This window comes from Diplotaxodon limnothrissa, linkage group LG3, assembly GCF_057381915.1.
Source record: "Diplotaxodon limnothrissa isolate DT_005_m linkage group LG3, D_limnothrissa_male_GT1.1, whole genome shotgun sequence".
In the NCBI taxonomy this organism is placed as follows: domain Eukaryota; kingdom Metazoa; phylum Chordata; class Actinopteri; order Cichliformes; family Cichlidae; genus Diplotaxodon; species Diplotaxodon limnothrissa.
The window spans coordinates 17,894,637-17,965,998 of NC_140598.1; the positions used below are offsets into that span (position 1 = coordinate 17,894,637).

General features: G+C 42.7%; 5 protein-coding genes across 8 annotated transcripts; 3 read left to right on the forward strand and 2 right to left on the reverse strand.

Annotated features, from left to right (window-relative positions):
- Nucleotides 1–1,945: 1,945 nt before the first annotated feature.
- On the reverse strand, nucleotides 1,946–49,348 carry LOC146634750 (E3 ubiquitin-protein ligase TRIM21-like). 4 transcript variants are annotated; one of them, XM_085378808.1, is made up of 8 exons: nucleotides 49,296–49,348; nucleotides 46,091–46,369; nucleotides 45,961–46,008; nucleotides 43,056–44,901; nucleotides 42,588–42,761; nucleotides 32,760–32,933; nucleotides 31,717–31,763; nucleotides 31,028–31,569 (listed from the first exon to the last, which is right to left on the reverse strand). In XM_085378808.1, exons 2-8 carry the CDS (start codon nucleotides 46,362–46,364, stop codon nucleotides 31,028–31,030), a joined length of 3,105 nt encoding a protein of 1,034 aa, XP_085234934.1. In that variant the 5' UTR covers nucleotides 46,365–46,369; nucleotides 49,296–49,348. The 4 variants fall into 4 exon arrangements, with proteins under 4 accessions (XP_085234960.1, XP_085234942.1, XP_085234951.1 ...); XM_085378834.1 differs by lacking the exons at nucleotides 31,028–31,569; nucleotides 31,717–31,763; nucleotides 32,760–32,933; ... (3 more) ...; nucleotides 46,091–46,369; nucleotides 49,296–49,348 and adding exons at nucleotides 1,946–2,992; nucleotides 3,170–3,179; nucleotides 3,351–3,595; XM_085378816.1 differs by lacking the exons at nucleotides 31,028–31,569; nucleotides 31,717–31,763; nucleotides 32,760–32,933; ... (3 more) ...; nucleotides 46,091–46,369; nucleotides 49,296–49,348 and adding exons at nucleotides 1,946–3,144; nucleotides 3,337–3,595.
- On the forward strand, nucleotides 6,047–8,369 carry LOC146634751 (E3 SUMO-protein ligase ZBED1-like). The gene is made up of 2 exons (XM_085379250.1): nucleotides 6,047–7,074; nucleotides 7,614–8,369. The coding sequence occupies exons 1-2, from the start codon at nucleotides 6,047–6,049 to the stop codon at nucleotides 8,287–8,289; spliced, it is 1,704 nt and encodes a 567-aa protein (XP_085235376.1). The 3' UTR covers nucleotides 8,290–8,369.
- Nucleotides 13,970–17,786, forward strand: LOC146634752 (uncharacterized). The gene is made up of 6 exons (XM_085343209.1): nucleotides 13,970–14,000; nucleotides 14,609–14,650; nucleotides 14,725–14,976; nucleotides 16,101–16,340; nucleotides 16,648–16,884; nucleotides 17,671–17,786. Exons 1-6 carry the CDS (start codon nucleotides 13,970–13,972, stop codon nucleotides 17,784–17,786), a joined length of 918 nt encoding a protein of 305 aa, XP_085199335.1.
- Nucleotides 23,842–28,814, reverse strand: LOC146634753 (uncharacterized). Its single transcript, XM_085342872.1, has 6 exons — nucleotides 28,741–28,814; nucleotides 26,450–26,793; nucleotides 26,225–26,362; nucleotides 25,793–26,116; nucleotides 24,385–24,711; nucleotides 23,842–24,056 (listed from the first exon to the last, which is right to left on the reverse strand). Exons 1-6 carry the CDS (start codon nucleotides 28,812–28,814, stop codon nucleotides 23,977–23,979), a joined length of 1,287 nt encoding a protein of 428 aa, XP_085198998.1. The 3' UTR covers nucleotides 23,842–23,976.
- A 6,770-nt stretch (nucleotides 49,349–56,118) lies between the features above and the next one.
- On the forward strand, nucleotides 56,119–59,659 carry LOC146634754 (uncharacterized). Its single transcript, XM_085379180.1, has 2 exons — nucleotides 56,119–56,193; nucleotides 57,884–59,659. Exons 1-2 carry the CDS (start codon nucleotides 56,119–56,121, stop codon nucleotides 59,657–59,659), a joined length of 1,851 nt encoding a protein of 616 aa, XP_085235306.1.
- Nucleotides 59,660–71,362: the final 11,703 nt, after the last annotated feature.

The window sequence follows — 71,362 nt, forward strand, 5'->3', positions numbered from 1 at the left end:
TGTGCAGTGACGTGTGTGAAGCCTTTGAGGACTCACTGTGTTATTAGCTGTTAGTGAAACGCAGCTTCAGACGTTCAGTTGTACGAAGCTGTGAAGGGCTGTCAGCAGGTGATGGCTCAGGTCACAGCCCACCTGTGTGATGTCACTGAACACCTGTGTACGAGCGCTGCTTCAGCCTCTGCAGTCGTGATGTGTTTATAGGACATCAGACAATCCTGCGTCCATGGACAGAAGTCAAACAGTGTTTAGTCTGGGTCACAGGTCCTCTGATGTTCACACAGTCTGAGGAAACTTTGTGTTAACATGTTTCTGTTCTTATAAAAACAGCTGATGGTTTTACAGAAACATGATGCAAACATGAGAATGAACAAATGATTGTTATTAACAGACACTGTTTATTTTTCACTTTGCATGACATCATCAACACTGTGACACCAGGGGGCGCTCATCACCAGCTGAAGAAGTGTGCAGTGATAATGGGGGGAGTATTGTGTGTACTAGAGCTGTACTGTGGGTACTGCAGTAATGACACCAGGAGAAACTTTCTGTTTTTCCACATAATCTATGATTATTGTTCCCACGGCGACACACACAGCATCATGACCTGAACAACATGATCCCTGATCTGATGTTATAATCCTGTATTTTACACGTGTGTCAGTTTTGGCCGGCGGTCATGTGTCCCTTCCAATAATACGACGCGAGACTGGAATAAAATCCATGGACTGGAAAACTTTATGAAAGAAGACACATGTTAACACACTGCCATGGCAGACATGCTTCCACGTCTCAGGAGGAGGAGGGCACCAAACTCTGAGGTCAAAGGGGAGCTGAGGTATGAATAAGTTATTGGCCATGTTTGCAGAGCCCTTTTAAAAATATGCTTTCATGACATTATTGTGTGTGGGGTGGTGGTCAGGGCTATCCAGACTGACCAGGGGGACGCTGAATGTAAGAAAAAACATGTTTTAATAAAGAAAAAAAGTTTTTGTTCTAAAGAATCTGATTGTTTGCTTGCAGGACACCAGCAGATCTGAGTCCTCCGTCACAGAAGTGTTTATATATGTTCTATTTCTATTGTATATATTAATCAGCATCTGTGGGTGGACAGCAAAGAATTTCATTGCACAGAGAAATGCCTTTTCTCTTGTGACACATGACAAACACTTTGAATCTTGAATCTTTGAATCTTGAAGATGGTCACCTGCAGGTCAAAGGTCATTACATGTCCAACCCACATCCACTGCCACTAAGTTAGACCTTCTTCTGCGCTTACATGTGGACCACCTCGATCCATGACAGTCATTCAGGCAGGACAGGAAACAAACATCCTTACTAAGCATACTGTTTTGCATTTCAAAATAAAAGTTGGGCTGATTTTGATGCCATTACAGGAACTGCTGTGAATTCTTCTTTTTGAATCATCATCAGGTTTACACTAATTGCTTTCTAATTTAATAGAACGTGAAATGTTTGTCAGTAGATACACAGTTAGTCCTGCACAGTCAGAAACATCAACTTATTCTTAGTACTGTGTGCTTGCACTGAACAAGTTGTCCTAACAGAGTCACCTTCATTCAGCTTTACTACTTACAGAGCCAAAATAAGCAGTTTGTATCCAACATAACTCAGCTGGACTCTGATGCTCCGTATAACAGCCACACATGAGTCTGGATTCACTCAAAGCATTGAACAAACTTTATTGGAAATGAAGCTTTTGGACATTTGTTCTCTGATATTTGCTCTTCAGCTCGAGTCTCCATCAGTGGGAACATTTCCTGATTCAACTTTTCTTCTGTTCAAATCAAACTCCATGAGAATCAAAGTGTGAATCAGAGTCCTGATGATCAGATTCTATAGAAACATGGAGACTGTAGAGGATTTACACTCAACATGTTCATTTGTTCCCTTCAAGAAAAATCAATCATTCATCCAATAAAATCAGTCATTGATCAGTTTGATTGACAGGACAGATGATCAGAGGTGCAGAGTTTTTACCTCCATCATTGTTACAGGGACTGAAGAATGGGTGGAGTCTGTGAGTGAAGGAGCAGCCAGTAAAGGAGTAGATCAGAGCTGCAGCACCTACATCATAAAAGGAGACCAGACCCTCCTCATAATCCACAAACACCCCCACCTTCTCAGGACCAGGATGAAGACAGAGACGAACTGAAGGACCAGCAAGAGCTTCGTACTCATTTCCATTTCTCAGCCACACAGTCCAGAAACCATCCTGAGGACTCAGTGTGATTTTTCCCTTCCTGTTGATCGACTCTGTGGCCACTCCTAAATCCCATTTAGTCTTTCCTTTAACCTGAACCTCAAAGTAAAATCTGCCTGAAGAGAAACTCTGCTCTCCTAAAACAATAGCACACTTAGAAAATCTCTCTGGGTTGTCTGGAAGATTCTTCTCCACATCACTATGATAAACTTGTTTTCCATCATCAGACAGGATGAGTTTAGGATGAGCTGTATCAGGATCCAGAGTCACATCCACCTCATGCTGCTGCACCCTCTGCAGCTCAGCCTCTAACAGCTTCTTCTTCATGGGTTTCCAGACTGTCTCCTCCAGCTGAGCCACAGCTCTCCCCACAGTCTCCTCATATGATGGTGGATGAACTCTGACCTCTGTCCAGTCCTTGCTGGGTGGAGCAGCTTTCAGGGAGGAGAAGCTTTGGAGGAGGTGGAGGTGGTCTTCAGAGCGTGAGAGCTGCTCCACCTCAGAGCTTCTCTCCATCAGCTCAGAGATTTCCTGTTCCAGATCTTTGATGAGACCTTCAGCCTGTTTCTCTGTAGCTTCCTGTTTGTCTTCGATCTCCTTCATGAGCTTCTTCAGGCGTCTCTCAACAGACTCCATCAGAGCCGTGAGGACCTGAACACCTTCTGCTTTCTGTCTGTCTGCAGCATCTTTACTCATCTTCACCGACTCTGTGATCTCCTGAATCTTCAGTCGTCTCTTCTGGATCATCTGCTGAATCTCAGCCTCTGTCTTCTCCAGCTCTGCCTTCTTTCCTTCATATTCTTCTCTCAGAGGAACAAACTCGTGGTTCTTGTGGTCTAAAACAGGGCAGAGCATGCAGACACATGTCTGGTCGGTCTTACAGAACAGCTGCAGAAGGTTATCGTGCTTCGTGCACATCCTGCCTTCCAGGTTCTCCACAGCATCAACCAGCTGATGTCTTTTCAGGCCTTTCAGTGTCAGATGAGGCTCCAGGTGAGTCTGACAGTAGGAGGTCTGACACACCAGGCAGGACTTCAGGGCCTTCAGTCTGGTTCCAGTGCAGACGTCACAGGGAACTTCTCCTGGTTTGGCAGCTTGTTGCTCTGAGCTGCTGCTGCTGGCTTTCTGCTGAGCTTCACGTCTGAACTGAGCAACCATCTCAGAGATGAAGGTGTTGACCCTCAGCTGAGGTCGAGTGTAGAAAGTCTCTTTACACATGGGACACTGACAGCTCTGACTCATGTCCCAGTGCTGACTGATGCAGGTTTTGCAGAAGTTGTGTCCACATGGTGTAGTGACTGGATCAGTGAACACATCCAGACAGATGGAGCACAGAAACTGATCTTCAGATCGCAGATTGCTGGCAGCAGACATGTCTGCACTCTGAGGGAGAAAGAAGAGAAACATTTGATTCAAAATTCACTTTAAATTTCATTTTTACAAAGAGAGAAACAAGCGTCAGTAGTCTGAGGAGCTTGGAGAGAAAAGCGTCTGGACTTCTTTAAGTTTCTTTTCATCACAGAAGCTTCTTCACCTCATCCTCAACACGGACCAAGGAATGAATACTGCACTTTTGGAAGAACTCCCTCCCCTGCAACCTCTTATCGTCAAAGGGACGGAGGTGGAGAGGGCAAACAGCCACAGATTCCTGGGACTGCAGGTTACATCAGACCTGAGCTGGACTCTCAACACTACAGCAACTGTGAAAAAAGCCCAGCAAAGGCTTTATTTCATTCGGCTGCTCAGGAAAGCTGGCATGAACCACCACCCTCTCACCCAGGCCTGCAGAGGACTGATAGACAGCATCCTCACCGCAGGCATCACTGTCTGGTATGGAAACACTACACAGACAGAGAGGAAGGCTCTGAAGAGTCAGAAAGTCTGCAGAGAGGATTATGGGAACAACACTTGCATCCATGGACCTGCACATACAAAGCTGCACATACAATCTCAGACACAACAGAGCGGATAGCAGCATCACACACAGAACACGATTCTTCAACAGCTTCTTCGACTGTTAGAGAGGTTGATGGCTCCGTGTCAGAGCACCGGCCTCAACGAAAAAGTTATCAGTCGTTCTTTTCCTCTTTTCTCATTACCCACAGCTACATCCATCCTATCAGGCTGCTCACCTCCTGCACTTTCAAACGTCCACACGTAGGCCTGCAGGAATATCTGGACCACGGCCAATCAGAGAGGTCCTGCCCTCTCTCTGATTGGTTTAGCCAACGATACGGGCATAATGTGTTGTTGACCACACGGAGACTTTTCCTTTTGTTTTTGCTCGAATGGTTGGTCGTACCGGTGTGACCTATTTGTTTAGGCTACGTCCACACTAATGCGTTTTTGTTTGAAAAAGCAGTTTTCTCTCCGTCCACACTGAGACGGCGTTTTCTCTCTGCTTTGGCCTCCCGTCCACACTGAGACGACGTTTTCTCCAAGGAAAACATTTTGAAAACGAAACATTTGGAGACGGTGCGTTTGTGTCACAGTGTGAACAGTGAAAACAGAGACTTTCTAAAACGATGACGCATGTTAGTCATGTGACCAATTAAACAAAGGTATTATACAGCAGCAGTTTTGACAGCCCTATTAAAGATGAATATCAGTCTGCACATGCTCCACAGAGCTTTTCTTCAAATTCTTTATTTCTCTCTCGCTTTTGCAACTTTGTACTTTTGTGTTACTCGCAGCAACAACTCCACCTCATTGTTAGTCCATTTTAAAACTCGGTGCTTTTCCTCCACCTCTGCTGCGACGTTTCAAACAGCTGGAAAGTGAATAAGCAGCAGACAGAAATGAGACCAGTCGAATCGTCTTGCGTTTCACGCATGCGCAGGACTGGAACGTAAGCGTTTTCGGCAGTCTTAATGTGGACGCACAACTCTGTGAAAACGACTGAAAACACTAGTGTGGACGCGGAGCGCTGTTTTCAAATCTATCCGGGCGAGTGTGGACGTAGCCTAAGTGGCACCATGGAGGAATGAGGTGGCGCTCTAGACCCTGATGAAGTGAACAGAGTGAAGATTTGTGTAGAAGCAGGAAGTGTGATCAGCTGCACTCACCACTGTTGCTGAGAGAAACCTGATGGACTCCAGTGAATCTTCTTTTAGAGACAAACAGGACTCGACTGCAGCTCTGCTGCTGCTCTCTCACACTTTCACTTCTGCAAAATGACGTTGGGCTTCTTGTTTTTCAGCTGTTGCTCCGCCTCTTCCTGCCTCTCCCTTTACAGGAATCAGCCGGTCTGTACTCAGTGACTGTGTGCAGCGGGTGGGAGGAGTGAGGAGTGGTGTGTGGGTTCACACAGTAATGACGGCCTCAGGTGATCAGGAGAAACTCACCTGGATTTCCTTTTTCCACAGCAGACTGAGAGCTTCAGGTGGACCCTGAAGGAGGTCTCAGACACAGGTGGTAAAAGTACACACAGTGTGTACTGAAGTAGAAGTACTACTGTTAAAAATACTCCAAGTACTGTTTCAACTTCTTTACTCAAGTAAAAGTAAAAAGTAGTGGCTGTGAAATGAGAGTAAAAAGAGCTGATTGAAGAACATTTCTAACACGTGTTTATACAAAGCTAACTGAACCATGTGCTGCATCAACGTGATAATAAAATAATATTATTCACTTTGTTTCTAATAAATATTCCCAGCTTGAATCAGACAAGTTGAACATGAGCAGAGAAAAAGAAGCAAATCCAAATATTCCTGTGTTCAGCAGCTCTGCATTAGGGGGCAGCACTGTGCTATGCTGGCCTTTGGCCTGCCGGAAATGATTAGAAGAAGAAGAAGCGTTGCCATGCTACTGTAGCTAACAGGCGCGAGCATGGAGAAGGACGGACCTTTGGGCGGAAAGTTTTACTTTAAGAAGTTGCCGAACGGCGTGTTGGACAAAACGAGAGTAACGTGCACGATTTGCGAAGCTGAGTTCAGGTACCACAGAAGCAATTCGTCTCTGGGGTATCACCTGAGAGCGAAGCACCCGGCTGAATCGCAGGACTATCGTGGGCTAAAAACAGAAGAAGTGAGTGAAAAGTTAACCAGCGCCTTGGTTGTTTGGATAGCTAAAAGCTGCCGACCAGCGAGCATGGTAGAAGATGACGGACTGAAAGAAGTCCTTCGCGCTGCATCGGGAGACATGTGCTACAATCCGCCCTCCACAGAAACCATTGTGTCGAGACTGCGCGCTGTGTATGAGGACCAGAGGGCTCAGCGGCACACCACGCTCCTGGGAGCAATGAACGTCGCCCTCACCGGAGACCACTGGACGTCGGTGGACAGCGATAACTACTGCGCCGTCACAGCGCACTTTATTGATAACGACTGGGCTCTACAGTCGTTTGCACTAGCGGTGAGTAAAACTGAAGAGAGACACTATGCTGACCATTTTCTGAGTGTTGCAAACGAGTGGAAAATCGGGGACAAGCTAACCACGCTCGGCACCGACAGTGCGTGGCTGTATGGCAACATGGTCGATGTGGCCAGCCTGCTTCCATTTGAACACATGCCCTGCACGGCCCACATTCTGCAGAGTGCCATCACAGTTGCTCTGAACGACAGCGGCTTTGAAAGAGTTCTGGCCAAATGTCGCGAGATTGTTGGACATTTTGAGGATAGTCCAGCGAACGCTCAGGAATTAAATGCACAGCAAGCTGCACATGGACATGACACGGAAGCACTGGTTCAGGATGCTCAGACTAGATGGAACTCCACCCTGGAGATGATCAAGCAGATCCAGAGAAACAAATCCGTGCTCACCTCCATCCTGGCTCAGCAAAACAGCACGGTGACCATGCTGACTGAGCAGGAGCTCGACAGACTGCAGAAGCTGGAGGAACTGCTCGAACCTTGCAGGTAAATCATCCTGTTTCTCGTTTGTGTCTTTAAGAACACTCCTGTGTGTTTCCACGTGTTTGTCTCTGTGCGGTTGTGTCTTAGCATAGTTAGTGTTTGGGCTGAGATCAGGTGGTGCAGTGGTTAGAGCTGTTTCCTCACTGAATGAAGCTTCGGGATTCAAACTTCCTGGTTGGGATTCTGTGCAGTTTGTATTTTCTCCCACAATTCAAATGTATGCTTGTGATCTTAATGAAATGATGTTGATTGACACAGTTAATGTGATGTTGATAGGTGATTATAGATGGGGTTTTAAAGGGGAATGGTTTTCTGTCTCCGTGTTAGCCTACAACACACGGGAAAGCTTTGCAGGGTGAACCTCTCTCCCCTCCCACCCCAGCTCTTGCTTCTATTTTCCAGCACACAGCACACAGTGCTAACAGTGAGTGAGATAACTGCAATACTTTTCAATTAGAGGATCACTTACTGACATATTGTGGTATTTGTGTTTGTCTCTGTGCGATTAGTAGAAAAATACACACTTGTTCTTTCTGTTGCAGATATGTGACCGAACTGCTGGGGGGAGAGCGCTATGTCTCCTGTTCCATGGTGCTGCCAGCCTTGCGTCATTTGTTCTGGGTCATGGAGCCCTTGGATGATGACCCAGTCTACGTTGTGACGTTTAAGATGGTTTTTACCACAGACCTAGCTCAGCGGAGGGCCAGCAGCAATCTCACATGGCTGAAGATCGCTACTGCCCTTGATCCCAGGTTTAAAGACCTCAAGTGTCTTCCCAAAGATGAAAGACGAGAGGTGTGGACTCTGGTACATGACCTTCTGATGGCAGAGACACAAGCACAACAACCATCTGTCCAGATAAAAGAGGAACCGTCACCAAAGAAGAGCAAGATGTCCATCTTCCTCCTGGGTTCTTCAGATTCAGATACAGAGGAGGAGGAAGACTCCATCGGCCGCTGTCTGGATCGGTACAAAGCAGAGCCCAAAGCGGGCGCAGGGGAGTGTCCTCTACAGTGGTGGTTAAAGAGAGAAGGGGCGCATGCCAGGCTGGCATCTATTGCACGCAAGTACCTGTCAACCCCTGCAACCACAGTGCCCTGTGAGAGCTTATTCTCACTCTCAGGTGACGTCACTGAGAAGAAGCGTGCGTCTTTGTCCTCAGAAGAGGTGAACAGGATAGTCTGCCTCAGTAACTGGCTGAGCGCACAGAAGGACTGAGCTGGGTCGCTTCTTTGGAGGGAGAAACGTTCAACACTCGCAGGTTTTAAATATTGACTTTCGTCCCTTTTTGACATTCAGCTGGCATTAAGATGTTACACATTTTGTCTTCTACATTTCTGTGATAGTTGGATCATTGTTAGGCCTGGTTTCAGTATTATTTCCTATCAGCAGATGCTAGAAAGATGTCTTTAATCTGAGTCGTGCTGATCCTGAACACTATTAAACTTCTCTGAATTTAAGCATTCTTTGTGTTTATTCTGTATTAACTTCATTAACTCAGCATTAAAGGGTTGAGCCTTTCATCCTTGTTCAGAAGCAGGATGGAGGATTTTTAATCATTTATATTACAGCCAGGAAATCATCCTAATATTTCTATTTGTTGCATGAATTTTGGTGTGCTGACAGACAGCCTAGTCAGAAAAGGTCAGGTCATCATCTTACAGGGCGAGACACCAAATAGGTCAGTTATTACTGTTATCGTCAGAATAACTAGCATAGGAGATGGCTAATGTGACGGGTTTAGAAAGTATTGTTTGTTACAAAGGTTGAACCCCTCTGAGAAAATGATCTCCAAATCCTAACTTGGGAGAACGTTACATAAATCTGAGCGGTCTATCCTGTCCAAGGCCTGGCGAGCCTACATTCAGAACCCTTCTTATGTTGTGAAACCCTCGATGCTTTCGTACAACGCTAACTAAATGTGCGATCCAAGGGTCTAATAGAAGTATTTTAGTGTCCACCCCCATCAGAGTCATTGGTCTGAGTGATGAGCGCTCTGCAGGAGGTTTACCAGGTAAACAAGTACTCATTGCCGTCTCAGTGGGTGGAGAGCCTCACTTTGATATGCTTCTTCATGCATGTTAAAAAGTGAAATTATTCATTTTTCTTGGACAGTTTTGTAAAATTCAATCAGAAGGCCTCCGGCCGGGGTTACCACTGTTAATGCTTGGAGAGCCTGAAGTACTTCAGTGTCTATGACTGAATGTGAGCTAAGGTTCCTGTTCTGAAGCATGTTCCGATTTATAAACATTTTCATAAAATTCTCTAAAACTGTCATAAATTTCAGATGGATCTACTGTTACATTCCCTGAAGAGGTCTTTGTGCTATTAAAGACTGCTTTCCTTAACTCCATGCCGAGGGCCTTCCCACTTTCTCCCACTGATCATAATAAGATCGCCACAGACTTTTTGTTGCTGTATCAGAAGATAATTGATTATATTCACTTCTCAAACGTAACAGTTTGATTCATCGCTAATATTTAAGTCTAATTCCAAAGATTTAATTAGTTTATTCCATTTTTTTGCTGTTTGCACTCATAAAGCCGAGGACTTCACCTCTAATATATGCTTTGAATCCTTCCATCTCACCGAGGCGCAGGTTTGATCTTTAACTCAGTCATTTTCTGTTTTCTCCTCTATGAATTTAACCAGTTTTAGATTTTCTAGCCATCTTGTTTGAAACTGCCAGTTTGGGTTGTTATGGATAAACGTTGTTATCATACTGACCTGAATGACAACATTCGGTTTTATCGGGGTTTTGTTGATATAAACTGAGTGATTAATTGTCCGGTTTTGGCTTCATATCTGAGCCTGCTGATCTAGACTCAGGTTTAGAGCACAGTCAGAGTCCATGTATATGAAGCCCTTGCAAAGTGGATAACTGATTTTAAAAATGTAGGTTTATTTGAATTTGGGCTGTACAAACTCACTAAGTTCACAAATACGTTTTGAATAGAGTAAAAACAATAAATGGAGAAAGGAAACCACGTTACCAAGCAGCCGTATCTTCCCATAGTGGAGGATCGTGATCGAAGCTATAAAGTGATTAATTTTCAAATGTAACCTGAATTGTTTTGAATAAACAGACTGGGGGTCGTGGTCGAGCTCCGACGGCCCGACTTCACCCCTCCAGTGGACACAGCCACACAGAACCAGCTCGTATTAAATCAACCACCAACACTAACCTGATCTAGTTTATTCACATCCAGCTGATTCTCAGATCACAGCTGGCGACTCACAACAGCTGCCCTGCTGTAGCCACAGTTTCACTCCTGGTCTCCTGCTCCCTCTAGTGATCACTCAGTGGTGCTGAATGATGCCAGAACACTGACGATTTCCACAGCCAGGCATAAAACCACAATGACCTGGTGCATGCACGTCACCATGATCCACTAGAGGGCTGCAGAAAGCCCTGTGATGATCATTATATAAATAAATACACATTTAAATACTTCATTCATCACTTATGTATATCACAGTTGTTCCTCAGTGCTGCTGTGCTGTTTCCGTGTGTTCTGATGATCCATGGAGCGTCCTGAATGCTTCCATCAAACACAAATATCCTGGAAGCTTCGTGTGGGTCAAAGGTCAAAGCTGCCAACTGTCAGGAAACATCAGAGCTTTAGAGAAGATCGGCTTTTTAAACAAACAGCAGAGAAGAACATTTTGATCATGCATGTTTCTACGTGTGTGCTGAACTGTAATGCTGCATTACAACTCACCTTAATCTACCTGTTTATTATTTATTGATCAGGTACTGTAGAGATTTAAAATGATTACATAAACATGTGAACAGGAAGTGATGTGTGATCAGAGAGTGAAGGCGGGGCTTCAGATGAAGCTCCTCCTTGTTGGCGCTCCTACATCGTGGGTGCAGCTTCACCTATGGATGCAGACCTACCTTCACCTGCCCCTTGACAGATATTATTGATAGAGCTATTGTTTCTTTGACCTTGCTCTGGTTCACGCCCACATTCCTGCACAATCATGAATCTGTAACTTTTCTATTTTGATCATCCTGAGTGCGGTTAACCACTACAGTGATCTACAATCAATTACAGTCTCTGCACTATTTGCTGGCACTGGATTTGTAAACCAAACTTTTGTAGTCTTCACAGTAAGCATCATGGTTTCTTTGGACCATGACATGGTGTGGATGCTTACAGGAACATCTTCTGTGAATAAGACTGAGACCTTAAACTGTTCTTGAGTCTGTGGGTACTGATGCACCTGTGGGCAGCAGGTTGAACAGGTCAAAACCAGGGTGCAGCTGTTCTTGATGATGTTTGTTGTTCTGCTGAGGCAGCGGGAGGAATAAATGTCCATCAGGGAGGGGAGAGGGCAGCCCATGGTCTTCTGTGCTGGCTTGACTTCTGTTTGAAGCCTCGCTCTATCAAGTATCTGATGGATCCGAGCACAGACACTGTTGGCTTGTCTCCTCCCTGTTTAGGATTTGTGTGACTGCAGTAAAAGTGCCTCCATCCGTCACTAATCCAGCTGAATATGAAGCATCACGTCAGAGAAGAAAACGGCCCCGTGATCAGACTGAGCAGTCGAGGCATCGAGGCTGCAGGATCGCATCAGAACAGGACCTGTGGGTGTGGTCTGGACATCAGACCGTCCTACCCGGGTAATCCCACAGTTTGACCCCAGAGCGGCAGGATGGAGGAGACCATCAAGGTGTTTCAAAATAAAACCATTCAATGTGACCTGCATGAAAACTGTAAACTGCCATATGGACGCACCTCCCAGCAGCAGCAGCAGGACTTTAAGGGGATGAAGAATTTTGGAGTGATGATCTGCAGCTTTCAAAAACAGAACACGCACACTTCTAATAACCCATCGCTGTGAGGTCTAAGTCTTTATGTGCAACATGAAAACTGTCCAAAACTTTAAGTCAACACTTCCTGTGTCCACTGAGTGTCTCTGTGATTGTTAACAAACTGAAACTGCAAAAACACAAAACTAAAAGAGCTGAACTGGCTGTGAGCGACTTATGACGCCACACTGAGTCAGGCCTCGTGTTTCTATAAGGGACGTATCATCTGTAGTACCACTGAATGACCACTAGGTGGGAGAAAGAGACAGAAATGAAGCCTGTTCAGTCTGAGAATCAGCTGCTGCTGAAGATGATGCTGAGCGTTGGCATTTGATGGAAGACTGAGACATCGACAGTTATTTGTACAGGCCGATGGTGAAGTGAACGTGAGCTTCATCAGCTCTCGTACTCTGAGCTGTGTCCACTCCACTTAAAGTTGTAGGATCCCATTAAAGTGGAAACAACACTCTTAAATGTGTAAAGGCCCATTTCCATCACTGAGCTCTGCTCTCAAAAACTGATGTAACTGTGAAGCTGGATTTAACAAATAAGAGCTTAAAGTTTTAAAAACGTGTAGCGCCATCTTGTGTCAGTACGGAGCATGACATAATGTGGTTGGTTGAATAGCTTACATAGTTTATGTTAGCTAACTAGCGACAGGCTCAATAACAGAGGAAAATAAGCAGAGGTGGCAAAGTACACACAAGCTGTACATAAGCAGAAGTACAGATACTACTGTTCAACTGAACCTCGTGTCATATTAATATAATAACATCAGTAGATGGAATTACAAACTTCGTTTCAGTCTAAATTATATTTCCAATAAAGATTCTCAGCTTTACTCAGGTAAGTTAAACACAAGCAGAGAAGGAAAATGTAAAAATATATCTGTCCTGTTTCTTACATTGAAGAGGCTGACTTTGCCTCGAAACAGGAAGTGGGCAGAGAAGAGGTTGAAGTGGTGGAGGAAGCTTTAAACCAATCACAGTGCAGCAAACTAACCTGCAGACGACTTTAAACAACACAGTCAGTCTGCCTCAGTTTGTTTAGCAGCAGGTTTCACAGTGTGAACAAACATAACATTTGATTTAAAAACGAGGACTCACACCAAAGCTTTAAATGAGCATCCTCCCCTTTAAATCCAAGCTTTCTTCTTCCTCTCCTGTCCTTCTTTCTTTCTTTCCTTCTTTCTTTCTTCCTAGCATCGATTTTCTGAGCGTGTAATAAAACATCTTCTCTGGCTTCATGTTTTATTTTATAATAAATAATAATGCCCCGGCTAACGTGTCCTCCTGAGCCCACAGTGAGTCAGTGTGGGTGAGCTGTGGGCAGGACAAACCCACAGTTATCACCCACAGGGCCCCTGCAGTTTCACACATAAAGGCCTATAGGTTTAGTAAAGTGTAGGTGGGATCACGTGGACTAACTGTGGGTTTGTCCTGGCCACAGCTCACCCACACTGACTCACTGTGAGCTTGTTTTACTTCTTATTTCCGACCACCTGCATTAGAACATCACTCCGGCGCATTTCACATATCTCCTGTCCAACACGAGCCACTGAGAGTTAAAAACACTCGTGTCTGGACACGAGACCCACTTTAGAGGTCCAGTAGAAGAGCTGGAGGTCACATTCAAACCAGTCGCTGCTGGTCAGACGTGGTCTGCAGCTCTGTGTGTGCATCCAAACAGAAGCCTCTGAACTCAGGCAGGTGATGTGAGCAGGTGAGGAGCTTCTGTGCTGCAGGAACTCATTAGCTCAGAGGTGGCGACGCTGCCGTCATGTGACTGTGGTGGAGTTTGTTTATAGACTAACAATCTCAGCTGTTGTGTTTTCTTCAGACTGACTGAAGGACCTCTGATAGACTCACACAGCTCGCGAAGGATTTCTAAACTGCAGCGTTTGCAGGTCAGTTTTAAGAAGGCCGTACTTGAACGTGATTGGCTGAGAGCTCAGACCTTTGCTCCTGTTTCCCCTCCTTATACTGAGGCTTCCGTCTTTAATGTGGTAACAGGCGGCTGTGAAAGAGCTGAAGTGAAAGTCTGCAGCTCACACTGACCCTCGATGCTCATCCAGACACCATGAAGACTGCACCTGTGGCTCTGCTCCCCGGTGAGTCACACACAGCAATCCTACACCCACTCACCCACCCACTCACCCACTCAGTGAGTCCAGCTCCAGGTAAAGGACGGACACTGGATGAATCCTGAGAGTTTACTCCGTGTTGTCGGGGGAGAAAACAGGAAGTCTGCTCCTTTCTGTTCTGTGTAAATCCAGAAAATAATCCAATCAGAAATGTTTAATGTTCAGCAGGGTCTGTAGTTTAGAGTCAGGGTCTCTGTAAAAGATGTGCTTGTTTTTTAAATGTTTATTCTTAATATAGACACAAACAACAAAGGACGCAATAAATATTACAAATGAGGAAAGAAAACCAGCAACTGGGAGTCTGGAAGGTTTTTGAAACCTTTAAAGTTTTTATATTTTGTCCCGTATGAGGAAACTTACACAATGATCTAAAAGCTGAAAACAATTAGGCTGTGATGATTCAGCAGTACTTCAGGTGCTTTATAGTGAGGAATGTGGAACCAAGAAAATATCGGTCTTTTGTCCCGGATGGTCCAGTCTTCTTCCTGATCTGTGGACGTCTGCCACAGTCTGTTAGTGTGCACCTCTGAGGACGTGAGAAAAAGCTCAAGTCTGTGGATTTCCTCCTGTTGCAGGTGTGTGTGTGCTGCTGCTGTCTGCACCGACTGTTTCTGCAGGTGAGGAGATGATGTGAAAACGATCAGTGAGACTCCAACAAGAACACAAATACATTTACACATGTGTCCTCCAGTGTCTCTGTCTGTCAGTCCAAACCTTCAGCAGGTCTTCAGCGGATCCTCTCCAGTGTCTCTGAGCTGTGATGATGGATGGACGGTGAGGAGGACCAGAGGAAACCAGACTGATGAGTGTGGAGCAGCAGCAGACTTCACTAGACTTGATGAGTCCTTGTGTGTTCAGGACTTTAAAACAACCTTCACAGCGATTTACTGGTGTGAAACCACTTCTGGGCAGAAGAGTGATGACGTCACCATCAGTGTTTCAGGTAAAGTAAGTTGTTTCTTTTCTTCTTTTTTTCCACAGTTGCTCTGAACATTTAAGGGCATTACAGCATCAGGACCACCTGTGACAGGTGAAGTACAACCATATATTTATTTTTATATATATGCAGGTGCAGGTGCATTTAGCACAAAGCACCTTGAATGTGTGAATAACAGCTTGATCCATAGATCAACAATGTGGTGCTTATGTGGAGATGAGCCGTAAGAATCCAGTTTATACTTCAAATGACATGTTGTCTGAATTTTACTTTCATATTGTTTTAATATATGTTTCAATTAATGTCTCAGATTTTTGTTCATATTGTTTTGGATTTTTTAGGCTAGAAAACATTGATATACTTAAAATACTTGTAATTAGGAGATACTTAAGTACTTAGAACTCACTGCTACACTAAACTAGATGGTGTTAAATCTGCTGCACTGTGGTACAGAACAGCCATCGACCTGCGGGGCTGAAAGTTCCTGTAGTTCCTGTAATGTCCACCAGAGGCTCCAGCAGGGCGTTAGCCCTCACAGGCTCTCATGTTAAAATATCTAATAAATAAATAAGTGAATCTAATTTTGCCCTTTATAACAATAAAAGGGCAAAATACTGGGAGAGAATGTTTTTGTTACTCGCCTGTTTAAACCGTATTAAAGTTTCATCGGTGGGGGCGTGGCCTCTTTCAGTGACGGGGCTTTGACAGGCAGCTGTGGTTACTGGCAAAGTTACCTCTGGACCGTGTTTATGCTTTTGGACCAATAGGATGGCTGCTGGTTAGTTAATTGTAATAACAGAATACCTCAGAAGTTTGTGCTGCACTTCAGTGAAATGCCAGTTTTAATTTGGACGATATGTAGCACTGATTAGCAAACATCAGTATGGTCTATGGAAGCAGCTTGACAGCTATGCTAGCTATCTGTTCTTCTCCATGATAGCAAGAAGAAAATGCCTCTGAGTGATCATTATAAAAGCAGAGGGTCAGACTGCAGTGGCCACACCATCATTTATAGTCTGTGATGATGAACGGTCATGAATTCAGTCCTATGGCGTCATCATTTGACCTCCTGCATGCTGTCTCCAGAAGCTTCCAGTCTACATGTGTGTACTTTTGTCTCTCTTACCCAGAAAAAGGAGTGATCCTGGAGATCCCGGCACTTCCTGTGACAAAAGGAAGTAATCTCACTCTGCGTTGCAGGCTCAGCACTGGTGAAACAGTGGCAGCTTACTTCTTCTACAGTGGACGTCTTCTTGGACCTAGAAATAAAGAGCACACCATCTCCAACGTGCAGCAGTCTAATGAGGGTTTCTACTGGTGTGCTACTGATCTGAGTGGATCATCTGCTCATAGCTACCTGAGGGTCAGAGGTCAGAACACTGACATCTTTTGCTGTCATCATAAATTGGGCCTCTTTTGTGTTTTTCTAATGTCCTTGACCTCGATGGAGAGCACGTGGAGCAAAGACAGAGAATTCATCACTCTGAGATTTGACTGTGGTTATAATCACGATCAATAATGATGCAATAACTAGCATGCTCCTCTTCAGCATCTATTACTAATAGATGGAGATGAAAGCCTGTGTTTGTGGTGTAGCCTCGCTGCACCGCTCACATTGAGCCTTTCTATCGAACCCTGAGTGAATGAACTGAGGACGCCTCCTTATCTCTCCTGCAGATCCCCCGACGACCTCCGTCAGATCATCTGTCCATTCTCGTGAAACCATGTCCCCCTTCCCCTCTCTTCCCCCTCCTCCTCCTCCCACCAACTGTTCCTCACCTCGTCCTCCTGCTCCTTCTTCTTGTGTGCCCGTGTTGAGACTCCTCTCCCACCTGCTGGCCTTTTGTATTTACTCCATCACCACCGGCCTGCTGCTGTCCATCTGCTTGGACCGGCTGGCCACCAGGCGCTCAGGTAGATACCTGCACACAGGTGCATCACTGCTGCTGTCCTGCTGGCAGCTCTGACTGTAAAATCACAAACGTCTGCACTGCCTTTTTAATTATTACAGTAACCGGACTGCTAAAGCCAAACCATAGCTTTAATCTGATATTTCACCGCTCTTAACCAGGGTCAGGCTCACATACTAACCTTTATACACCCAAATAACAGCAGACAAGAACCAAAGGTAACAGCTTCTAGTGTCTGAAACTATTTTAAGAAGTTGGAACCTGATTGTGATCGATTCAACTGTGACCTAGTGCAGTAAAAGGTGTACACGCCTGATCTGTAGCTGCACAGACCTCCAGAGCTGCACGGTTTAAAGCAGAGATCTACAACTCCAGTCTTTGAGAGCTACTGTCCTGTAGCTTTAATGCAGAGAAACGGCTGAATCAAATGGTTGAATTACCTCTTCAGCTTTTCATCGAGTTAGGGAAAGGCCTGGTAACAAGCCATTCATTTGATTCAGGTGTGTCGGAACAAGGATGCATCTAAAAGCTGCAGGACGGTAGCTCTGAGGACTGGAGTTGGAGACCCCAAAGCTGGAAGACATGATGGAGACAAGACTAAAAGACTAAAACCCATTGTCCTGTATCATCGGTAATGAGTCACAGCCCTACAGTTCACCCACAGCTGCCCACTGTGGGCCTGCTGTGGGCCAACTTGGACATACGATGGTGCCCGCGGTGCAGCATGTCTCACTGAGGACTGTATGTATATGTGTGGAGACTAACATTCACCCCGATGCTTTGCCCACAGCAAACAGACTTCCCGTCTCCGTGGAGATGACCCAGTGCATTGAAGAAAACTACGAGGCGGTGGTTGACCTCACGGCTGAGTGCGCGCTCTTCGAGGACTCTGAATACTCTGAATGAGTCTGCTGCTCTGACTCCGCTGACGTTTCATCACACAGAGCAGAGGGAAGCGTCCATCGTGTGGGAAGCTCCAGCTTCTCATTTCTCAGACTGCACATGTGATACTGGTTTCTTCCCGCTCCTCAAAGTCACTTCCTGAAAGATTTGTTACTGAAACCTGTCACGGACTGTGGACACGCCTTTGTTCAGGGTCCAGGGTTTTCTCCCTGCTCTCCGCTCGCTCTCCTGCTGACTCTTTGAATCCCAGCTTTTGTGTATCGGCTCACAGATGAACGTCTGATGTTGGAGGTTAAACTGCTGTAACAGTGAAGCCCAGAGAGGGTTTCCCACTTTTACTAATAACATAACGTTTCAATCTGTATATGTTTAACTTTACACCTTGTAACAGTTTAATGTTGGAACTATTTTCTCTGTACTGTCTACATCCGCCAGCCATATAACAGCTGGAGGATGTTACAGCTCAGCTGATGGGGAAGCTTCCTGTGGTGTTGTCATGTCATGTTCTCGGGAGTCACACAGCCACAGGGTGGAAACTAAAACTCAAGACTAAAACCAGCTGTGAAGAAAGTATTCTCATCACATGATGTAAAATTAACTAAACTAAAACAACTGAAACAATATTGGAAAAAAATAAAATGATATATTAAAATAATCCTAGACTTTTGTTGAGTTTTTTTTCTACAGAATTATTCAGAGGAGGCTTTAGTTTAGTTGAGCTTTGATGTAATTATGAGTCACGGTTTTGTCTTCATGCATTTTCTAAATTCCTAAATGCGCCCCAGACGAGTACCCTAATATTAGAGTTAGCCTGCTTTTATTAGTGGACACATATCAGCTGAATAACACAATCTGTTATTTAACACTTTTTTAACTTCGTCATGGTTTTTAACTCCTATTATGCGTGAAACTGCCCACAGACCGGAGGGTGAGCTGTAACCTAACCGACTCAGAGACAAGCGCAAACAAGTATAACTCTTCAAAGCTCAGTTACGATACAGTTATGATGTTGTTATTCTCTTTGAGCATCATTTTGATCTTCTTACATTCTCACACTTTATCATGTTTCCAGCCCGAGTCTCTTACACTCCTGCAGTTCACTCTGTTCACTGTTACTACGGTGAAAACCCAGCAGAGCTTCAGTCTGACACTAATTTTAAACCATCGCCGCCCACAATGACCCAGAAACTTTAGTTTTCTATGTAATTTTATAAAATGCTCCATTTAAAGGAAACATTTACTGGATTGACAAACATTCAGTTTAACACATTTGAACACATTTTCATTAATTATTTAAACAAATAATTAAAAAAACCTACATTTTAGTTGCATTTTTTTCTAAATGTTTGCTTCACGCTTTTTAGACGCACCTGACTCGGAGAGCTCACAGATAAACCATGTGCAGCACTTTATAATAAAGTTACACCATTAAACATTAGTGAGTATTAGCTTCCTTGCTGAGTCACTAAATACAGACATGTTACTGTTAGAGTTGCTGATATCAGCTGTTACTGCTGCTGATAATCATGATCACAGTCATAACAACACATCTGTGTTTATAAAGGTAAACTAAGGAGCAGCAATGGTATATAGAAGATTGATAAGACATGCACTGAGCTGTATTTATACACATTTATAAAACACAGAGTACTACTTATAAACTTTGTAAACAAACTGTGGTTTTTAACACTTGGTTTGTGTTTTTGTGTCTCGTCTGACCAGAATCCTGAACCGAGATCAGTAAATAAAGCTTGTTTCCTCTTATCCACTTCTCTGGGCAGTGTCTCAGTTTCACTATCGGTCATTGTCACATCTTCTTTGCTTCAGCATTAATGGTCATGTCTGATAACCTGCAGTACAAACATGAGCTGCAACTGTGAATGTGCAGAAAGAGGAAAGCGTGTTTTCAGTGTGAGCGGTGAGTGAGGTGTACTCACAGCTCTAAATAAATGTGCACTGAGACCGGGAATAAATGCACAATAAAGAAAAGTTAACCTATGTAAAACAGCTGCGCACGAGTCAGCCCTACATCATTAATTAGCTTAATGAGTCTCCTTTGTGGGTACACAATAAATTCAGGTATAAGGACCAGTTTAAACTACAGCATGGATCTGTATGTAATTACAACCACACACACATCACAGTTATAAAACTACAACAGCCTATCCCACCTTTCCATGACCTTGATGATCTCATCGAGGTCATGGAAAGCTGGTTTGGAGGATTACTGTCATGGCTACTGAACGGACCCACGCGCAGACAGTTCTTTCAAGGAAACAAAAAGGGGATTTATTTACAATAGGGATCACCTTAGTGCAAAATATATGTACAGTGAGTTGGGAGGGGGTCCAGGGCTCCAGGGAGAGAAGGGGGGGGGGGGGGAATCCACACACACGCTTCCTCTTCCACTCAGTCACCGCCACCGCTCCTCCGCACACACGCACTCCTCTTCAGCCGCACTCGCTCCAACACTCCACACACTGCCCCACTTGGACAGGTCCGGTGATTCGGTCCAGAATCTACAGACAGAAGGTCAAAGGTTAGTTCCACAACATAAAACACGTGTAAGCGATTCTTCTTTGAATATGCCGCGAGCACGAACTCAGGTGGTTCGACGTTCCAGCGGCGAGCTGCTCTGTGCCACTGCCTTAAATAGCAGCTGGGGAAATCAGCCAGATCAGCCGCAGGTGGACACCATCCACAGGGGTGCGTGGGCCAAGAGTGAGAGCCCGTAATGAGCTCCACCCAGGCAGAGAGGAGGAGGAGAGACAAAAAACTAAAACTAACCACAACAAAACCTGTAGCCAGCGTGGGCCAACCAGAGAGACACGGGGACCGTGACAATTACAAAGGAACAGCTTTCATTGATGATGAATGCTCAAACTACAGTGTTCAGAGATGGACGCCACCTCAACCTGCTCTGATGTTTTTATGGAGCTCATATAAACAAGCTTTCTTCATTACACGTGTTTGAAGCTTAAAGAAGAACATTAAGGGTCAGATTCACTGCAGCACGAAGACTTCTTTACACATGGAGACCTTGGAGGTTTATTACAGAGGCTCAGAGTCAGCGACAGCCGTGAACAGGAGCAAACACATCTCAGGAGTTTGATAGACACTCCTGAGATTTATAGTTAACCTCACATGTGTTAATGTCATGAAAGAGTCACTTAAAAACATCCAGCTGTGAATGTTTCACACCACCTTAGGGGTTCTTAGGGAGCTTCTTCTCTCTGAAGCTTCAGAGCTGCTCTGAGGAGTTTGCAGCTTTGAGCAGAGGAGACAAACCGGAGACAGTCTCAGCTCAGAGACCACGACTCTACCTGCAATGAATCATACTGATTAATCTCTGTCTCTCTTCCACAGCATGTCTTTATCCTGTCTTCCCTCTCTCGCCCCAACCGGTTGTTGTGATTTGGCGCTTTATAAATAAAATTGAACTGAACGGAAGTGACCACGCTGAACCACATGACCACAGCGGTTAATACAGAAAACACCAGCTTTTAAAAGAAATGTGTGGTATCAGTCTGACATCTGCCCAGTTTCACTTTCAGTGTCAGAGTAAATGTGTGCTGTCGGACGGGGAACGAAAGCTGAGATCAGCAATCTTTAAGACCCAAAGAGCCACGTGGACCTGGTTTCCACGCAACGACAAATACAAATACTTTCTGACATCTAACATGAAGATAACACTTTGTTATTTACCTTTATGCTTTGTGTGAACAACTAGGGTGTGTTGCTTATGAAATCCATGAAGTGCTACAGAGAAAATTACATTTTATTTATGTAATTAAAGGAAAGCTGAACTAAAAACTGCTGTGAGCCACCCTTATATCGCCTTTGGGCTTTTGGAGCCTTGACCTGACTTTTAAAAAAAATATTGGGAAAAAAGCTGTATGCTGCTGAAAAAAAAAATAGATTTTTGCAAAATTCTGCCTAAATATGTATTTACCTGGTTAATGTGTGTGGCGGGGCGTGGTCTGCAGCGCTGCAGGGGAGGTGGACGCACCTGAGCGGCACCTGCAATCACGCCTCGCCGCCTTAACGTCTCTGCTGTTGTGTCGGTCTGTGAGCTTTAACACCGGCTGTGTGCGTACAGCAACCGTGTGTGAAAAGTGGTCAATAAAGAGATGCTGAAAAGCGTTGTTCATGCAAACATCGTCGGGTCTGCCGTGATATGTTTACAACGGGACTTCTGCTCCTGAACCTCTGCGCACAGCGTCTGTACGAAGGCACTTCATCTTTACGCAGGACTGTAAGCTGTCGTCTGTGAGGCGTGAGCGCTGTTTGTTTTTAACATAGTTCACGGTGGAGCTGCTGACATAATGTGGATCTGAAGATCCATAACTGGCCTACCTGGGGTTGAAAGTCTCGATAAATGCAGGCGCTTCGGCGGCTACACCGGCTTCCACGAGTGTGACGCTTATTTTGAGCGATGAAAGAATAATAGAATATAATTTTATTTTTATATTTCAAAATCACAATAATCTTCCAATTTAGAACTACAAGTTAAAAAGGAGCTAACATAAACATATATACACATAAACACTTCAGCTAAATACTTCTCATTTATTTTCCCAAACCACGCGGAGCCGCACTGAGGACTAAAGAGCCGCAGGTTGCCGACCAGGCTTAGACGATTTCTCAACAGATTGTGACAGAGCGCTTCTAGTTTGTGTCACTCATCTTCCCATCATGCACTGCTTCTCAATGACCTCTGTGATGTGTTTACTGACCTCTGTTTACTTCTCTCTCTCTGTGTCTAAGGATGCAGACGCCACTGTGGTCAGACTGAGGTCTGTGGTTGTCAGTGGCTCTTCTTTCATCTCAGTGGGGCCTCGATGTTGACTTCACAGATTCTCCCTCTGTGTTCTCTCTCGTCTGTAAAACCAAACATATCAGACACTCGTCTCCTGTGACTGTGGGTTCACACACAGGGCCACTTTATTAGGTACACAAGCACAGAGCGGCTGCCGTGCATCGGAACAGGTGTGCCTAATAAAGTGGCCATGAGTGTGTGCAGTGACACGTCTCTGTGACAATAAATGATCAGACGGCTCCCCCTGCTGGAGACACTTGAGATGGAGACGTCGCGCAGAGGCATTCTCGATGGCCACTTTATTAGGTACACCGTGCCGGCACCCTGGTCCCTTGCTTGTTAATGACACGGACTCGTCACAGTCCTGGAAACATCCTCAGAGGTTTGGGTCCATGCTAATGTGATGTCATCACACACAGGCTATGATGTCACTCTACCAAAGATGCTCTGCTGCACTGAGATCTGTGACTGTGGAGGCGTCTGTGTGCAGTGAACTCATCGTTATGCCTGATCTGAGCTTTGTTTTCCTGCTGGACACATCACAGGATGGTACACTGAGGTCATTATGGGATGGACACGGTCAGCAGCGCCGTGCAGGAGTTCATGCAGCGTTAGCTGTTAGCCAGCAGTCTCAGAAGGTTAGACGTTATCAGCCAGTGTGAGCTCAACATCCACACCCACAGCATATTCTGAATCCACAGGTAACCTGACACACGTGTCTTCAGACTGTCTGAACATGAACTCCACACCTTGGTTGGAACGACTGGTTATCTGAGCCACTGCTTCCTCCACACTTTGAGGTGTTGTGAGGAGTGAACCAAAGTGATTAACTGTGTAAAGAATAACAAATGTCCATACATCAGACAGAGACAGATGATGGACTTTATTTCTTTTCTCTTCAGCAGCATTTTACAGAAACATTTTGTTCTTTTTCGTCGTACACTTCGTTAGCTACATGTATGTTAAAGTGTTAGTTGTCTTGTATTTTGTGCAGTTTCACAGACACAGCCAACACTAAAGCCTCACACATGTAGGAGCTCTGAGACCGTGCAGACATGAGGTCCAAACATCAACTAAACAGCACCCAGGTCACAGCTGAGACCTGAACAGCAAGGCATTATGGGTAAGTAAAATATAAATGTGTAAGTAAAAAATGAGTGTTGTTTGTGCTAATGTGGTAACAAATCAAACAGCTGCTGCTGCATGAGTGCGCCGAGCTACAGCCACTGCAGGGTTCAGCTGTGTGAACAGAAAACCTCCTCACAGAACGTGGAGGAACTCAGCATCGTCCCCTCTTCATCCCCTTCAGCCCATTACTGGTGTTTTCCCTCTGACTCACAGACCAGTCAGATCCATGATCAGAGCCCAGTCAGATCAAGCTGGTTGCTGGTCCATCAGAGGAGCCATTTCAAAAGCCTTGTTGTCCTCGGCTGGATCCTGGACCTGATCTGTCCCTGCAGAGGAAACGCAAGAAGTCACAAACAAACACTCGGAGCTAAACTAACACTTTGATGTTTTAATTGCTGACCTTTGACCCTGAAGCATTGCAGACTAAAACGGTGTACTGAAATCTTTGGCTTCTATAAGCTGTGTGTGTCTGACTTAGTGAAACTAGGTAGCATCATTGTGACGTCGTAGGGCATAAAAACAAAAGGTGTGTTGCACAGCTCTCTCCATGTCCTTTCTTATGACTTGAAATGCTTTTTTAAAGTTAACTGACAAACAGACAGAACTGATGTAAAGATAGGACAGTACGACACATTCACAGCGATTACAACTCACCTTTGACTGTGAGCCACACCCTCTTGTATCTCCAGGCCTCCTTGCTGTTGACCTCACAGGCGTATCTCCCAGCATCCTTCACTGTGGGCTGTCTCAGGGTCAGACCGAGGTCTCCGGTGGTCAGCAGGTCAGGGTTCATCTCAGTGCGACCTCTGTAATGGTCGTCCTGTTTGTCGGGCCGGTCAGAGCCGTTCTCATACACATAGACCTTCATGTATTCGGGTTCATGGCGTTTCCACTCCACATCGCTGTCTCCAGGCAGGTTTTCTGTGGTTTTGAAGGGCAGCAGGACAGACTCCGCCCCCTCCACCACCTCCACCTGGCACTCTGAGAGGAGAACAGCACAACATGAGCTGTACGAAGACACGGCATTCATGTTTGTCAATTAATTTTAATTTATGCAGCATTTGAAACACGTGTTCATCACGAAGCCACAGAAGCATCACATCAGCAGCAACACCACTAAGTCACCAGCTTCATCTCGATGCTGGTCCCAGTCAGTCATTTGAAGACGAGGGCCTGAAGATGTCTGATCAGTGAAAGGCAGTTACACTGTTACTAAGAAGCCATGTTTGCAGTTCATCTACACACTCATTGAAGAGGTCTGTCCAACACCAGGTTTGCTACAAGCTTTATCGTTCTTCTTCACACAAACGCACTGAACTGTTCTATAAACAGGGTTGATTTTATAACTTCATAAAGATTTGGACATCAGCAGAAACGCAGCACCAACATGCTGAAAAGGCCCTGCTGTACATACATGGGAGTGTGATTACGTCTTTCACTCTAAACAATGAAGAATCCTGACAAATGGAAATGATATTGTTATCCAGTTGTTTTTAAATCTATCTGATTAGAGTCCTGGTGCCTCACTTGGCCTTTATATAACTCACCGTCATTATTTATGTACTGATTTGTTTCTAATTGCTTTCACAGTGAACACTACACATGTTTAAGATTCAGAGTAGAGTGCAGTCCTGCTTTGTACCACATGAAGGCAGGAGCGTCCAGTATCAGCTGTTCCTGCTTTCCTCTCATATCAGTAGCAGACTCTGGTTTCCATCGCTGATAGAACTCATCAGACAAATGACAGAAAGCAGCATCGTGTTCCTCAAAGACTCACTGCTGTTCCTCTGAGAACACGACAACGCTCCCCTGAACTCACATCTGTTCAGCAGCTGTTCAAGCCTGCACCGTAACATCCCATCAAAGTCCACTGCTGCTCATATTTCTAACAGTGAGCAAACAGGAAGACCTAATGAAGTCTGACAGGAACTACAAAGATGGCCTCTGTGTTTGTCAGTATAACAGAGCTGCTGCACAGCAGGTGTGTGACAGACAAAGACACGCACTGTGACAAAATAGCTGTCAATAACAATATCCAAGCCTCTGTATCTGCAGCACTGACCTTTGATTTTCAGCTCCACCTGTTTCTCCAGCAGTTCTTTCCCCTCCCTGCTGTAGACGGTGCAGGTGTAGGTGTCCCTGTCGGTGTTTGTGGGGTGTTTCAGGGTCACGCTGAGGTCTCCGGTCCTCAGCGGCTCTTTCTTCATCTCTGTTCGGTTTCTGTAGCGTCTGTGCTGTTTTTCAGGCTGCTCAGAGTCTTTCTGACATACGTGCACCTTCCTCTCATTCCTGTCCTTCCACACCACTTTAGCACCATCGGGCTGAACGGTGCTTCTGCAGGTCAGCACGACCGACTCATCACCTGGTTCTGCTGTGACCTGAACGACTGAGAAGAGAACGAAGCAGCACATGAGCTCCATGCTCATGTGGTAAATGCTGTATGTCATCATAAACACTGACTGATGTCCGTGGAGCGCTCTGATAACACACATACCTTCTTTGTTCTTTAACCTTTTATATCTAAAGTACATGAAGACGCCAAAGCCGACAGCCAGGAGAACCACAGGAACCAGGACACCCGAGACAACTTTGGGCCAGACTGGAGGAGGAGTGGGACCAGGAGGAGGACGTTCTGTCCACACAAACACAAACAACCTGAAGATCACCCAGCACATTCTCAGAGTATGACTGACCTCTGACCTTTATCGACAGCACTGACCTGCCACCCTCAGTTGCAAATGGGTCTTGCTCTGATCTTGTCCATATCTTCGGGTGGTGCAGGTGTAGGTGCCGGTGTCATTGACTACGGGCTTCCTCAGAGTGAGGCTGAGGTCTCCGGTCTGCAGAGCGTCGGCTCTCATCGACGTTCGGTTGAAGTAAATAACGTTCTGTTTCGTGAGATCGTCCCCGCTCTGCAGACGCAGATGGACTGTCGGGCTGCTGAGGTCCTTGCGGCCCCAAACCACTGCTGTGGCGTCCCGGTAAACGTCCTCTGGTACCTGACAGGGCAGCATGACAGACTCCGCCCCCTCATACACCTCCAGCCCGAGGCATGCTTGAAAACTGAGAGGAGAAACAGTAAACAGGTGAGAGCGGTGATGCTTTTAAGGCCTGTGAGACAGAGAATGACTTCAAACACTTTACTAATGTAAAGATGAGCACCAGTGAGCGATCGAGCTCAGCAGGCAAAACCAAAAGAACCAGAGCAGGAAAAACTGGGAATAACAGTGATCCACCAACCGTCACCCACACTCTGGTTTTAAGCTGGAAAACAGTTATTTCTTATTTTATTGCACAAGGTCTTAAATACTGTTTATCTCTAATATCAATGACTTCATGTTCACCATGTTCACCAAAGCTGTTTCTAGTCAAGCGTTCGTCTGGCCGGCTGAATAACTACAGCCAAATAAGAAAAACAACCCAGGAACTTACAAAGACCGAGCCCAGCCCTCATGCTGCTGCTTCTCTGCCTTAAAAAGCACCAGGCGGAGAGAAACCCTGACAGATGTTTGAAACTGACCCACAGACATGGGACTTCAAACAACTCAAGCCAGCTGAAAAGAGTGTAGGAGCTTTGTCTTAGTGCACCCTTTTTACTCATCAGCCATAAAAGACTGACGGTCCAGTCGTAGGATTCCAAACTGATACCATGGTGCAGCTTCATCTTGGATCAGTTTGAATATCAGGGACCATCACTGACCATCCCAAGGTCAGAGGTCACCTTAGGATTTTGCCATTTGTACGATAGATGCATCTACTGGGAAGCTGAGGGGTGCCAGTACTTTACATACAGCAGATTATAAAGGGTAACACATGTAACAGCAGACTGCAGTATTAACCACACATTATACCTTTACGACAGCCCAGTGCAGCAGAGGGGCTTTAATAGGCTGCTGGGTCCCGTTCCCTCTCCTGGGAAGAACTGGCTGTCCTGAGCCGGCTGTGAGCACACCAGGACTCTGGACTCAAAACTAACAAACTGAGGAATTTAGGAAGTGAATACAAAGTAAGAAGTACTGTGGCTAGGATCAGAGAGCACACAGCACACAGGGAAGACACCACAACAAGGTGACATAACATACTGGACCAGGGACTTTCAAAATAAAACAGGAAACACAGCTCAGAGACAGAGACTTCAGGCATATAAACCTGACACTGGACAAGGCGAACAACCACAGAGACGAAGCGCAGAGCGAGAGGGGACACATGGGGACAGAGAGTGGACGGACCTCCACAGGAGACGCTGAGGACAAAGAGACAGGAAACATCGAGACACTGGAATGACCTAAACAGCACAAAGGTGGAGCTCCAGTCATCATGAATCCAGGACAAACCTCACAACACAAAGACACAAAGTCACAACAAAGTGTACTTTAAATAGTCTGACGCTGATAACAACCTCAGCGCTGGTATCATCACGAGCAGGGACGTTTCTCTTAGGTTTCACAGCAGAAACATCTGTTATCACCTGACGTCACGCCCTGCTTTACCCACACATGCCACACATGCCACAAACACGAACAACCTGTCTCACCGGGACTTGTAAGCGTCATCACAGCCTCACGTCACTAATGAAGCCACAGCAACCGTTTGTAAAACCTTTATTAGAAACAGCCAAACCGCACAAGCTGCTAGCATTGCTAACTCCATGCTACATTCATCCATCAATGAAGCCTCCCCACATGAAGGGCTCCTCCTCCGTCAGGGATGTCTCGTGGGCTCAGAGACGTGTCTGTGTTTCGGGTTTTCGCGTGTGTCACGGGGAGCTGATTGTATCAGCGGCGTGAAGGCCGCACAGGGAGCTACGGACGGCACAAATCACTGCACCGCGGTCTGTAACCCGTCTGTACCCACTCTGTGTGTCAGGACAGGCCAGTCTGTGGGCGGCTGTGTGTGCTGCCGTGGGCCGGTTAGCTAGAGCGTTTTCCTGTCGGCTTTCTCACCTTTGAACTTTTTAGTTACGCCGGTCTTCGCGCGTGCGCACAAAGAGGATAAGAGTGGGTTTCTTACCGTGGGGCTTCTTTATCCTCCATGAAGACTCCCGCAAACACAGAAAAGCACAGCAAAACACCGACAGCTCTCATAGCGGTGCTTCGTCACGCCACGCCCACTGTGACGTGGTTTACTTTCGGTTTCAGGGGAGTTCCCGGGGGATCACGCGTGTGGTGGAATGTGCCTGGGGCAGGAGTTCCAGGTATGCGGGGTGGAGGAAAGGTGGGGCTGATTTAGACTGTAGAGGACTTCTGTGGTGGATTCATTTTCATAAAGTGGAAACAAAATAAAAGATAGAATCACACTGAAGCAGCTCACACGTAGCAAAACACACCTCAAAGATCACGAGTGGTAATATTGTGTCAGATATGAGGGAGTAGAAGCAGGAAGTACCAGAGCATGGTAACATTACATGTAATCCCTCAGAGTCAGTGGACTGAGTTATCCTGTGCGTGGGTTAGTGACTAAAATCCCTCAAATAACGGAGCTTCAGGAGAAACAAAGAAGAAGAGGAGCAGAGTGAAGGATGAAGGTCGTCCATCAGACCCAGTGTGTCCTCAGCTTCCTGTTCAGAGACAAACATCACTGATGTCAGCTCTTAGCTGTTCACCTCTGACCTTTATTAATACCTCACAACAATGTCAATGCACAACACCTGGATCAGCTGACTGCTCTGAAACAGAAGGTCAGTGGTCCCAGCCAGGCTGGTCCTGGATCAGATTCTGTCGGCATATAAACCCGTCTGCATGTGTTTCCAGGCTGATTTCGCTCTGCTGATGGGGGACGACGGCGCCGACGCCAAACACAAGCACTTCAACTACGATAAGATCATGGAGCGGCAGAACCTGAGCAAGAAGAAGAGGAAGAAGCTGATGAAGAAAGAGGAGGAGACCTTCAGGTGAAAAGCCTCCACGCTGGTGAGCAGTGAACATCTGATCTCACATATAATCCAGTGATCCAGCGTTCGTTTCTGGCTCACCGTTAGCCCACAATAGAGTAGAATAGAGTCATCTTTATTGTTTTCATACAGCAACAACAAAAATTATACTCTCTCATTTTACAAATAGGGAAAAAAGACCTTATTACACTTTATTATTATTATTATCACTGCAAGTTATCCTCCTGCATGTGACATGTGGAGCTAGCTGGTTCTGATTGGTTCTGATTTGTCTGTACGCAACAGGATCATTTTATGTGACATCGTCTGATTGATAAGCAAACGGGTTTTCCTGTTTAGGCTCAGATCCTTTTGATGTTTAGAGGCTCGCAGTGACGTGAAACAACCCAAATGTATTAGAGCAAAAGTAAGGAGCCTGTTTTGAAAATGTAAGTAGAAAGTACACTTAAAGTGCTTAAAATAAGGGAGAAAGAATTACTCAGGTACCTGAAAATTCTACTTAAATACAGTAAGAAAGTATTTGCACTTTGTTACTTCCCACCTCTGCGGACCACTAAAATCCACATCTTTGAAATGATGTAATAAAATATGCAGGAGTTTAGCCCTGCTGCCTCTTAGCAAGAAGGTTTGAATCCAGTCTAGGTTCTATATTGGCTGTGAGTGTGAGTGTGAATGATTGGAAACAGTCATGGGAGAGGAGAGACACAGAGAGACACGTTAAGAGGGACATGACGGGCTGGGGAGAACATACTTGATACACGTGTGTTTCATGGAGTGAGGGAACATGTAAGCAAAAAGGGGAGACCAAACACGAAGGCATGACTGGGACCCAGGGAACAAGGAAGTGAGAGACACAGATGTAACAGCGGCACTTCGTCTCCGTTTGACCGCCTTCAGGACTCAGTCCAGCAACAAGCTTTGGAAGCACAAGCAAGACCATGGAACTTTCCTTTCAACAAAGATCTTTAATGAGACTTTATGCCTATCTGACTCCCCACATGTAATTACCATATACCAAAAAGCACATCAGAACTTCACATTTCCATATCTTATGTTTTTACCATAGCGGTATTTGGAAATTATATATTTAACAATAAAAATGTATATTTCTCATTTTACCAGTACCAAGAAACCAGCCTTTAATTGGCTCTTACAACAGATGACACAACAAACTGGAAACACAGGAGAGACCAAAACATCACGAGAGCCTAACACACAAAACAGTAAACAGGGAACAACGAACTCAGAATCACCTCAAGACTAACTAATGAACCTAAAATCATTATACATAACAATCACCAAAACAAAAGAAAGTCAGAGTCCTGGGTCAAATGACCCACACCCATCAGGTTTACTGATTTTTGAGTACCACCCTGAGCTGAAGCGGTTCTGTGGAGGCTTCCCCCGCTACAGAGAGCAAAGAGACACTGAAGAACCGTATGACAATAACCAGAACCCAGGATAAAGAGGTTCAGTGAATGTGGTGTTGAAGGTGTGGAGGTGGATCAGAGTGTCAGAGGAGACTCTGTAGAAGGACAGAGTGCCAGCAGGACAGTCCACATACACTGCTGCTCTGTTAGAAACAGAGGAGGAGGAGGAGGAGGAGAGGTCTGTTCTCCTGTTATTGTGACACACAGAGTACCGATCAGCATCGGAGCACCTCAAACTCCACGACTGACTGTTTGCTCCAAACCTGCCGTCATTGCTGCCTCCTCTCCCCGCGACTCCTCTGTAAGTCACTGAAACGTGAACCTCTCCGCTCCACTCGACCTCCCAGTAACAGCGACCAGTCAGACCATTTGTACACAGCAGCTGAAGCCAGTACTCAAACCTCTCTGGGTGATCAGGATAAGGCTGCTCCTCTGTTACTGCCGTCACTCTTCTGTTGTTGTCGGACAGTTTAAGTTTTCTGTGCACTGAGTTTGTGTCCAGTTTAAGATCACAGGAATCTGATGGAGAGAAGAAGAAACAACAAGACTTCATCTGCTGCCTTATCCACAGACTGATGGAGACAGCTTCACAGTGATTCATCCTCTAGAATCTTTAGTGTGATTTAAACTAGTGTAATGTCTTATTTTCATAAATCACACACTCACACTTCCTCAGACCAGGTTTCAGCCTCTGCTCTCCACCGTGGTCCAGCCTGGAAGAAGAAACATATCTGAATTCATCTTTAAAGCAGAGACAAAGAGACACATGGACATAAAAGAAAGACATGAAAGGCCTTAAAACTCATTTAAAAGACTTTCAAATTGCAATTCTGCTGTGTGGTACCAACAGCCATGGGTAACCCTGGATCCAACAGAGACGCTGAGACAGGAACATGGAAACTAGTTAGTGGTATGAAAATATATGAAACATCCAGAATATCAATACATGTTTCTGATCCTCTAACATCATGGAAAATCAAGATCAATGAGCTCCTGGCCTCTGCTCTATGGGAGCTTTCTTTCTGTCCGGAGCTTGTGTTAGCACGCCGATGTTACACTTTAGCAGGTAGTTCCACTGACACCAGAACAGCACGGAGTAAATGAAAAATTGGAATGATGAAGGGGGAGGCTGAGGTTTCCCGGTTCACCAAGAAACTGGACTGAAGTGCAGGAGATTGGAAAAAAGATTCACAGCTTTTTATTTCAAACAGGCTCAGAGTCAAGTGGTTCAGAGGGCAGGGGGGCTGTTTGAGTTGGCAGAAGAAAACGCAGGAATTTTTCAGGTGATCTCACTGGAAAGGAGGGCTGATCTTCTGAGACAGCAGAGAGGAATGTCCACAGGGCGAGGTGAGGAAAGTACAAAGAACCAGGGGAACATCTAACAAACGAGGTGAATTGCTATTTTGTTGGTGATGGTTTAGATTAGAGCATTTTTGTCAGATAAATACTCCTCCCTGAAGTCGGATTGATTGATGATCAGATTAATGTTTCAGGTGAGATTTACCCACAACAAATATTGTAACTGCTACTGTGTTAAGAGAATACTGCTGTTAAAAAGCATGCTATTTGTTTAAAAGCTTTAAAACTGAATATTACACTTCTCATACAGCAGCACTTTTAAAATAAACATGTAATAAACTAATATAATAGTACATGTAACAATGTGATTAATTGATGACCAGCATTAATAAATACTGAAACTATCATACCTAAGAGTGTTCAGTCTCCAGCGTGGATCATCTAGTAAGCTAGACAGCAGCTTCATGCCTGAGTCACCTGGATGATTGTAGCTCAGGTCTAGCTCTCTCAAATGGGAGGGGTTGGAGTTCAGAGCTAATACCAGAGAAGTACAACCATCCTGAGTGATCAGACAGCCCGAGAGCCTGAGGGCAAACACAAAGATGTAAAACATAAAGCAAAGAGAATTATGTATATAATTTTATTTTATTTTGATATATATCTTTAAGCTTGGTTCCAAAAAAATATGCTTTTATTTTTTCAGAGATACTGATTCACTCTATGGCACATGGATTCTTTACTGAACCATTGTCTCCAGAAGATGTATTGAATCCCACAGATCTATAATACTTGAGGAAGCTGGATTTGAGAGCACTGTAAATACAACATGCTTCTATTACAGTGTAGATTCACTGTTTGCGTGATTTGTTTCAGGGTTGAAAAGTGTAGCAACGGCATGTTTCCAGCATCGTACAAATTAGCATTGCTCTCTAGAAACAGTTTTCCCCTTTGTTTCAGGTGTAAAGGGACAGGAGAAGGGACTAAGACTGAGCTAAGATTTAAAGTTTTAAATGATCAAGGACATCCCTGTTGCTAGCCATTTGTTTAGTTGTGACTCAGCTGACATATTTGTGCTTTTTGTAGCACTTTAAATGTGTTTATCTAAAGTCCGTGATCATGCCTTTTTTATGGTGATGTGTGTTAGTGCTATGGCTTGTGTGTACTCCAGTTTAGCCGTTTTTCTGTTTGTTTTGGTTTCCATGTTGAGGTCCAGCGTACTATGTGTATAATCTTTCGGTATCATTAATCTCTGGCTCTCTTCCACAGCATGTCTTTGTCCTATCTTCAATCTATTATGTTAAGTCTTTACCTTACAATATGAAGTGCCTTGAGTCAACTATTGTTGTGATTTGGCACTAAAGTTGAATGAAAAAATAAGTAGCACTGAATATTGTCACATCCCACTACCTGCTAAGGGATGCAAAGGGAGATAGGACTTCTGCTCTGCGACAGCCTGCTAGCTGGCCTAGCAACCCACCGGACTCGCCTGCTACCCCTCCCCGGGCAAGGAGGCGTCGAAAGCGGTGTGCTAGGACAAGGAAGCGGGGCAAGCGTGGAGGTGTCCGAGTCAGGCTTGAGGCTAAGCCAACTCGCCCAGCTATACCATCGATCCTCTTGGCCAACGTACGATCTCTGGACAATAAAATGGACAACATACGACTTCTGAGATCAGTGAATCGCAAAGTAAGTGACTGTTGTGTGCTAGTTTTCACTGAGACATGGCTTAATGACAACATTCCGGACTTGGCCATACAACTGGAGCAGTTAGCATGCTACAGAACCGACAGGGCTCTCGTAGACGGAGGCAAGACCCGAGGTGGCGGGGTCTGTGTTTACATCCGTGACGAGTGGTGTCATGATGCCACTGTAGTACGCAAACACTGCTCATCACTGGCGGAGTTCATGATCGTGATCCCTTTCTATTTGCCCAGGGAGGTAAGTTCGATCTTGTTGGTCGCTACTTATATACCTCCATCTAGCAACAACAGCGATAGAAATGCGGCGCTGAACGAACTGTATCAGGCCATCAGTGAGCAAAAAACAGCACACCCAGACGGTTTCATCATCCTCGCAGGAGACTTTAATCATGCTGATCTTAAAACTGCTCTCCCAAAGTTTCATCAGCATGTTCATTTTCCAACAAGGGGAGACAACATATTGGACTTGGTCTACACACAGGAAAATGGAGCATACAAAGCCATCCCCCTCCCCCATATCGGCACCTCTGATCACCTCACTGTTATGCTAATGTCAGCATACAGACAGAGAGTGAAGGTCATCAAACCTGTTATGAAAGAGGTAAGAGTGTGGCCACAGGAGGCCACCTCTGCTCTTCAAGACTGCTTTGGGTCAACTGATTGGGACATATTCAAGGAAGCAGCCACCTACAATAACATCATAGACATCGAGGAGTACACAGACACGGTGAGCTCATACATCACCAAATGCATTGATGATGTAACACAAGTGAAAAGTATCACAACTCGAGCCAACCGGAAGCCATGGCTAACAGGAGATGTCCACAGGCTGCTGAAGGCCAGAGACAAGGCCTTCAGAGCTGGGGATGAAATAGGCCTGAGAACAGCGAGAGCCAACCTGTCCCGTGGCATCAGGAAAGCGAAACAGGACTACACACACAAGATAACCTCCCACTTCAATGATAGCAAGGACGCAAGAAGCCTATGGCAGTGCATCCAGGCTATTACAGACTACAAGCCTGTAGCGCGTAGCTGTGAGAGCGACACCACTCTGCTCAACAACCTGAACAGCTTCTTTGCACGATTTGAAGCACAGAACAACACACGCCCACAGAAAACACCACCACCTCCACACGACCAGCCTCTGTGCCCATCTGCTGCCAGCGTGAAGAGGACACTCATCACCATCAATGCCCGGAAAGCAGCGGGTCCAGATAACATCCCTGGTAGTGTGCTGAAAGACTGCGCAGAGGAGCTGAAAAATGTCTTCACAGACATCTTTAACACCTCCCTGAGGCAAGCCACTGTCCCATCATGCTTCAAGACTGCCACCATCATACCTGTGCCAAAGAAACCATCCCCAGCCTGTTTCAATGACTACCGCCCCATGGCACTGACACCCATTATTATGAAGTGCTTTGAACGACTAGTCATGTCACACATCAAATCCACCCTACCTCCCACCCTGGACCCATACCAGTTCGCATACAGAGCGAAACGATCTACAGAGGATGCAATCTGCTCTGCCCTCCACACAGCCCTAACTCATCTGGACAAGAAAGACTCATATGTGAGAATGCTGTTCATAGACTTTAGCTCAGCATTCAACACCATAATACCACAACAACTCATCTGTAAACTGGACAGACTGGGCCTCAGCACCTCCCTCTGCAACTGGCTGCTGGATTTCCTCAGCCAGAGGCCTCAAGCGGTGCGTGTGGGCAATAAGGTCTCAAACAGCATCACCCTGAGCACGGGGGCTCCACAAGGCTGTGTGCTCAGTCCTCTGCTCTTCACCCTGATGACACATGACTGCACACCAACCTACAGCTCCAACCACTTTGTGAAGTTTGCGGACGACACAACGCTAGTGGGGCTCATCACTGAGGGCGATGAGATCCACTACAGGAGGGAGGTTGAGCTCCTGACCACGTGGTGCAGAGACAACAACCTCCTGCTAAATGTTAGTAAGACCAAGAAGATTATTGTCAACTTCCAGAGAGGCCACACCTGTCACCCCCCATTGACCATCGACGGCGCTGCGGTGGAGAGGGTGAGCAGCACCAAGTTCCTGTGTCACGGCGGGGTGCGCCGATGTGTGCGGAAACAGGACCCAAAAGCAGATGATGACGAGGAATAGTAATGATTAACAGAAAAGTGAACCTTTATTGCGATGACGGCAGGAAATGAACCAAGAGACCAAAGCAAACAGGCAAAACACTAAGAAACAAAACACCAAGCTGGCAAAACACTAAAGGTACTAAGACCAAAAACTATAACTATGACTGAGGTGGAAAATAAACAGGCTAAGACTATGACTATGACTATGACTGTAACTCTGGTGAGATAAACAGACGAACTGACAATGGCATGAAGAAAACAAAAGGCTTAAATACAGACATGAGGTGATCAGGGGAAGTGGCGACACATGGGGGAAAACAACTGACAGACATAAACCTAATGACAGGACCAGGAGAGGAAAGCTAAATACAATGAACAAAGAACACATGACATTGTCAGAATAAAACAGGAAATGACAACACAACTTAACAGACCTAATACGTGATGAAATAAATAGAAAACCCCAAAACATAGAAAACCCAGGAACAATAACTGCCTAAACTAAAAGGCAAATAGGAAATAACACAAACTAATAACATATCAAAAAATACAAAGAAAACTCAGAGTGCTGGGTCGGAGACCCAGCCTGTGACATCCTGGGGGTGCACATCAGTGAGGACCTCTCCTGGACCACCAACACAGCATCACTGGCCAAGAAAGCACAACAGCGCCTCTACTTCCTGCGCAAACTCAAGCGGGCAAGTGCTTCACCACCCATCCTGACCACATTCTACAGAGGAACTATTGAAAGTATCCTCTCCAGCTGCATCACTGTGTGGGGCGGTAGCTGCACTGACTATAACAGGAAAGCTCTACAACGCATTGTGAGAACAGCTGAGAGGATAGTTGGTGTGCCACTCCCCTCCCTGCAAGACAGTTACACCACTCGCCTCACCCGCAAAGCCATCACAATTGTCAACGATGCAACCCACATGAACACTGTCTGTTCAGCCTCCTGCCCTCTGGAAAGAGATACAGAAGTCTCCGCTCCCGCACTACCAGGCTCACCAACAGCTTCATCCACCAGGCTGTGAGACTGCTGAACTCTCTTCCCTCCCGGCTCCCAGCCAGCAGAATCACCAGATTGGCAGAAGTATAGGAAGACAGACTGGACTCTACCCCTCCCACCCCCACCCCCCATTCACGCACACTCTCCAACAAGGAAACACTCTCTGAACCAAGAACTGGAAAACATTCCTGACTGGAAGCAACTACCTCTGCATTGCAATTGCACACACCTGCTGCTATATATTTTTAGTATTTCTTTTAGCACTATTATTATATTACTATTACTGCTGCTATAGTCTTATGCTGCATTAAAACAAAATACCCCTATCAACCACAACCTGGGACTACCTCAAGTAGACTAGTATACTATTTTCCAGGGAACACTGTTGGAACACTTTATTTTATTTATTTTTTGTCTATCCTGTTACCTATTTAATATTACCTTATTGTTAGGGCTGTTTTTGTTGTGCATCTGCACTTTATTGTTGTCAATGTCTACGCATGAGACAGTGTGAAACGTAATTTCAATTCCTTTGTATGGCAAGTACATTTGAAGAAATTAACAAATAAAGTTTTCTATTCTATTCTATTCTCACCAGAGCCAGGCATATCATAAAAGGCTCCTCACACTTTGGCCGTAAACACTTCCTGTTGCTATCAACAGTCACTGACCCACTAAGTCCTTTTTGACAACCTTGACATTACAGTGCACTTTATACAATTCTGTTTAACAGGTTCTCATTTTATATGGTTAGTTATATATACACAAGGGCGTAGATTTGGTTTTGGCATTGGTGGGGACTAGGGCTGGGCGATATATCGAGTTTTTTTTAAAATATCGATATATTTTCATACGAGATATAAGATGTGACAATATCGTTTATATCAATATAGTCTATGTTACGTTATAATTATACTTGTGGAGCCGCAGGTTTGCCTCTCTTTCGTCCAGTTTTGTCTCTACGCAACGTTACTCGGCCTCGCCTCTCCTTCACTGAACACAACTCCCCCTCCCCCATAGCTTCACCTGCAGGCAATGACAAGATGAAAGCGGAAAATCTCCGTTAGCGAGTTACCGCGGATCGCCCCGTGCGTGGGGCTGGACGGCGTCAACGTGTTAGCGAGCTAACCGCGCTAACGACATGCAGCCCGGAGGGGCTGCACGGCCTAAAATCCTTTCATTTTTTCAAAACTCGACAGTGAGCCTTATGTATGAATTCTGGTTGCGCTTACTGACCGCGAACCGATTTTATGTGGTACACAGCGCTCAGCAATCTGTCAAAAAATGTTTTAATATGACTTTGCTAAGCTACGGAGCTGCACCGCTTGATGGATTGTCGGAGGATTACGGCTACCGGGGAGGAGCCTCGTGGAGTGATACGTACTGTGCTTCAACGTAATATTACCGTACTGTATGTGTATAAGGACCACAAATGGCACCTGTTCAGAGACGTGGTGCAGCTGTGAAATCTGTCTCTTTGTTATTATGCTCAGCGTCTATTAGTTTACATTTTGACTGGACAATTGTGAGCTTTTTGTCATGCACAAAAACAACATTGTTTTCTTTTATTTATGGACCATGATTGTTTAATAAATACTGATAATTTATTTTTGAGTAATTTCTTCATGTACATCTACGCTGTATGTAAATAAAAGTGCCCGTGTGACATCTGGGACACAGTGTGACTAAGAACTCTTTTTGTTCTTAACTTATGGCTTTAAAAAAAAAAAAAAAAAAAAAAAAAAAAAAAAAAAAATCGAGATATATATCTTATATCGCCATCCAGCTAAAAAAAAAAAAAAAAAAAAAAAAAAAAAAAAAAAAAAAATCGAGATATGAATTTTGGGTCATATCGCCCAGCCCTAGTGGGGACGGATGATTCAACCACCAAACCATGCCCTATTTCTTATTTTTTTCCTTTTTGTCTTTGCTTCTTGATTAAAAGAAAGAAATATACTTGCCTACATATGCTATTCTGCATGCTTTTAAACCATTTAAAATTACAATTAATAGTTTTATATGTGAATTATATAATTTTAAATTACTATTAAACAAGTGACTGACTAAAGTATTTTAGGCTTTAGTTTACTTAAGCCATAATCCATATAAATCTGGTATCATACAAACATAAAAATAGCTTCAAATACAGTCATGACAATAACAGAATATGACTTTAAGGACTTAACAACATTACTTCAGTTACACCAACATCTCTTATACATTAGCACTAAGGGAACACTGAATGACCTGGTGGTTTTTCTACATAAAACTAATCTAAGATTACCACAAAGTAGAGATGGCACGATACCACTTTTTTATGTCCGATACCGATACCGATATCATAAATTTGGATATCTGCCGATACCGATATGAATCCGATATAGTGTTTTTTAATAAACAAAACTGTTTTTTAAAATATCTTGCTGCATTTTGCAAGTCTGCAAGTTCATACTCAAGTTTAAAACAACAACAACTACACTAAAGCTATTCTGTTATATCTGTATACAAAAAAGATATTTCATAGTTCAGCAATACTGATCAATCTAATAAACTTAGACCTACACCATCCTCCCTATTCTGGTATTTTAAAGAGTACTTAGCGTAAATATTAAGCAACCTAACTAATAGGGTTCCAACTCCCAGCAACAACAAAAATAAATAAATAAAAAATAGGGAACCACCCCTCACGCGCCACCTCATGATGCTTAATAGACGTAATCAACCTTAATTTGATGCAGTGTGAAAAAAAATGCACAGAAATCAATTATTTTTCAAGAAATATTAAATAGATTCAACATCTTTCTTCAACAAAATTGCAGACTGCACAGATGGTACCTTCCCAAAGGAAAAAGTACTATAGCTTACTAGGGTATATATATTAGACTTAATAGTCACTATATACAGTAATTGACTTCTATTCATTTTACATCAAATTAAAACTTTGGGTGTCAGATAATTATTTATTAAAAGCTCGACATTTTAAATGAGAATAAGAAAGAAAAGTATGTCTTTGTGCCCCCTTTTCCCTGTTCATGCCCTATCGGCCCCCCTGGCTAAACTTTGCTAGATCCGCCCCTGCACAGTTACCAGCCGTCAGCTACGTAGAAAAAGATCCTGGTGTAGAAAGTAATATTAAATAAATTCTAACAACAGCTTATCAAGCTTAAACGTGCTGCTGTTGTTCAGCCGCTGGTTTCCTCTTTCTGGTGCAAAGTGGGGCAAAAGCAAACCAGAGAGACGGACTCGCGACAGAAAAGCCGATCAGCTGATCGTTAAGCAGTTTCATGATTGAAGTAGCAGCCGGAGAGCGAGAGGCAGTCGCTCGTTAAGCTTAATGTGGGAATGCTTTACAAACATTCAGAGATGGACTTACACACTTGCTTTACTTCTCTCGGGGATAACTTTGTCGGAGATGAAATGCCGGGTTGCTAGCGAAGCTCCACATGCTATCCAGACCACCGACAGGTCCCGCATGCCACAGCCGCTCTATCACGTGATGCATACTGCTCCGACGTGCTAACGTTCTGAGGCGAGTTACGGCGTGTTGCAAGTTTTGTGAGGTGCTTTCGTGATATTTAATGGATCGGATTACATTTTTTATTTTTCTCCGATATCCGATCCAGTAATTTAGGTCAGTATCGGACCGATACCGATACGTAATATCGGATCGGTCCATCTCTACCACAAAGTGAAAGATCTGTCAGCAAAATTATGCAACATTTTAGGCACATTATTGACCCAATCAGTTCAGTGAGCTGGGATTGTTTATTCTAAACATGAACTACTGTTACAGCAACAGACATGGACTACTGGTGCCCCCACACAAAAACTCAATGTACACTATGTGAAGGAGCCAAACACATGCCTTCTCCTCTCGTTAATCTATAGCACCAAATCATCAGTCAGTCACCTGTGACCTCGCCTCTTCACCTCTGAGCTACAACATGGCAGAGCTGCCTCTGTCACCTGATAAATAACAGTGAGACATTCCACATACATGCAGTCACACATGTGCTTCAAATACAACAATGAACCAACAAGTCATCTTCCAATTCCACCTGGGATCTTGTGTCACCATTACTCTCTGAGCTTTGTGTTGGTTCTTCTGTCACGTGACAAATAGGACATACATGACAATAAGAATAAAATGTGTAGCTGCTTCAGTGTTTCTGTCACTTTGTGCAGATCTTGACTCGTCAGTAATGTTTGTAGGCTGAGTGCATTTTTAAAACAATTTGTGCAAACTGCACTACAAGGTGGAATATTTGCAAAATCATGACTACCTCATGACATTTTGTCTCAAAAATTAACCCTATGAATATGTCAGTGCCATTAGGATGAAATTATTGTGTCACCAACATTTTAACGTTAGACATATAATTCTAACAGCCTCTGTAAACTAATATCCTGGCTGCTCAAAGCTGCCGTTTTCTCTGACAGTTTCAATCAAAATTAGAAATGCTGCTCTGAGACTGAGAGAACTAATAGTGCTGCCTGTTGTGCAGTTTACAAAACACGTTATTCATGGTTACATACAAATTGAGACTGATGTGGGCCAAAGCCTAGCATAGCCTGTAAAGTTATTATGACGGACACATTTTATGTGTTAACTTGGCTTTAAGTGACTGACAGGTTTCTTTGAAAAATACTTTCTTATATCCAGGTTCTTCCTTCTTGCTGCCATCCTCCTCCTTTCAGGTCCTCACAGCGCAGGCTTGCCGCTGCTAAAACTAAACAGAGCTCCCCGAAAGCCATAGCCAATCACATTTGCCATAATTGTCACATGACGTAGGACTCCAGTAGAGAACTTTCTGCACCGCTGGGTGAATGAGACGTTGACAGATCGGTTTTTTTCCTCCATCGGGTTTGTTTTTCTTCACTTGAAGAGATCAAATTATTGGTGGGGACAATTCAATAATGTCTGGATATTGGTGGGGACATGTCCCTTTTGTCCATGCCAAATCTACGCCCTTCTATATACATATATTTTAGTCATCTTGTGTGAATGTGTGTGATTGTGACTTTTTAAATGCTCCTGATTTAATTGTAAGTCAATGACAATAAAGGCACATTACTTTTTTGGTAGTAAAATGAAAATATTATTTAACATATTTGCAATAATTAGTGGATATCTGTATTTGTACCTTGCATCTATACATTGTATGAATGTGCCTTGTTGGCATGCCCAAAATGCAAACCGCAAAGGTTCATAATTCTGCACCACAAACCAATGATTGACATCAATGTGGCTATGAATTTTATATGCCATTTATCTAAATACCCAAATAAAAGAGGGCTTATTATGGCTGCATCATCAAATACCGCTTAAGTAGTTAATTAATGTGTATATAAAGCTACATATCAAGAAAATCATCTGCTGGTCATCCACTAAAGATAAGCCAAACCCTAACCTCAGAGCCTCCAGTGTACAGTGTAGACTCTCCAATCCCACAGACAGCAGCTTCACTCCAGAATCCCACAGGTCATTGTTACTCAGGTCCAGTTCTCTTAGATTAGTCGACCGTGAGCTGATGACTGATAACATAGCTCCACAACTTCTTTCCGACAGATTGCAGCCACTTAGCCTGGAGAACAGATAAAGACACACAGTGAAACAGATTCTATGATAGACAGTGTAAAACGCTGTTAGGTTATTTCAGTTAAAGTTTTCATGAGGAAAAAAAACGATGGTAGTTGAGTAGTGGTTTTATGTTGCTTTTTCACAGGATAATCTCAGCTATAATTCAAATATTAAACTTAAAGTAAGCTTTATACTAAATCTAAAGCCATAATTAATGTTAGCATGTAGTTATATGAAGATCTGCTGACTGAGAATTACTAGTTGATAACAGCCCTGTGTCAGTTATTCGTGCACTCACAGAGCTCTGTGGGAGGCTTTTACAACTGGCAACAGCCTCAGAAGAGCCTCCTCTGAAGCAGAGTATTTCTTCAGGTCAAACACATCCAGATCTTTTTCTGATGACAGTAAGATGAAGACCAGAGCTGACCACTGAGCAGGAGACAGTTTATCTGTGGAGAGACTTCCTGAACTCAGGGACTGTTGGATCTCCTCCACCAGAGAACAATCATTTAGCTCATTCAGACAGTGGAACAGATTGATGCATCTGTCCGGAGACAGATTCTCACTGAGCTTCTTCCTGATGTATTGGACTGTTTTCTGATTGGTCTTTGTGCCACTGTCTTTCTTCATTAGAAGGTCCTGCAGTTTATCCTGATTGGTCTGCAGTGATAGACCCAGGAGGAAGCGAAGGAATAAGTCCAGGTGTCCATTTGGACTCTGCAAGGCCCTGTCAATGGAAATCATGTGGATCTTCTTTGAAGATGTCTTCCTTAAAAGCAGTCGAAGGTTTTTCAGTGATGGTTGTGGTAAAGGCATGACATTTATGTTGCTGTTACTAAGTGACATCCTTACATAAAGAGCAGCCAGAAACTCCTGAACACTCAGATGGACAAAGCTGAACATCCCGTCTTTCCCTTTCCTTCCTCGCTCTTCTTTGAAGATCTCTGTGAACACTCCTGAGCATACCGAGGCTTCACTAACATCAGTGCTGCTCTCTCTCAGATCTTTTTCATAGAAGATCAGGTTGCCCTTGTCCAGTTGCTGAAAGGCCAGTTTTGCTAATGACTTAATGTATTCAATGCTTTTCTGTGGGCCATACTTTTCTTTTGTCCGATCAATCTGAAACACCAGGAACTCTGCGTACATCTCAGTCAGGGTCTTGGGCAGCTGTCCTCCTCTTGTTTTCAGCACATCTTCTAGAACTGTAGCATTGATCCAGCAGAAGACTGGGATATGGCACATGATGTGGAGGCTTCCTGTTGTCTTGATGTGGGAGATGATTTTGTCAGCTTGCTCCTTACCTTTGAATCTCTTCCTGAAGTACTCATCTTTCTGTGGGTCAGTGAACCCTCTGACCTCTGTTGTACTGCTGATAAACTCTCGAGGGATCTGATTGGCTGCTGCAGGCCGTGTGGTTATCCAGATGCGAGCAGACCGTAGCAATTTTCCATTGATGAGTTTTTTCAACAAGACATCTGTTTTAGTTGACTTTGTTACATCGACAGAGCGAATATCTTCAGAATGAAAGTCGAGATGAAGGCGGCTCTCATCCAGCCCATCAAGCACAAACAGAAGTTTGAATTTACTTTTGTCATAGTTGGTAATTCCCGATGACTGAATATCTTTAAAGATGTAATTAAGAGCCTCCTCTGTGATGCCTACAGTTTCTGGGATACATTCATGAATGAGCTCTGCCAAACTGAATTTTTTTCCCTTCAGTGGATTCAGCTGACGGAAGGTGAAGGGGAAAACCAGATGCACATCTTGATTGGATCTTTGTTCAGCCCAGTCCAACACAAACTTGTGAACAAGGAATGTTTTTCCAATTCCTGCGATTCCATTGGTCATCACTGTTTTAATGGGTCTGTATTCTCCAGAAGGATGTTTGAATATGTCTGTGGGTTTAACGGCTTTCTCTGTTTCTTCCGGCTTCCATGCCTTTTCAATCTGCCGGACCTCATGCTGTATGTTGATATGTATGTCATACCCAGCTGTGATGTATAGTTCTGTGTAGATATCAGCCAGACGCTGTTTATCTTCTGCCCACCCTTCTTGTGCACACATAAACTTGTCCTGGAAGTTTGATCGAAGCATCTGTTGGTAATGCGTGATGGGTTGAGGCTCTGGTACTGGAACCATCACATCTGTGTCAAACAGGGTGATAAACATATTGTGTGTAACTCATATTGGCTGTCATGTCATTCTCTAAAATGCCACACTACGACTGTACGACTGGACATGTATTGGCTATCTGCAGCTGACCATTTTTTCTGGAGTGATTTTATGCACGTCTATTAGCTGTCTGCATCTTTTGAACTCAAATGAGTAAATGTGAACGGTAGGAATCTCGCTTGATCATCATGAACTTGAGGGATCACAATGTCTAGCGAGCCATTGTCATTATCAGCTGCTTGGTGAACTGGAGAAAGAAAAGGACAACCCCTGAAAATGGGAAGCATTTAGCACAGGCGTATGGCACTCCAGACCTCGAGGGCTGGTGTCCTGCAGGTGTTGGATGTATCCTTGATTCAACACAGCTGATTTAATTAGCTTGAAGTTCTCCATAGGCCTACTGATGAATTAATCATTTGATTGACCCAGGGTGTTATCTAAAACCTGCAGGACACTGGCCCTTGAGGCCTGGAGTTCAACACCCCTGATTTAGCATGTGATGGCCATAGAGCATATCCTCCCTCTCTGATCTTTTAATAGTTTTGGTTTTTGCTGTTCCTTGCCATTGCTAGCATGAGATGGTAACTGCAATCCATTCAGGATGCACAGGGAATCTGGCCTGTCGCATATCAGTACATGTAGACAGGTTTGCTGTGTCTGCCAGGACATTTTCAAGAATGTGATGGAGATCACAGGAGAGAAGCTATCGTTAAAGAACTGAACTAACTGAGGCTGTAATAGTATACTGTAGTAACCTAAATAATTATAAGGATAATAGGAACACTGAAAAAAAAATTTTTTAAGTAAACTCTGAGGATACCAGGTCTAGAGCTGTGAACCTCAAAGGGCTAACACAGGAATTTTGTATAAGTTCCTTTACAGTGGAGTTCAACATTATAAGTGACTATAAAACAACCAAGAATTATGGGTAAAACCAGGTGACAGTTCAATGTCATGCTCACAGTTACTTCACATTGAGATATTTGGAGTAAAGAAGCCTGGAATGTATGGAAAACAAAGCAGTGACTTACCTTCAGTCTGAGGAAGAGGAGCCTGAGAGGTCAAATCACTGACATTCACTGACAAACAGATGTTGAAAGTGTTAAAGCTCTATGTAACTTTCTCAGACTGACTTCCTGTTTGTCCCTTGCTGTGACTCACCTTCGGGTCTGGGCCTGATAACAGACAAACCGAGCAGCAGGTCATTCCTGCCGATCCTCTTTAAAACCCTTCTGGTCACCTCAACAGCTCCAGAAAGTCTGTAGGTCTGCACCATCAAGTCCACGGTGTCCCACCTGCTTGTTGTCTCCAGTCGGCTCTTCTTGATGGTCATGGGGCCTTGAATGACGTCGGTCTGCTGTAGGAACCACTTGAATTTATTAAACTCTTCATCTCCCAGATCTTCCAGAGTGTTTAGAAGGTTCTCCGACATCATCACAGCTGAAGGAAGATAGATTAGCTGTTAAGTTAAGCAAGCAAGTACGGAATAGCCAGACAGATCTGACTTTTCCGCCCTTCTATATATTATTAGTAAAAAACTAATACTTAAAATGTTAAAATTATAACTCTGTAATTGACATAATTTCTGGTTGTAATAGAGCAGGGGTGCCCAATCCCGGTCCTCGAGAGCTACCGTCCTGCAGCTTTTAGATGCATCCCTACTCCAACACAGCTGAATCAAATGGTTTGATCTCTTCAGCATGCCATCATGTTTGGCAAAGGCCTGATAACAAGCCATTCATTTGATTCAGGTGTGTGGGAACAAGGATGCATCTAAAAGCTGCAGGACGGTAGCTCTCGAGGACCGGGATTGGGCACCCCTGTAACATCACCCCTGAGTGATGTTAACAATCATAATAACAATGACTATTGTTGCATGGCCCAGTGGAGCCACAGTTATGTTGAGCTAAGTACAATACTTAATTCTTGATGTTGGTGTTCTGTATTGTTCACTGGTACTGTATTTATGTTTTAATATCTATATGTTTTCTGTCATGGTCTGTGTGCAGGCATGCTGGAAGAGAACCCAAGTGCAGGACTTATGGAGGCAAAAGTGAACTTAACAGAACCACAGCTTTATTGCTGGCCGAAATACAAAACTGAAATAACATAAGAACAGAACAAACAGGCAGAAATGATGGTATGATGCGGCAACAAGCACCAAAGGACACGCACTATAAATACACAGACAGGAATGGGCAGTGGCGGTCCCAGCCTGTTTGGCGCCCTGGGCGAACACTCCCTCTGGCGCCCCCCCCCCCCTATTTGGAAGCAGCAGGCCCCTCCCCTTTCGACGGGTTGTGTGTGAGACTTTAAATCATCCATCCATCCGCTTCCTCTCATCCTTTTCAGGGTCGCGGGGGGCACTGGAGCCTATCCCAGCAGTCATAGGGCGAGAGGCGGGGTACACCCTGGACAGGTCGCCAGTCTGTCGCAGGGCCAACACACAGGGACAGACAACCATTCACACTCACATTCACACCTAGTGACAATTTGGATTATCCAATTAACCTATCCCCACAAGCTGCATGTCTTTGGACGGTGGGAGGAAGCCGGAGTACCCAGAGAGAACCCACGCAAACACGGGGAGAACATGCAAACTCCACACAGAAAGACCCCGGCCTGATGGTGGAATTGAACTCAGGACCTTCTTGCTGTGCGGCAACAGTGCTAACCACCGTGCCACCGTGCTGCCCTTTAAATCATCAAACTGTAAATTTTAAATTGTTATTGATCCCTTTACCCCTGGTCATAAGGTGTATATTTATTTTCTTACTCTTCTTATATATATTGTTTGTTTACTTGCACTGCTGTAACTGGAGCCTCGTCGTCTCCTCTCTCTATATACTGGACTGTCTGTAGCGGAGATGACAATAAAGTTTACTTTGACTTCAGCAGCGAGCAGGCGCACCGAGGGCTCTCGCGCTCACTTTTCGCATATAGAATTTCGAAAAACATCTGTGCAAATCATAAGTCTGTATCATGATGTCTGATGTTTCCGTGTTTGTTGGTTTGTTTTTATTTTGCAAGTTGGTTATTAGATGTCGCTCCAGCTGGTCAGAAAATCCCCCGCCCTCTCCTCCCTGGGCGCACCTCGCAAACGGAGGGTGCCCTTACTCCCAGCAAATGGGCGATAGAAAACCGATCGGTGCCTATGCCATTCCCCATATGCGCTCGCTGACGTCGGGGCAGCATGAGTTAGAGCATTTTTTTTTTTTTTTTGCCGATGTCCGTGATGCTGCCCCGCACCACGATGTCGCCCCTGCTACTGGGAACGGGGGAGAACGAGGAACAGGTGAAATAACAGCTGGAACCAATTGGGCAAATTGAGACCAGGTGCAGAAAACAGAATACACCAACAGAAGACACAGACTTTGAAAATGGAAAAAACAGGAAATCCGTAGACAAATCACAGAGGCACAGAACTAAACTTATATTAAACACTACAGATAACAAATTACAATAACAATACACTCAGTCACTGACCCAGGACCGTGACTGTTTTGCTGTATAAATAAAGTTAGCTTGGCTTTATTCAATTCAATTCAACTTTATTTATATTGCCCCAATTTACAACAACAGTTCTCTCAGTAAAATAAACCTTACAGTAACAAACAGTATATTAGCACAGTCTGTAGAATAGTTTATTAGCAAAATAGTTCAATAGCATCAATCTAACTCAGATTCGCCAATTCTCTGTCGAATAATAGATTTTAATCTGAAACAACTTCATGGTTGAAAAATACAATATGAAAAAACCAACAGGGTGTTCTAGACCTTTTAAAGCTAATGTTGCTCACTGTAAGCTAATCATGTCACCATAAATACAGCATCAATAATAATGTAATCACCTTTAAATATAAACGGTTCTAAGTGTATATATATATGATTAATTTATTGAGTATATATATATATATATATATATATATATATATATATACACACACACACACACACACACACACACACACACACACACACACACACACACACACACTGATAAATAGAACAGAGGACTTCTCCCTTTCACTGTGCTGCTCTGAGGTTACAGCTGAAGGGAACTTTCTGGACTTGTGAAATTTCCTGTTTATTCTCATATTTCTTTACAGTAAATCTCAGGAAGTGTGTTTAATTCCCCATAAAAGCAGATAAATCAGATAAAAAGTGGTACACGAGTCGGTGATCGTTCATGTATGACTGTGGCAGAAAATAACCAAGAAGTCCCTCTGTTTGTTCAGACAGCACTGACCCTGTAAAACTCAAACACTGATACTACAAATTAGTAACTACTGCTACTACCTAGAATAAGCTGTCGTCAAGTCAGTTAAAGCTGTGAGCAGAAGGTGGGAATGTGTTTCAGACTTACAGAAACAGGAGCGCTGATGATACTTTGGAGGGTTTCTGATCCGAGCAGCTGTGAAAGACGGCAGGAAGAGGAAGATTGAGTAATATGAGGCAAGTATGAAATGTGGTCACACCTCTGCTGACTATTACACGTGAAGCTTTAAAACAGTCCTGACGTCTCAAAGCACATCAGGACTTTAACAGGCTTAATTTTTCAGTGTGAACACGAACAGAGGAAAAGAGCAGGACTTTCTGTCCTAAACCATAAGAACATAATCTGACTCGTATGTGAGGGTTTGCTGCCCCCTTGAGGACAGAGCAGTGTGAAAATTCAGGAATCAGCATTTTAATCTGCTGTTTAAAATACTGCGTAGTCTGAAGCAAAAAACAAACAAACAGCAAAAACATGCTCACCAGCGTGGAACTCCATAATTAACCTAAAACTGGTCAATGATAGCCCATAATTATTTAAGACAGCTGACTGAAAAGGTAGTCTGTCAGGTCCTTTTTGATCCCTGGGTCATCTGCAGGAATCACACTGTGATCCACATCCAGTTTAGGCCATTCCTCCTCTTCTTGTAGGGAAATTCTGGACTATTTAACCATCCCCACATTTGAGGAAACCTTTCATACTTATGGATGGATCATCTCTGCAAGGTTCTCCTTGGAGGAAACATCTCTCCACTGATTCACATCTGTTGCTTCTCGAATGACAGAAATTCTGTTTGCAGCAAAGATACTAAATGTTCAGTTTTCATTGGAGATGCATTGTATTATATTAGTCCAGAAAAATGATTTGTCCAACCTTATCTGCAACTCTTTTTGCAGAAGCATGTTCACTGGAACTGCAAGAGCTGCAGCAGTGAATTCCAGCCTGGGAATTGTAGTTTTCTTAAGGGGAGCAACCCTAGCTTTTCCCAGGATAAAGTCAACATGTGATGTTATTCTTTTTCAGTTTTAAATATGACACTGTTCCATAACTATCTTGACTTGCATCAGAAGAATGATGAAGTTGTGCCTTATCTGGTCTTCCATAGAAACTCAGTTTAATGCAGCGTTTCACTTTTAAATCAGCTGGAGATCTTCCAGATGATGTAGGGAGACAAGATTCCCAACGGTCCATACAATGAGCTGACCACAGACTAAATGTGCCTTCTGGTTGGTGGATTGTCCTGCACAAAGGTGAACTCATCTGTTTCTATGCACCACTCTAAACCCACTGCTCTCTCACTTGGAAGTTGATCTGTGTCCAAATCCAGATCCTTGATTTTCTTTGCCCTCCTTTCCTGTGGGATTGACATGAGCACTGTGCGACTATTGCTGATCCATTAGTACAAATATCAGTCAGGCTCTCCACCATATGTACTTTTTCTTCTTATGAAGCAATAGATTGTAAACACTCATAAACATAAAAAATATTTTTGACTCTATTCACCACTTCAGCTGGAAACTGTTGTGCATTATCATTTGCAGTTCTCTGCAGAGCATAATTTGGACAGTTTGGTGAAGATACTCCTCCCAAATTAAAAAAAGAAAAGAAAAAAAAAAAAGCACTTTCATCCTATACTCTTGTGCAGGCCTTGTAGTGTCACCATGTTGCCACCACAGGAAAGAGACACTTGACATGTTTCTCTAATATGTAAACTTGGTGAAGCATGGCATCGGTCAGCCATTAGTGCAACAGGCTCTTGTCTAAATCGGATGAGAACTCGTACGATCTGCAGACACAAATTCAGCATATCCTTCCAGCATGTTGTTTACACAAGCGGTGTATTCGTCTTCATAGTGTGTATCCTTTGTAGCCCACCATATCCCAGAATTCATAGCGCGGCTCTGCCAATTCCAGTTTCCAGCAATGGCGGCAGCTATGGAGGTGGTAGACACAGCGGTCGAGGACAACTACATTTTTAAATGTAAGTTAAGACGTTGATTTTTAAGTTAATAAGGCAGTTCAATGGAAGTAATTTTTACAGTCGTTAAACTTATGACATGTACATAGGTCACGTAGACGTACAGTTCTGCTCATTTTTAACATTAAAAGGTTAGTTAATATTACTCAGTGTCACAATATAAACTTAACATATTTTCAGGCAAGAATGTATCTGTGTAAACTTCAAATATATACTCCATTTATCAAGACATCACATAATTGCAAAAGTGCGCTGACGTTTTCAGAGACGTCTGTTACCCACCCGCTCGATAGCTAGCCGGAGCCGGCGAGAACACTGGCTAGTTGTCGGTTTTCCGACCCTGCACTCTTTCGCTACAATTTTAAACGTGATAAATAAGTCACTTAAATAACTTCTAAGTGACTTCACATAATGTCAAGAGATTTATTCTAAAAGACACTTCTTCAGCTAAGAGTCAGAGGGTAGAAACACACGCTGCAGTTTTTACTTGCAAGGGCATTCACAGAGCGCTCACATGAGAGTGGGGGCCCTGTGATGTGCGCTCTCTTCTTGCACTTGTCTCTATTTATATACAAAAGTAATACAACAGTGAATACAGTGGGGCAAAAAAGTATTTAGTCAGCCACCGATTGTGCAAGTTCCCCCACTTAAAATGATGACTAAATACTTTTTTGCCCCACTGTACGTCTGTTCATAGACAGGAATGTTGGTGCGTATGCATGTGCGTGCATGTCATTCTGAAGGATGCAGCCCCTCTTCTTGTTAAGGAGCGCAGAGTGTACAGCTCTCCTCTTCCTGGTTGAAAGTTAGCAGCCATCCAGCTCTTTGTTTTTAGGACATTCTTGCAGTTTAACTAATTGGTGTGTGTTATGTGGCTTGGCTTCATGGATAGATAGAGTTGGGTGCATAGCAGTGAAAATGTATACCATGCCATGTTGTTGCTTTTCTTTAAAACAGTAAGAATAAACTTACGCCTGATAGGTTCGTAGCTTGAACCTATTCGCTGGAACGTTGAAGACAATATAATTACACAGCAAGCAAGACACGAGTAGGCAAAGTTCTTCAAGTTTCTCGTGCACGGGAGAGAACCGGACAGACGCCGTTCCTTCGCTTGACCCCAGTTGCTCTCGTCCATTCTCCCGTAACACTGTTCTTTTATTGAGGTTACATGAATATGCATAGGTTCATTAACATACGACGTCTACATACAAACAAAGAGTACCTTGTGTGTGTGTGTGTGTGTGTGTGTGGGGGGTCAGTGTGACCCCATAAATGACTTCCCTAAACCTGCTGGTCTGGAAGTCCAGCGGTTCATCTAAACAAAAGGCACTTAGCCTAAAACAGACACAGCCACGTTAATCCTACCATAAAACAATAAGACAATGTACGACCTCTCTCGTGCTCCCAGAGTGCTCTCTAATACACTCGAAGTTTGCAGACTATCACTACACAATTGATTATACACCTCTAAGCATATATGGTTAAATATTTCTAAGCATAAATGACAATCAACAATACAAAACCTAACAACGCCCAATATTATCAAGGTATAATGGGGAGTGCCGGTGAAATAACAAACAGGGTTTTCTCACATGCACGTCCAGGCGATCTTATACAATTAGAGTTGATAGGGCAACAGTTACAAAATGTTTCAGTCATTTTGTGTGATAATCATGATTTGAGGAAGTGACGAGTAAGGTGAGCGACCCATGTTGTAGGTGACGTCAGACGCCGGAGAATTGGCGGATTTAAAAAAAAAAAAAAAAAAAAAAAAAAAAAAGCAAATGGTAGCATAGAGTTTAACAAAGGTTTTTCAAGCTTCAGTATTACCAAATATACTAATCGATTGTCATATAACTAACAACATCTGTCCTATCATCTCTAACACCCTGGATGACAACGGGGAGAGTTTAGACGCTCTCCAAGATTACATCGACCGCTGTTTTCAAGATTTAGTAATGAAGAAGGCCCAGAGTACATCCTCCCCGACCAAAATTGAGACGCCGTCATCGAAGAGATATCGCCCGGCAGACTCCCCTGGTACAACATCGCCTGCCGGTGTTCTGACAAAACGTCCTACCCATCAAGCTGCCCTACTTGTTGTTACTGCGCATGCGCACAATTCAAATCGGCTATGTTTCCGGTGTAAATAGTACACGCCTATTATTTCATCCTACCCCGATCTTGTGTCGATCTCGTTGCTTTCGAAAAAGGTTTGTATTATAAGTTTTACTTCTTTATTACAGATGATAATTGTTTACCTTAAGCTGCTCACTCGAAGTCATATTCCAAGTGTTTATTTTGTGCTTTTCAACTTCTGCAAACCTTCTCAATTTATTTTAGTCCTCCTGCAGTTACTGGACACCACGCTCCGTTGTTATGTTGAATAAACGCTCCGTTGTTATGTCGAAGAAAGTACTACTGCACCACATACTTGTTAATTGCGTGATAACGTCGTGTAGTCGTTTTATTTACTGTATGGATTCCGAAGCCATGTTGAAATTGTCCGATTTTCTCCTTAGTTATGGAGAACAAATACGAGGAACTGCTCATGTTTCCGTCTGCTGGGTCCTACCCATCGGAATACGATAAGTCGCAGAGGCAAACCCTTAGGAGATATGCCGCAAAATTCAGGCTGAAGGGTCAGTATTGTAATGTAAATAAACAACCAAATGTAATTATTGGTTAAATACATGTTATAATTAATTTACATTTTTTAAATATAGGCGGAGTGCTCTTGTTTGGAAACAGGAGAGTGATAAAAACAAAAGAAGAAGCCATGGGACTATTCCAAGAGTTTCATTCAAGTCCCATCGGTGGACACACTGGTGTACTCAAGACTCGAACTGCAATTTGTTCCAGATTTTACTGGTATGGCATGTCGGTTGACATTGGGAATTGGGTATGTATTTTTAAAGTTGTTATTTATATATAGTATGTTAATAGTGCACCAATAGAATGCATAGTTATCCTGAAGACACGTACCAGATTTCAGGATGATGTACAGTAATTAACACTGTTTCGCCACTTGATCGAATATTTTTATAGAACATTTGCAATTTTGTTGTTTAATTAATTGTGATTGTTGGATAATATAAAGATCGTTCAATATGTTTAAGGTCCTGGCTTGTGACCAGTGTCAAAAAATGGGAAAACCATTGGCTGCTGTGCAACCACTGCAGTGTATAAAGGTAAATATCAGTAGCATTTTAGTAGAAAATAGTAATGTTATAATGTACATTACATATTAATGTGATTCTTCTATCATTGACAGGTGTCACATGTCTGGGAGCTAATCGGAATAGATCTAACTGGACCTCTTCCAAAAACGTCTAGTGGCTTCCAGTACATTATGACTGCAACAGACTATTTTTCAAAATGGGTTGAGGCTTTTCCATTAAAAAGCAAAAGTGCTGCTGAGGTAGCTCATCAGTTGTGCTCACTCATATATAGACATGGCTGCCCAAAACGAATTTTATCCGACCAAGGAAGAGAATTTGTTAACGAGGTAAGTGTTAAGTTTACTTTTCCATACCTCTTTAGGTAAGTACTTGGCCACAGTGTGCCAAGTAGCTGCCAGGCCAAAGGTTTTGTGTGATTGTTTTTAAAAAACAATTTTCTTTTTTCTTTGAAGCTCAACTCAAGACTTTGCAGCTTAATGAAAATAGAAAGAAGCGTCACAGCAGCATATCACCCTCAGACAAATGGCCTAGACGAAAAGACAAATGACAACATAAAAAGGTATGTTTTATTTGTATGTAACATTTCATTTGCTTTTAAGACACTGTCACTATTGTGTTTTTTTTATGTCCACATGTAGAGCCCTGAGAAAATTAGTCAACAGTCAACAGAATGACTGGGATGTGTATCTGGATGCTACACTGTTTTCTTTGAGGTCCAAGTGTAACACTTCCAGCTCTTCAAGAATCACAGACGCTCAGAAGGGTTGGCTTTTCACAGTTTACTTCTGCAGAAGACATAAAACACATTCAACAGGTGTCTTCTGGTGGTACCGGCAATTGTAGCTCCCTCACAGTGCAAGCGCGCGCTGTGTTAACAGACTTACAATTAACTTTTTAATAAAGAAAAGGTGGAAAATAATAATTTCTCCCATTTTACAGTCTGTCATACTGAGCTTGTATACAAAAGAAATCTTATGACTAATAAAATACATTCCACAATCGTATAAAACAAAATAACAGGATAAACATAAATACCACCGACTAAACATTTCCCTCTAGTGGACAAATTAACAATAGCGCATTACATCTTCACTTGCTTGTGCTTTACAGACAAAATGGCTGTTAACAAGCTCACATACCTGCAGAAGACATAAAACACATTCAACAGGTGTCTTCTGGTGGTACCGGTACGGAAGAGGATTAGGGCCACAGGAAAAAAAAAAAAAAGAATTCTGACTTTAATCTCAGAATTCTGACTTTTTTCTCAGAATTCTGACTTTAATCTCAGAATTCTGAGAATAAAGTCAGAATTCTGACTTTAATCTCAGAATTCTGACTTTATTCTCAGAATTCTGACTTTTTTCTCAGAATTCTGACTTTAATCTCAGAATTCTGACTTTTTTCTCAGAATTCTGACTTTATTCTCAGAATTCTGACTTTTTTCTCAGAATTCTGACTTTTTTCTCAGAATTCTGACTTTTTTCTCAGAATTCTGACTTTTTTCTCAGAATTCTGACTTTAATCTCAGAATTCTGACTTTTTTCTCAGAATTCTGACTTTATTCTCAGAATTCTGAGATTAAAGTCAGAATTCTGACTTTAATCTCAGAATTCTGAGAATAAAGTCAGAATTCTGAGATTAAAGTCAGAATTCTGACTTTAATCTCAGAATTTTGAGGTGGGCACCTGCAGGCTTCCAGCTTCGGTGACAGCGATGTGTCCAGTTTGGCAGGTGGAGAACTAATTCACTAAATATGGTGGATATAAGTGACTTTTTGCGTGGCCGAGGGGTCCCCGAAGATGCTATTTTATTAATGGAAGAGCAGAAGGTGAGTAACAAAAAAGAGAAATAGTTTGGTGTCTCCTATTTTTACAGGAAAACAGTTACGGTACAGTTACGGTTAGCTGTTAGCATGCTTGTTAGCTTATAATGTTATATAGGAATGAACGTGTTTCACAATGTTACAGTATACTAGGTGAATTGACGTTTTAACTGTTGTTGATCGCAGGATCATCCCAGATGGGTTCGTTGCATTTTATTTTATTGTTCTACTATTTCAGAGTTTTTCAAGGCAGTTAAGCGGAGCTGTAAATGGCCTGCATTTGTATAGCGCTTTTCTAGTCCATAGGACCCCAAAGCGCTTTACACTACATTCAGTCATCCACCCATTCACACACACATTCACACACTGGCGATAGCAAGCTACATTGTAGCCACAGCTGCCCTGGGGCGCACTGACAGAGGCGAGGCTGCCGGACACTGGCGCCACCGGGCCCTCTGACCACCACCAGTAGGCAAACACGGGGTTAGTATCTTGCCCAAGGATATTTGGCATGCAACCAGTGTGTTACAGATGCTAGCCGCCTGCCAATATCACTGATATATTTGATGTGTACAAGTAAGTTACACTTAGTACAGCGGAGGAGAGAAGCTGTAATGAATGTTTATGCGGATATTTCACTCAGAAAAATGGGTGGCGTTCATACACAGCCACCGACACAGCCCCGGTTGTTGTTCTGACGGTGGCCGACTGACGATCCCCTCACAACATGTTAGCTAACACAAACTAATGTAGTGCATGTAACTGTGTATACGTTAGTGGTACAGTGTCGGAAGAAATGAGCAAACTGTTTATAATGTCAGAATGACATCATCTTTCTCCTATATATAAAAGTGCTGGCTGAGGAGCGCTGCCGGGTTGAACTTTGACCTCGGAGTGACGTGACGTTTGTTCGCACAACCAATAGAAGTGCAGAAAGTCGCAAATCAGGCATATTGTTCGCATAAACACAAAAATAAATAACGAAATAATCCCGATATTGTGCCAAAGACTGATTTACAATGTTACTTTGTGTTCTATGTGTAATACCTTTGCTTAAATGACTAAATGGACTGTGTATTTATGACTCTGCGTTATAGTCTTACATACATAAGTAACATTCATATGTACAGATAAAAATGTACAGAGCTATGTACACAAGCGTGTACACAAAAGTCTACTGCTGATCGAGCTGCTCAGTGGTCGTACAGTCTCATGCAGAGAGCGTGGAGGTGTTGTCCATGGTGGATGTTAGCTTAGACAACATCCTCTCCTCCCCAGTCTGCTCAGTGGACTTTAGCAGACCGCTAAAGCTGGCCCTCCCGACCAGTTTGTTAAGTTTCCCCCTGTCCCTCTCTGCCATTCCACCACTCCAGCAGACCACAACATAAAAGACAGCAGACGCCACCACAGTGTCGTAGAACATCCTTAGAAGACGTACTACCTACATCATAACCAATCAAGTCCCGCTTTTTTTTTTAAATACAGAAGAGGATTTATTATTTACTGAAAGGCTATGCCTTAGTTTGCTTCTTTCATTATTGTGTTTCGCCCTGCATAAAATAGATAGCTTTTCTGATAACTACAGTCAATACTCTCCTACTGGCATTAGCGGTGACCTAAGAGGCTTAACTGTAATATTGCTTTGCAGTGTAAATGTTGCAGAAAATGACTGTCTTTTCTTTCTTCCTGTGTGCAGATTGACTGTGACGTCATAGCGCTGATGGATGACGCAACTTTGGCAAACTACATTCCCTCGTACGGAGACCGAATTGCCGTCTTCAATTTCTGCAAAAGCAAGCAACCACTGTCAAAAAGAAAACTAGGACTTCTGCAAAAACTTCGTGAGAAAATGAAAACCAGAAAAGAAAGTCCAAAGGAGAACACTTCACATACAGATGCAGGAATAAGACAGACAAAGAAGCAAAAAGCAACACGCAATGTTGAGATAGGATGGATACATTGTGATGGAAAAATAGCCAAACAGGTGAGAGCGAAGCAGGGAGGTGGCACTAGAAAAATTCAAATGGCCACTGATGCTGGATTAAAAGATATTCTTCAGGAAGGAAAGAAACTTTTTTTTCCTAATGGCATATCTCCTAAGGGATGTGAAACAGATTTTGAGTTTGAGGTTTGGGACTTTAAACAGAACCACCTTACTGATGATACCTGCCAGTCTATTGGCAATATGTATGAGGCAGCGAGACTGACAATGTTACGCTTCTACATTGCAACAAAACCAAAAGATCCTGAAGAAGATGCCAGCGAGACATCTGAAGTGGTGTTTGTCTCAGAAAGCAGTGGCAGTGATATTAATCCATTGCAAGTGGGGGAAGTCAGGGGTAATTTTGATGAAGTCATCGCTGGTTCAGAAATTTTAGATGATCCAGAAATTACTTTTGGTCCAATTTTTGATGCTGAAGAAGATACAGAAGACACATTAGTCTATGAGGGTTTTCTTGTACCCCTCAGTCCACCTAATTCAGAGAACATAATAACAATCACCATACGTCATACTGACACTTTACATGACATGATTACTGCTTTCTCTGATGAGGAGATTTTGACCAAAACACTGAATGTGAAGCGCATACTTCCAGACAACACAGAAGAACCAGGCACTGGATCAGGAATACTAAGAGATGTACTCACATGCTTCTGGCATGAATTTTATGAGCGATGCACCCTAGGTGCAACCATTAAAGTGCCATTCATTCGCCATGATTTTCCTGCTGAAAAATGGAAGGCAGTTGGGCGAATACTCCTGAAAGGTTACCAAGAATGTCAGTATTTTCCAAATAAACTTGCAATCCCTTTTATGGAACAAGTGCTTTTCAGTGGTGTTTACAGTGATCTTAAAGCACACTTTCTACAGTTTGTCAGCAGCCAAGAATGTGATGTTTTGATGGAAGCAGTAAAAGATTTCTCTGCAGTTGACTTGGATGATCTTGTGGAAATTCTTGACAGTTATGGCTGTAGAAAAAGAATCACTGCTGAGACTCTACCTACAATCCTTGATGAAATAGCACACAAAGAGCTTGTCCAAAAACCAATGTTTGTTATTGACTGCTGGCGGGAGATCATCGACCCCCATATCTCCCTCAGTCCGGAGGGACTGACCAAGTTATTCTCTGAACTGCAACCAACTTCAAAAAAAGTGTGCCAGCTGCTGAAATTTGCTGTGGATTTGACTCCACAACAAAAAGAAGTGAAAAATCATCTCAAAAGATTCATCAGAGAGCTGGATAACATTAAACTTCAGAAATTTATGCGTTTCTGCACCGGATCTGACCTTATAGTAACAAACAGTATTTATGTGGAATTTCAAGATATGACAGAGTTTACAAGAAGACCAGTCGGACGCACGTGTGGGAATGTTCTGCAGCTAGCTAACAGCTATGAAAACTTCCCAGATTTTCGTTCTGAATTTAATGCAGTTCTTGAAAGTAATGCCTGGGTGATGGACATTGTTTAGACTCTCACAGCAATGCGCTACATTTGAACTGCTCATGCACACTAGAGCATAACTGTAAAGAGATGTTAGGAATATGTATTTTTATGTATTTTGAACTTATACAGTATACTTTTTTTAATTAGAGAGAAGTTTCTCATCTCTGTTAGAAGTCTAGTTTTGGCTAATATTTCATTTTCTTTTATCATTTTGAGTTTTACATAATACAGTCACAAAACAAAACGAACAGGTACACTGTTTACTACCATATCCAGAGCTGTCTTCACCAAATCCAAGCTTTCCAGCTGTAAGACAGAAACCTTCAGCAAAAGCATGAAGAAAGATTACTTAAGATCTATAAACTATAATTAAACTGCTCTTAAACGTTCTTTAATGCACCATGTGTGGTGTGAGAGCTCAGCACAGTCAAATACTTTTGTAAGTAATTAGTAGAAAGACTAATTCATTCAGATGGTATTTTCTTATTAGGTCAGGGCTAAAACTGAACATAGTTATAACGCAAAAGTAATGCTGTTATGCAACACTGTATTGTAAAAGGAATAAGTACAATTTTATACTTTAGCATTTGTCATGTCTGAAAACATTTTGCTTTACAGTATATGCAATTTTTAGTTAAGGTAGGTTAAGGTATCAAAGTTTGGCATTTGTTGTTGATTACAAAGGTTCCATATAAAGTTGGTGAAAATATTTTTTTAAATTCCAGTATTTTCTTAATGTCATATTGTTTCTAAGCATACCTGTTATTCATCCATCAAATTGATTCAAGCTGCTTAAAGGATTCAGTCTGTTTTGAAGATGGTTATTGATTACTGAGATCATAAATAAACACTGTACACTTCAGTGCAGTGGTCAAGTACTGTGATTATTCAGGCATCCTTTTGTAATGCCAAATTGTCATGTTCTCAGATATAGTATTAATCTTAACACCTGAAAAAATGTCTTGTTACTGCCAGAAATTATGCATTTTTATTTGTATGCATGTATGTTCTCAGTCATTCACACTTGTTTTTATTTCTATACCATAGATGACACTGAAGGAATATGTGATACCACAATAGCCAGTGTTCATGGTCTTTACAGTAAGTCACTGATGTATACTGATGCATAACAAGACTATATGAGATCTATAAGTTTGTTTTAAAAGTTGAGTCATTCTTGTTACAGGGCAGCTTATACGGTTATGAGTTTTAGCCATGTTATTGGCATTGGAAAGAACAGGTTTCTTGTAAACTTTTTCCAATAAAATGTTACTGTACACAGTACATTTGTATTGTTGTTTTGAATATGTTCATCAAACTCCATATCTATTTGAACATGCCAGAATTCAAGAGACTGCCACACATGAGCTCAGTAACATGGAAGAATACCATTTATTTTTAATTTCAAATATTTCATAAAGATACACAAATATAAATGTAAAACATGTTGCACTTAATGGGACAATAACTTGGTTCCACTTGCAGGAACTGTTTTGTTGCATTGTTGCTGGGATACTACAAATAAAAGTCAAAATATTTTTGGTATGTTTCTTATAATTTTAGGATTCATATCATGAAGGAGCCTTGTATACAACAGCTAACACTGAATCAGTATAGCAATGATTCGTGGTCATTTTACATGAAAAACCAGCTAAAATATCTTACAACTAACAGAAGTGAAATACATTAATAATTAAGTGATGGATCTTCATATGGGTAAATGATTATAATAGCTTTGCTTTAATATAATTGCACTAAAAGCTCCCCAAAAGGCATAACGACTTTAAATATTAACAATGATACGTTTATAGAAACATGCTGTTGTCAAGACCTAGAATTGTTAATGCTACTATGGTTTGCTGAAACATACCACAGATAACCCGGGCACTTAGCATATCATATGCTGGTGCCTGGGTTTCCAGCCATGAATATTAAGAGTAAAGGTTGATACAGAAAACAATGAGCAGGGAGCTGGTCAGTTTATATTTTATATACTATGCACATGTCTGGCAACAAAACACAGAAATTTATATTGCAATTTACTGGTAGGCAGGTTTACACCACTTATGATTCAATCAAAAATATAACATTTGTAAATGCAGTTTAATGTATGGCCTTTTAAAAGGATTGACATGTGTTTCATAACTGATTGATAATATCACAATATTCAGCTTTTTCAAGTAATATATAAACATTTCTGTTTAATGGTAGTGTGAATGTAGAAAAACATTTTTCATTTAATGCAGTGCAGAAATACCTGCATAAAAGGTACCTGTAAGACATGGCACCTACTATCAAATCATGTTATCAAGATAAAGAGAAATATTTTGTATTTATTTGTACATTTACACACTGAAGTTCCTTAAATACTTTGCAGTATTTCTTCTCTTAACCTAATGTACAGATCCGCAGCACCAAGTGGATCTCCTGGGGCATCCCATTCATTTTCTACCATAAGCAGACAACACAGTTCAAAGACTGTTTCATCACAGGGGTGTTGACCTTTTGGGCTACACTCTTCCATACACAAAGTGATATCCTCCATAGAAATAGGCTTCAGTCTATCCTCAGCACTGTGCAGCTCTGGAAATGAGTACATTACTACTGGTCGACCCGATGCTGCACTACCACTTGGCCGGATTTTGTGCGAGTTCCATGTGTTCACAACTTCATCAAGTTTATCCTACATGAAAAACAACACAATATAAGTACCGGTATATGAAACAGACCATGTACCAGTAGATTTAGCCAAAGTTGAGGCTTATTAACTCATTAATCAACAGACATAGAAACTGACCTCTAATTAATGTAAAACCAAGCAGCAACAACAAAAGAGCACTTTCACTAAACAGCACATGGACACAGAATGGTGCTGCATGATTCTGCTGTTGAATAGATAGCCCAACACTTTATACTCAGTGTGCAATGATTCTACAATAAATTTTCAATAGAGAATTAACCAAATGATAGGATTGCTTTCTGAAACCGTGCCCAAAGGACCACTAGGTAACAGACTCCATAGTAATTTAAACCATGTGGCAATAAAAAAAAAAAAATGCTCCATGCACCTGCGCTGAGAAAGGTGCAGTTACTTCCACTGATAACATGAATACAATTCCATCAAAGTATTAAAATGGAATCCCAAAAAGTTGATTCTGTTCATCTGGATGTAGCGTTTTCAGTGTGAGAAATGTTCTGTCAAAAAACATTCCTTACCTGGCTGATTGAGCATGCATCAAGACATATTAAAATGGAAATAAAATTCATATTTAATTTAAAGAAAAAAAATGTTCTAACCATATTTATATTTTCTATTTATGCAGCTAAGACATTACATAGCATGAGCACATGCTTTTACCTGAATAAGATTGAGAAAGCAGAACTGGATAAGACTTTTGTCCAAAAAATCCCCTGTGAAGTGGCCATCATCCTGAAAAGTTTGAAATAAGTTCATCCAAAATTGTGCACTCTGTTTGCGTAGGGTAGCCCACCATCCTTCTATACGTTGGTTGGCCGTACTTCTTCCGTAAAGGAAACTTTTCTCACCTGCAAAACTGTCTGTGTGGTTTCTCCGTAAAAACATCTGCATTTGTTCGACACAACCATTTTCGGTACCTCGGTCAGCACGTAACCTTTCTGGACATCCGCTGATGCATGAAACTGTTTTCAGAAAATAACTTGCAATCAATTTAGGGTCACTGTTTGTAGTATAAGCCTCCATCCATAAAACATAGCGGCTAAAACCATCTATGCAGCCACTGATAGCAATACCATATGGTTTCAACTTGTCATAGCCATCCATGTGCCAGAGAGCATTTGGCCCTCTGCAGCTGTACTGTCGTCTTCTCAACCGTCGAGCTCGTCTCAGTTCCACACCTTGAGGGTCAAGCAATTTGATTATGCATCTTACAGTATCTTGTGACACCACAAATCCATGTTGAATTGCACGTAGATGTAGCCAACGATAACCTTGCATCTGTCCATTTGTCATGATCTCTTGTTGGACAAAGGCTAGCACTTCCTCCAAGTTTGATTGATTCTTCCTTCTAAAAAGCCCAAGTCTTTTACAAATTCTCTTTAGAGTTCGAACACTTATAATTGTCTGATGACTATGTGCTAAAATTGAAAGTATTTCTTTGTTACTGAAAGAAAGTCTGAAATACAGTCTTATTAAGTCATCCAAATCTGACATGTCAGCCACTGTTTCTCTCACTTTGAGAGGTGAACTTTTTGCAGAAGTCCTAGTTTTCTTTTTGACAGTGGTTGCTTGCTTTTGCAGAAAATGAAGACGGCAATTCGGTCTCCGTACGAGGGAATGTAGTTTGCCAAAGTTGCGTCATCCATCAGCGCTATGACGTCACAGTCAATCTGCACACAGGAAGAAAGAAAAGACAGTCATTTTCTGCAACATTTACACTGCAAAGCAATATTACAGTTAAGCCTCTTAGGTCACCGCTAATGCCAGTAGGAGAGTATTGACTGTAGTTATCAGAAAAGCTATCTATTTTATGCAGGGCGAAACACAATAATGAAAGAAGCAAACTAAGGCATAGCCTTTCAGTAAATAATAAATCCTCTTCTGTATTTAAAAAAAAAAGCGGGACTTGATTGGTTATGATGTAGGTAGTACGTCTTCTAAGGATGTTCTACGACACTGTGGTGGCGTCTGCTGTCTTTTATGTTGTGGTCTGCTGGAGTGGTGGAATGGCAGAGAGGGACAGGGGGAAACTTAACAAACTGGTCGGGAGGGCCAGCTTTAGCGGTCTGCTAAAGTCCACTGAGCAGACTGGGGAGGAGAGGATGTTGTCTAAGCTAACATCCACCATGGACAACACCTCCACGCTCTCTGCATGAGACTGTACGACCACTGAGCAGCTCGATCAGCAGTAGACTTTTGTGTACACGCTTGTGTACATAGCTCTGTACATTTTTATCTGTACATATGAATGTTACTTATGTATGTAAGACTATAACGCAGAGTCATAAATACACAGTCCATTTAGTCATTTAAGCAAAGGTATTACACATAGAACACAAAGTAACATTGTAAATCAGTCTTTGGCACAATATCGGGATTATTTCGTTATTTATTTTTGTGTTTATGCGAACAATATGCCTGATTTGCGACTTTCTGCACTTCTATTGGTTGTGCGAACAAACGTCACGTCACTCCGAGGTCAAAGTTCAACCCGGCAGCGCTCCTCAGCCAGCACTTTTATATATAGGAGAAAGATGATGTCATTCTGACATTATAAACAGTTTGCTCATTTCTTCCGACACTGTACCACTAACGTATACACAGTTACATGCACTACATTAGTTTGTGTTAGCTAACATGTTGTGAGGGGATCGTCAGTCGGCCACCGTCAGAACAACAACCGGGGCTGTGTCGGTGGCTGTGTATGAACGCCACCCATTTTTCTGAGTGAAATATCCGCATAAACATTCATTACAGCTTCTCTCCTCCGCTGTACTAAGTGTAACTTACTTGTACACATCAAATATATCAGTGATATTGGCAGGCGGCTAGCATCTGTAACACACTGGTTGCATGCCAAATATCCTTGGGCAAGATACTAACCCCGTGTTTGCCTACTGGTGGTGGTCAGAGGGCCCGGTGGCGCCAGTGTCCGGCAGCCTCGCCTCTGTCAGTGCGCCCCAGGGCAGCTGTGGCTACAATGTAGCTTGCTATCGCCAGTGTGTGAATGTGTGTGTGAATGGGTGGATGACTGAATGTAGTGTAAAGCGCTTTGGGGTCCTATGGACTAGAAAAGCGCTATACAAATGCAGGCCATTTACAGCTCCGCTTAACTGCCTTTAAAAACTCTGAAATAGTAGAACAATAAAATAAAATGCAACGAACCCATCTGGGATGATCCTGCGATCAACAACAGTTAAAACGTCAATTCACCTAGTATACTGTAACATTGTGAAACACGTTCATTCCTATATAACATTATAAGCTAACAAGCATGCTAACAGCTAACCGTAACTGTACCGTAACTGTTTTCCTGTAAAAATAGGAGACACCAAACTATTTCTCTTTTTTGTTACTCACCTTCTGCTCTTCCATTAATAAAATAGCATCTTCGGGGACCCCTCGGCCACGCAAAAAGTCACTTATATCCACCATATTTAGTGAATTAGTTCTCCACCTGCCAAACTGGACACATCGCTGTCACCGAAGCTGGAAGCCTGCAGGTGCCCACCTCAAAATTCTGAGATTAAAGTCAGAATTCTGACTTTAATCTCAGAATTCTGAGAATAAAGTCAGAATTCTGAGAAAAAAGTCAGAATTCTGAGATTAAAGTCAGAATTCTGACTTTAATCTCAGAATTCTGAGAATAAAGTCAGAATTCTGAGAAAAAAGTCAGAATTCTGAGATTAAAGTCAGAATTCTGAGATTAAAGTCAGAATTCTGAGAAAAAAGTCAGAATTCTGAGAAAAAAGTCAGAATTCTGAGAATAAAGTCAGAATTCTGAGATTAAAGTCAGAATTCTTTTTTTTTTTTTTCCTGTGGCCCTAATCCTCTTCCGTATACCGGCAATTGTAGCTCCTACAATGTAAAGCAACATCACAAAAAGCACAGAAAAACGGTAAATCCAAACACATTTCCTGCTATGCGCAGCAACCACTAGGGGGCTGACAAAGACTAACTGCCAAAGAGCATAAATACGACAGAAACACTATTTAACAGCAACCCGCCTTTGTTTCAGTTACACAGAAACTTTCTAATATCAATATGAACCTATATACATCGACATGTACAACTTATGTAACAACATTCACACCAGAAACCATAAAAATGCCAGAGCCTTTCATTACAGGACTTACCCTCACAGTGCAAGCGCGCGCTGTGAGGAGCGGAAGCCTTAGCAGCTTCTAAACGTTAGGGTGAGATCCGGTTTCTGGGTTTTCAAAATAAAATACAATTAAAAAAATGATAAAATTCACACTTAAAATGATAAGAACAGGTAAGTGCATGTTTTTCATATGTATTATTAACTCTGTTACACAAGGTCCACACCACAACCAAATACACACCATTCCGTTTAATGTATGGGAGAGAAGCTACATATCCTTCTGAAGTTCCTGTTGAAGTCCCAGTAAGTGTTATTAAGGAATTCTATTTATGCAACAACTATGATAATGCATAAATTAAATGTGTACAGCACTCAAGCAGTTACTTCAGAACTTGTTGCTGCTGGTGTATAAACTCTGACTTTTCAAAACAGGTCATTGATGCATACCTGCACCGTGTCATTGAGAGACGAAAGGTAAGTAAGAAATGTTCTTTGCCCACTTATATTGAAATACAAAAAAATGTATTTACTGTTCTGTAACATTTTTGTATACTTCTACAGAATGCTGTACACCTGCTCTGTTCAGTAGTTGCAAGCTCATTGTTTTCTGGGCAGTTCAGATGCCTCACCAAGGTAAGTTGAAAGTTAAGAAGTGGTCCAAAAAGTTGACTCATTTCTATTTCTGAGGACAGAGTTCAGTTCCTTTAAAAAAAATACTATATTTGAAAACACCCTGAGATGCATGGTACCTAAGTTAATCGAAATTACTCTGCACTTCTAATCCCACAGATGAAGTTCCCAGTTGAAGACATGTGGTTGTGCCCTGTGAACTTTGGTACGCACTGGATTCTTGTGGTATGTGTTCATTTAGTTATTAATTTGTTGTGAAACAGTTTCTTGCTCAAAGTGTTATTCTTAAATAGGTTTACAGTGGCAAAACCTATAGTAATTTTTCAAAGGAGCTTGCAAAGAGCTTGCAAAGAAAAGCGTCTGGACTTCTTTAAGTTAACTTAAAGAAGTCCAGACGCTTTTCTTTGCAAGCTCCTTTGACTACGATGACCTGGATGACTGAGAACCTTCACAGACATATAGTAATTTTTAATTTATTAACTTTTTCTTTAGATTGTCAACATTTCTGCACAGAGAATACTGCTCATAGACCCCATGGGGAATGAAGGTGTTTATGACAGGAAAATTCTGCGCAACTGGAGGTATGCATGATACTGAGGTATTATTCTTAGATAAAACATTTCTTGTTTCATTACAAACATATTTGTTCAACTAGGAATTTTCTGAGGATGAGAGGGCATGAAGACACCATGGAGTGGCAGTTACAGACTATGCAACACAACAAGCAACAGGATTCCAGCAGTTGCGGAGTTTTGCTGTTAAAGGTAACCCTTATTCAAATGATTCCATTTATTGTTAGCTACAATTAGGACTTTACATTATAATAATGAGAAATCTCACAGTTTGCAGAACACTACCTTGCTTTTGGAGAGGTCAGTGAAGTATTAACCACTACAGAAGCAGTTGTACTGGAGCGAATGCAGATAGCTTGCACCCTACTTGAACATCGAGGTAAGTCCAGTAAAGTCCTTATCACGTTAGAGTGTGTACTTCCAATTTAAATACTGCTTTTCAAACACTTTCAGATAAGACCCTTCTTTAAGTCTAATTAAAAAAATTCAAGGGACTAATTTGCCATGAAGTATTTGTGGAACAAATTTACTATTATTTTTTAATTAATCAATAAATAATGTTTGATTAAAACCTAAAAATGAATGTGTTTCAGGGAACGCTGAGGATTACTGCATTGTTTGCTCTATGTTAGATGCTGACGCTGACCGCAGCATGATTGAAATGGTAAAACAAAACCAAACAAAAGAAACACAAGTCTTAGTATCATTACTTGCTAATCATGTTTAAAATGTTGACTAATAGTATTCACCAAACATAATGAGCTATTTATTTTTTCCTTTCCAGGTGCAGTGTGAATCTTGCCAAAGATGGGCACATTTTGCATGTGCAAAATATAAAGAAAGCAACCAAGAATATAAATGCAAAAAATGTAAGGAAAACACATAACAACTTCTAATAAAAACAGCTGTCTTTCCCCCTCCATGTCTCTTTGCATTCTTTGTCAACATTAGATGATTGTGTGCAGGAAGCATGTTTTAATAGTGTGATTTGGCCATCTGAACATCCTACCTATACGACGGAGACATTAACTACGTAAGGTAGCATATTCTGATAAGGTAGCACGGATTGATAGACAAGACCATAAATCTACGCTACGGTAGGATGTTTTGACAAGGTAGGACGTTTTGTCAGAACACCGGCAAAGACATCGCAGACATCCTGGAGTCAATCGACAAGCGATTGTCCAGTTTCGATGCGAGGCTGTCCCTGGTGGAGATTTTACACCGGGAATTTAAATCTCTGAGAGAATCCCTGGAATTCAGCCAGCAGAAGGTGGAAACGCTTGCTGCTGAAAATGCCACGCTACGGGAGTCGGTCAAATCTCTCACCGATAACGTGACCCAGCTAAACATTGAAAATAAAAAAATAAAAGAGTCCGTTATCGATCTACAAGCCCGTAGCATGAGAGATAATCTTGTGTTTTCTGGTATTCCAGAATCTGCCGGAGAGGACGCAGAGGCAACGGTGAAAAGCTTCATCAAAATCCACCTGAAGCTGCCGGAGGACACCGTAAAGAACATCGACTTCGATAGAGTACATCGCTTGGGGGGCGTGAGGTCGCGGACCGGGAGACCACGACCTATTGTGGCCAAATTTGGGCAATTCAAACAGAAGGAACAGGTGAAGAGTCACGGCAGAGAGCTGAAAGGAACGGACTTCAGCGTGAACGACCAGTTCCCCAAAGAGATCCTGGAACGACGCAAGGTCCTGTTCCCAGTTCGACGTAGCTTCATCCAGAAAGGCTCCCGTGCTGTCATCGCTGTGGACCGGCTCTACGTGGACGGACAGCTCTACCGCGACCCCGGCACCACACCGTGGTTATACTGACTGCACTCCAGATAAGAACCCGCTACACTCTTTTCTTATTCATTCACACTTTCTCTTTTAACATGGGTTTAACCTAGTAATATCAATATGATGTCATAGCAGATATAACACCGTGGTTTCTTTCTTTCTCTTGTCTTTCACTGCTGTGGTCACCTACTTCCCCACTCACCTACAAACAACACCCTCTATTTCTCCATATTTTCACACCACGATCACGCAAACACATCCGCTCAACGGCAGCACATTCACAACAGCCTCACAGCACGCACAGACTTGCAGGACACATAAGCAAGCCACGCTTGTTCATATTAGTGAATATTCACACACATAGTCAGACTTATGGAGCCTCTCACCACACTTCTTTTTCTCTTTCTATTTACAAACAAGGGATGTTTCCATATTCTCTCCACCCGTCTAAACAAAACACCCAGCATACATCATTAAACATACACACACAATTATGGGCATGCTGAGGTTTGTCACATGGAATGTAAATGGAGCTGGCACCAGAGGAAAGAGGTTAAAGATATTTAACCAGCTTAAAAAAACTACAGGCAGATGTTGTTTTATTACAAGAAACTCACAGACCTGTCACAGGTTTAAACGAACTTAAAACACCTGAGTTTCCTAACGTGTTTGCAGCCTGTTATAATTCTAAACAACGGGGAGTAGCAATTTTAATACATAAAAATGTTAATTTTACAGTACTCGATACAGTTATAGATCCAGAGGGTAGATTTCTAATTATTAAACTATCAATACTGAACAAAAAACTATGTATTGTAAGTATAAATGGTCCAAATGTTGATGAACCCTCATTCTTCCACGGATTTTTTAGTGCACTCTCTGAACACCTCGATTGCGCACTCATTCTTCGCGGTGACCTCAACCTTGGACTAAATGAAGAAATGGATAGGCTCAACACAACAGGAACTCAGCGTAATTGGCAGTCCACAAATATAATCAAACAGTATATGAGCGACTTTGGTCTTTGCGATGCATGGCGCTCCCTTCACCCCACCAGTAAGGAATATACTTTTTTCTCGCATGTTCATCACTCTTACTCTCGTCTAGATTATTTTTTGGTCAGCAGCTCACTGCTGAGTGACATTTCAGACACTGAGATTCATCCTATAGCTGTCAGTGATCATGCTCCTGTATCTTTAAAACTAATGCACAAGAATAATACTACGCCAAGAAAAAACTGGAGATTTAATACATCACTGCTTAAAGATGAAGACTTTATTAAATATTTTAAAAAGGAATGGACTTCATATTTAGACTTTAATGACACTCCCGGAATATCTGCTTCTGTTCTATGGGAAGCAGGGAAAGCTGTAATGAGAGGTAAAATAATTTCTTTCTCATCACACAAAAAGAAAGAAGAAAACAAAAGTATTCAGGAATTAGGAAAAAAACATCAAATCACTAGAAGAAGCCTACGCGTGCAACCAAGATCAGGAAACATTGAACAAAATATGCAAGACAAAACTAGAATAAATGAAACTATTAATAAAAAAACACAATTCCTTATACAAAGACTTCGCTTGCAGAATTTTGAACACAGTAACAAATCAGGTCGATTTCTAGCTAACCAGTTAAAAATAAATAAAGAAAAAAACAACTATATGTGCTGCTAAAGATTTATCGGGGAACACAATATATGATCCTGGAAGAATAAACAACATTTTTAGGGATTTCTATGAAACTTTATACTCACCACAAATAAACCCATCTAAAAATGAAATTGATCTGTTTCTTGACAACGTAACTATTCCAAAATTACTAGACAGTCAAGCAATGGAACTGGATTCACCACTGACACCAAGTGAATTCCAGGAAGCCCTGATAAGTATGCCCAATAATAAGGCTCCAGGTCCAGACGGCTTCCCTGC

Coding starts and splice junctions, on each gene's coding strand:
- LOC146634751 (XM_085379250.1), top strand. CDS start 6,047: ATGGAGAAGGACGGACCTTTGGGCGGAAAGTTTTACTTTAAGAAGTTG. Junction 7,075..7,613: donor GAACTGCTCGAACCTTGCAG/GTAAATCATCCT, acceptor TTTCTGTTGCAG/ATATGTGACCGAACTGCTGG.
- LOC146634752 (XM_085343209.1), top strand. CDS start 13,970: ATGAAGACTGCACCTGTGGCTCTGCTCCCCG. Junction 16,341..16,647: donor TAGCTACCTGAGGGTCAGAG/GTCAGAACACTG, acceptor TCTCTCCTGCAG/ATCCCCCGACGACCTCCGTC. Junction 16,885..17,670: donor GCTGGCCACCAGGCGCTCAG/GTAGATACCTGC, acceptor CTTTGCCCACAG/CAAACAGACTTCCCGTCTCC.
- LOC146634753 (XM_085342872.1), bottom strand. CDS start 28,814: ATGAGAGCTGTCGGTGTTTTGCTGTGCTTTTCTGTGTTTGCGGGAGTC. Junction 26,794..28,740: donor GAGGATAAAGAAGCCCCACG/GTAAGAAACCCA, acceptor TTCTCCTCTCAG/TTTTCAAGCATGCCTCGGGC. Junction 24,057..24,384: donor GGTGTGGCTCACAGTCAAAG/GTGAGTTGTAAT, acceptor TTTCCTCTGCAG/GGACAGATCAGGTCCAGGAT.
- LOC146634750 (XM_085378808.1), bottom strand. CDS start 46,364: ATGATGTCGGAGAACCTTCTAAACACTCTGGAAGATCTGGGAGATGAA. Junction 42,762..43,055: donor AAAGCCTCCCACAGAGCTCT/GTGAGTGCACGA, acceptor TCTGTTCTCCAG/GCTAAGTGGCTGCAATCTGT. Junction 31,570..31,716: donor GAAACCTGGTCTGAGGAAGT/GTGAGTGTGTGA, acceptor TCTCTCCATCAG/ATTCCTGTGATCTTAAACTG.
- LOC146634754 (XM_085379180.1), top strand. CDS start 56,119: ATGGTGGATATAAGTGACTTTTTGCGTGGCCGAGGGGTCCCCGAAGAT. Junction 56,194..57,883: donor TATTAATGGAAGAGCAGAAG/GTGAGTAACAAA, acceptor TCCTGTGTGCAG/ATTGACTGTGACGTCATAGC.